At 36.5% G+C, this 65,935-nt stretch overlaps 17 protein-coding genes and 1 pseudogene across 18 annotated transcripts in view; 7 read left to right on the top strand and 11 right to left on the bottom strand.

Moving 5' to 3' along the window:
• Window positions 1–301, bottom strand: part of LOC18992622 (glutamate--glyoxylate aminotransferase 1) — a 3,292-nt gene extending 2,991 nt beyond the window's left edge. The window contains exon 1 of the mRNA XM_006416037.2: window positions 1–301. This exon is cut by the window's left edge and continues 7 nt beyond it. The gene's annotated coding sequence lies outside the window, so the exon portion shown is untranslated.
• Window positions 302–2,357: 2,056 nt separating this feature from the next.
• On the bottom strand, window positions 2,358–4,767 carry LOC18992621 (tryptophan aminotransferase-related protein 1). The gene is made up of 5 exons (XM_006416034.2): window positions 4,664–4,767; window positions 3,944–4,247; window positions 3,410–3,693; window positions 2,668–2,957; window positions 2,358–2,557 (listed from the first exon to the last, which is right to left on the bottom strand). The coding sequence occupies exons 1-5, from the start codon at window positions 4,747–4,749 to the stop codon at window positions 2,358–2,360; spliced, it is 1,164 nt and encodes a 387-aa protein (XP_006416097.1). The 5' UTR covers window positions 4,750–4,767.
• Window positions 4,768–5,690: 923 nt separating this feature from the next.
• Window positions 5,691–6,851, top strand: LOC18992620 (F-box protein At2g38590). The gene has a single exon (XM_006416033.1). It carries the CDS (start codon window positions 5,691–5,693, stop codon window positions 6,849–6,851), a length of 1,161 nt encoding a protein of 386 aa, XP_006416096.1.
• A 262-nt stretch (window positions 6,852–7,113) lies between these two features.
• LOC18992619 (lipase) lies at window positions 7,114–9,692 on the bottom strand. Its single transcript, XM_006416032.2, has 8 exons — window positions 9,059–9,692; window positions 8,887–8,981; window positions 8,695–8,798; window positions 8,504–8,604; window positions 8,302–8,405; window positions 7,777–8,220; window positions 7,555–7,686; window positions 7,114–7,462 (listed from the first exon to the last, which is right to left on the bottom strand). Exons 1-8 carry the CDS (start codon window positions 9,308–9,310, stop codon window positions 7,300–7,302), a joined length of 1,395 nt encoding a protein of 464 aa, XP_006416095.1. The 5' UTR covers window positions 9,311–9,692; the 3' UTR covers window positions 7,114–7,299.
• A 1,172-nt stretch (window positions 9,693–10,864) lies between these two features.
• Window positions 10,865–13,705, bottom strand: LOC18992618. Its single transcript, XM_006416031.2, is given in 7 exon segments — window positions 10,865–11,300; window positions 11,701–11,847; window positions 11,981–12,034; window positions 12,176–12,340; window positions 12,640–12,849; window positions 12,922–13,008; window positions 13,203–13,705. Coding segments are annotated over 7 exon segments (1,416 nt in total). The 5' UTR covers window positions 13,578–13,705; the 3' UTR covers window positions 10,865–10,922.
• Window positions 13,706–16,868: 3,163 nt separating this feature from the next.
• Window positions 16,869–17,577, bottom strand: LOC18992617. The gene has a single exon (XM_006416030.2). It carries the CDS (start codon window positions 17,462–17,464, stop codon window positions 16,958–16,960), a length of 507 nt encoding a protein of 168 aa, XP_006416093.1. The 5' UTR covers window positions 17,465–17,577; the 3' UTR covers window positions 16,869–16,957.
• Window positions 17,578–17,782: 205 nt separating this feature from the next.
• On the bottom strand, window positions 17,783–19,602 carry LOC18992616 (2-phytyl-1,4-beta-naphthoquinone methyltransferase, chloroplastic). 2 transcript variants are annotated; one of them, XM_006416029.2, is made up of 9 exons: window positions 19,413–19,602; window positions 19,257–19,321; window positions 19,069–19,159; window positions 18,878–18,966; window positions 18,640–18,773; window positions 18,496–18,557; window positions 18,295–18,394; window positions 18,042–18,138; window positions 17,783–17,957 (listed from the first exon to the last, which is right to left on the bottom strand). In XM_006416029.2, the coding sequence occupies exons 1-9, from the start codon at window positions 19,566–19,568 to the stop codon at window positions 17,834–17,836; spliced, it is 918 nt and encodes a 305-aa protein (XP_006416092.1). In that variant the 5' UTR covers window positions 19,569–19,602; the 3' UTR covers window positions 17,783–17,833. The 2 variants fall into 2 exon arrangements, with proteins under 2 accessions (XP_006416092.1, XP_006416091.1); XM_006416028.2 differs by having other exon boundaries at window positions 17,870–18,138.
• Window positions 19,603–19,952: 350 nt separating this feature from the next.
• Window positions 19,953–25,876, bottom strand: LOC18992614 (homeobox protein knotted-1-like 6). Its single transcript, XM_024152830.1, has 5 exons — window positions 25,419–25,876; window positions 24,922–25,044; window positions 24,696–24,834; window positions 20,500–20,738; window positions 19,953–20,410 (listed from the first exon to the last, which is right to left on the bottom strand). The coding sequence occupies exons 1-5, from the start codon at window positions 25,737–25,739 to the stop codon at window positions 20,252–20,254; spliced, it is 981 nt and encodes a 326-aa protein (XP_024008598.1). The 5' UTR covers window positions 25,740–25,876; the 3' UTR covers window positions 19,953–20,251.
• A 13,428-nt stretch (window positions 25,877–39,304) lies between these two features.
• On the bottom strand, window positions 39,305–40,799 carry LOC18992612 (F-box/kelch-repeat protein At1g23390). Its single transcript, XM_006416024.2, has one exon. It carries the CDS (start codon window positions 40,663–40,665, stop codon window positions 39,481–39,483), a length of 1,185 nt encoding a protein of 394 aa, XP_006416087.1. The 5' UTR covers window positions 40,666–40,799; the 3' UTR covers window positions 39,305–39,480.
• A 1,803-nt stretch (window positions 40,800–42,602) lies between these two features.
• On the bottom strand, window positions 42,603–45,410 carry LOC18992611 (CRS2-associated factor 2, chloroplastic). The gene is made up of 6 exons (XM_006416023.2): window positions 44,728–45,410; window positions 44,519–44,646; window positions 43,947–44,172; window positions 43,694–43,821; window positions 43,200–43,344; window positions 42,603–43,099 (listed from the first exon to the last, which is right to left on the bottom strand). Exons 1-6 carry the CDS (start codon window positions 45,395–45,397, stop codon window positions 42,705–42,707), a joined length of 1,692 nt encoding a protein of 563 aa, XP_006416086.1. The 5' UTR covers window positions 45,398–45,410; the 3' UTR covers window positions 42,603–42,704.
• Window positions 45,411–45,612: 202 nt separating this feature from the next.
• On the top strand, window positions 45,613–46,266 carry LOC18992610 (ubiquitin-40S ribosomal protein S27a-1). The gene has a single exon (XM_006416022.2). It carries the CDS (start codon window positions 45,638–45,640, stop codon window positions 46,106–46,108), a length of 471 nt encoding a protein of 156 aa, XP_006416085.1. The 5' UTR covers window positions 45,613–45,637; the 3' UTR covers window positions 46,109–46,266.
• A 1,701-nt stretch (window positions 46,267–47,967) lies between these two features.
• LOC18992609 (axial regulator YABBY 4) lies at window positions 47,968–50,128 on the top strand. Its single transcript, XM_006416021.2, has 8 exons — window positions 47,968–48,025; window positions 48,138–48,313; window positions 48,445–48,582; window positions 48,698–48,860; window positions 48,949–48,997; window positions 49,115–49,190; window positions 49,344–49,442; window positions 49,909–50,128. Exons 1-8 carry the CDS (start codon window positions 47,968–47,970, stop codon window positions 49,987–49,989), a joined length of 840 nt encoding a protein of 279 aa, XP_006416084.2. The 3' UTR covers window positions 49,990–50,128.
• A 1,148-nt stretch (window positions 50,129–51,276) lies between these two features.
• Window positions 51,277–52,577, bottom strand: LOC112084021 (annotated as a pseudogene).
• Window positions 52,578–53,224: 647 nt separating this feature from the next.
• On the bottom strand, window positions 53,225–54,151 carry LOC112084020 (glutathione S-transferase T3-like). Its single transcript, XM_024152269.1, has one exon. It carries the CDS (start codon window positions 54,149–54,151, stop codon window positions 53,225–53,227), a length of 927 nt encoding a protein of 308 aa, XP_024008037.1.
• A 2,077-nt stretch (window positions 54,152–56,228) lies between these two features.
• On the top strand, window positions 56,229–58,142 carry LOC18992608 (pyrrolidone-carboxylate peptidase). Its single transcript, XM_006416020.2, has 5 exons — window positions 56,229–56,437; window positions 56,602–56,869; window positions 57,318–57,422; window positions 57,525–57,572; window positions 57,673–58,142. Exons 2-5 carry the CDS (start codon window positions 56,609–56,611, stop codon window positions 57,910–57,912), a joined length of 654 nt encoding a protein of 217 aa, XP_006416083.1. The 5' UTR covers window positions 56,229–56,437; window positions 56,602–56,608; the 3' UTR covers window positions 57,913–58,142.
• Window positions 58,143–58,263: 121 nt separating this feature from the next.
• Window positions 58,264–59,641, top strand: LOC112084121 (pentatricopeptide repeat-containing protein At5g27110). The gene is given in 2 exon segments (XM_024153088.1): window positions 58,264–59,472; window positions 59,474–59,641. Coding segments are annotated over 2 exon segments (1,140 nt in total). The 5' UTR covers window positions 58,264–58,356; the 3' UTR covers window positions 59,498–59,641.
• On the top strand, window positions 59,521–60,357 carry LOC112084019 (putative pentatricopeptide repeat-containing protein At1g77010, mitochondrial). The gene has a single exon (XM_024152268.1). It carries the CDS (start codon window positions 59,521–59,523, stop codon window positions 60,355–60,357), a length of 837 nt encoding a protein of 278 aa, XP_024008036.1.
• Window positions 60,263–63,320, top strand: LOC18992607 (probable polygalacturonase At1g80170). Its single transcript, XM_024153086.1, has 10 exons — window positions 60,263–60,509; window positions 60,685–61,235; window positions 61,375–61,503; window positions 61,614–61,784; window positions 61,876–61,896; window positions 61,996–62,203; window positions 62,300–62,381; window positions 62,451–62,559; window positions 62,656–62,772; window positions 62,858–63,320. The coding sequence occupies exons 2-10, from the start codon at window positions 60,987–60,989 to the stop codon at window positions 63,158–63,160; spliced, it is 1,389 nt and encodes a 462-aa protein (XP_024008854.1). The 5' UTR covers window positions 60,263–60,509; window positions 60,685–60,986; the 3' UTR covers window positions 63,161–63,320.
• The last annotated feature ends 2,615 nt before the right edge of the window (window positions 63,321–65,935 follow it).

Here is a 65,935-nt window from a genome sequence, read left to right as displayed (position 1 = left end):
TTCAATGCTGTGAACTCTAAAGGCTCTCCAGGGAGTCACGTTTGAGAGCCAAAGCAAGAAAGAGTGAGGAGAGCTATTAAACTCTAAAGAGAGTGACTTTAAAAAAATATATTGTTTAGTAGATTACAATTGTGTGTCTGACATGAATTTGGATCACTCGTCAATCCAATCATGTGGCATCTTAACGAAGGAAGCAGCAGAGCCACTGAAAATCGACGAAGAAGATTTATCAGACAAAAGTCAATTGCCAATATCTATCCGTGTCTCATTTTTATGCTACGACGACGGTTCTTTGGAAAAAAATATAATAGAAACAGATAAATTGGAAGAGAATAAATGTGGTGGAGATTCCAGATGGAAAAGATTGTAAATTTTGTGAATTGTTCTTCAGAGAAATTATACTTTTGGGTCATGGCCTATGGGGTAGAGCCACGTCTCCTTCGTTTTTGTTTCATCCAGGTTTGTGTTTTCCCAGTGTCTTGACTCCTCAATACTCTCAAAGGCTTTAACTGTCCTCAAGACTCAAGAGTTTATTGGTCTTTCAATTTTGAGAATTATTGCTTTGCATGAGGCTTTAGAGCAACATTAGTCTAGTATCTTAATTTTAGTCTCTCAAAATGAATATATGTGAACACTAATTATATTCATAATTAGTCCAAAGGTATCTCACTTGAGAAACTTATGCAAAAGTTTACCATTCACTTCAATTGATTTTAAGAAACCCAAATTCAAAATAATTCCACTGTTCTTAATTGGTAACGGCGTACAAAGTGTCTTGCCTCTTGTGTAACTAGCGCGATGACAAAAAAAAAATGGTACATTATAATCATTTATCGACATTTGTCGAAGATGACATAATATGTATTTGTGTCCTTCCATATGTTTCAGTTCTCATTTTTCTAACTATGTCACTTATGATTTTACTTAGTAAATTTATTCTACTTTTCGGCCTAAAAATAATTAAAATTAAATAAAGATAGAACATGTAAATTTATGTAGAAACATTGATCATAATGAATATGCAGACCATGCAATCGATCTTTTTTGGTATATAATTCTGAGAACAACAAAATTATTTATAAAAATGTTTAAATAATTAAGCATTTCATATATAAAAAAGACATTTTTGTTTGTTATCTAGGTAATGATAAGAACCAGCTTAAATTTTAAGAAGCAACTAGATTCTAACCCCGTGCATCGCACGGGAATATTTTTTATTGTTTAACGAATTTTGTAATATAATTTGTGTTTTTGAGTTTAGATATAATTATTTTTATAAATATATTTTTTTAATAAGTGAAAATATTGATTTTTATGTTTAGATATATTTTTATAGTATTAAAATTAATTATGATTATAAAAATATAATTTTAACCCGTTCGCTAATATTAATTCAAAATGAACTATTGTAAAAACATAATTCTAAATTTTCCGTTCATATTACCGTATAATATAAATATTTGTTAAAAGTTTGAGATGTATTAACAGTATTATTTAGCATTATAGTTTTCTAAAATTTAATCAACGAAGGGAGTGTACAACTGGTTTTTCAAACCACATTATAGAGTGTATGTAATAATTTTTAATTTTTCTGTTTTTATTTTGTATGAAAAATATATTTTTGATATACATGTATAATTCAAAATTAGTGATTTTAGTTACCAAAATATTTTTAACCCGATTTTTATATATATATTTTTAGTTCTATGAATTTTAAAAAATATTTTTTTAATATTTAAATTATACATTTGAATTTTACCTATTCTTTTATTATTAATTTGTAAATAAATCATAATCGTAAATATATAAAAGCAACATAAATATAATATCATTTATATCATTGTAAATATTTTATATTTCAAATATGACCATTATTTTTCATATGTGAATTATTTTTTTCAAAAATTCTAGATATTTTTTTTTCAAAAATTCTAGATAAAAATGTTTAATAGTATAAAAATTATTTAAATTAGAATCTTTAAATCAAATCTAAATTAATATCTGATTTATTATTTTTAATCAAATCAAATCAAATCTAAATTACATATATTTAAGGAACTCTAAAAATATTTAAATTAATAACTAATTTTCGAAATTAAATATAAATAATTATTAAAATTATTTTTAAACACTTAAAAAAAATTAGGAGTGTTTGGAAGCAAGTATTAAAGGTGCTTCTGTTTTAATATAATAGATTAATAACTAATTTTCGAAATTAAATATAAATAATTATTAAAATTATTTTTAAATACTTAAAAAAAGTTAGGAATGTTTGGAAGCAAATACTAAATGTGTTTTTGTTTTAATACAATAAAAGGATACATCACTTATATAATATAGTGCGCGCATAATATTACTTAAGGGTCAATGCATTTGAGATCCTCGATGGTGGCAAGTCTGTGGAGAAAGACGTCAAAGTCATCGTCACGACCAAGCATGCTGACTCGTACGTGCTTCTTATCACTTCCACATCGGTCTCCTCCTCTCGTCAAAACCTTCTTCTCCTTCAAGAAACATCCGAGATCTCTCTCTTCTTTACACCCCAACCATGCAAACCCTGCAACAACCATTTCAAAAAACGCAACCGTTGATAACTTGATATAATAACGACCAAGACCGTTACCAATTCAACACAAACAAAAAATGATTTGTTCTCGTTTTAAGTACCAGGAGAAGGGGAGATGGTTTTGCCAAAGAAGTTGCAAAACGCTTGAGGGTAATTAGGTAGAGTGAATATGTCACCAGACTCGACGACTTCGCGTAGCCTCTCCCACCGTAACTTCATCTTCTCGGAACCGTATTCGAAGAAGCTCTCCGATTTGGTCCGACAGGTTTTGGTGATTTCGTTGAGGATCGTGGTGGCTCGTGTCTGTGATTCCTTCGACACACCAATGGAGTTGATTGTTAGGTACTGCACCATCTTTTTAGCCACCTCTATGTCCTTCACTAATGCCCACCTTCACCCCAAAATATTAAACAATTGGTCAACAATTATGCATAGAATTTTAGGAAAATTAAAAAAAAACAATGATGCATATAACGAGTTCTCTTTCATTTGAGAACCAAAACGGCATTGCTTAGCTAGGTTTTGTAAGCATGCCCATTTTAGGTATAAGACATTAGCGGCTATTGGTCAGGTACGATAGTTTGGATATCTAAAATTGTTATCTGAAGTATATCCATAAAATCACTTCAAAAATGTCACTAGATCAATAAGTATATATATACCTCAATTCTTTGTTCGGATTCAAGTATTTCAAACAACTTTAAATATTTTTGAATCTTTAAAAGTTTTAACCATATATCCAGTCAAAGAATTGAGGTATACATACATGTGTTGGAATATATTACAATGATCTAAATTGGTAATAGTTACGAACTTATATCTAAGTGGTTTAGTTTGACTCACCCGATGCGAGAGCCAGCGTGACCAGTGATCTTGGAGAAAGTGAAGAGCATAAGATCCTGGTCTTGACAGCGAGTGATGGGAGTGTAATGTGGCCAGTAATACGCGAAGTCGTGTATCACTTTCCCGCCCTCCGAACCGTTCACCACCGGCTCTCTGATGGTCCCATCAGGGTTGTTCGGTGACGTCACCATCTCGATATACGGTCCGTTCTTGTCGAATGTCCTTGCGTCTCCTTCCCATTTGTACAGCTTCGATTGGACATACGATGCCTCTTCAACGTATGTCTGTAACAAAACATAAAACAGAAAAATGTTTGAACGTTACATTTTAAAGGAAGAATGTTTGGGGTATAACAATATGAAAAATAAAAAGGTCCATTTGAAACCTAATTTTTCTCTCTTTTTTTTTGACGAGATACCTAAAATGTCTTAAAGAATTTGTTAACTTAAATTACAATAAAAAAACAATATATTGATAAAATTATCAAAAGGGAGATACATATGATACGTGGAGAAGAGTTTCATCAGGGCTTACGGAGTAATAAGGAGCCGCAGCGACTACGCTCACAGGTTTGACCTCGGAGAGTGACGAAAGTGCAAACAAGGCGGCCTGACAAAGCTGCGACGAGCCAGTCCCCACCACGATGTAACGTTCCTCAGTCGCTGCGTTACCGATCGCATTGTGCAACGCCTTGATCGCCTTCGCAAGCTCTGGCTCTAGGAACCAACACACGTTCGTCGTATCGCTAAAGTAGCTCATCAGTTCCCATCCTTGTATCACCACCGTACACGTGTCCTTCATCTTCATCCAATACTCTTGGAATACCGTCGGATCTCCTCTGCGAAATATTAATTAACACAAGCAAATTTACCTTTCTTTTTTATTCATCATGCATGTTTTATTTCAAATATGTATCACAAAATTTACTTGGTTAAACACAAAAACAATCTAAAGAAGAGAAAAAGGTATATTTGAAATAATCGAGACTTTAGTTGCGGTTGTGTATTGCAAATGTGTTCTCTGGTAAAATCAATATTGATGACTGTCAGATGGTTGAGATTTCAAACTTGTTATCTAATCCATAAGACAATTTACCGAAAAGTAATTAGCCAATTATTTTTAACCTTTTTAAATAAGGAATCATGAATGTATATTTGTTGTATAAGATTAAACCGAACTTAGCCAAGTTTATATATTTTATCGTGATGATTGTGCAATTAATAAAGGGGATTTTTTGGTAAAGTTAACACATACTGATCGAGATTGATGACTGCATCTGATAAGCACTCGATCTTTTTCGAATCACTGTCCGACTTCTTCGAGTTTTCAAACCCAGCCATTTTCTTCGTGACCTTGCTCTCTCTGTTGACTCTTGCTGCTAATGTAACAATGTCTGTGAAATTTTAATGATTAAATTGTATGAACTCTATGGTGCTGTTTAAGGAGATGGAGAACAAGGGCGCTTTTAAAAAAGAGATGGAGTTTTTTTTTTTTTTTGGGTCTAAATTAACTCTAAAAGGTAAAAGATATTTTGCTGTATCTGTCAAATTTTTTGGTCAATATTTACTTATTCAACATTTTTGGGTCAATATGTATCTCACAATTATGTTTATCTTCTTGTAATTACGCCATTTGTCTTAGCGAATCTATAATGCTTGTGTAGAAAAACCAATTTAGGCAGGGTAAAATGTGGTCAAGAGATGATTATATAAATACTTGCTTTTATTCAATTACTATTTTCGGTTATTTGTATTTTAATGTCTATAATTTATACATGTCACGTAAAAGATAAGAACACAAGATTTACTCCACCTTTATGTTCCCACGTGTGTTGTGTTGTGTTGTGTTGTGTCATTTTCGACTTGCAGTTTCTCTTTTGTTTGCTCTTATATTGTGAATTTGGAATAAATAGTTAAGATATTTACGTGATGTATTTATGATTTTAAGTTACAAAATCTGGAATAATTTGTGATGTATTTAAAAAAAAGATATGTAAATTACTCTTGCAAGATAATTTTTTTGAGAATACATCCGTAAATAGGATCTGCAGGATTTTCTAAAATTTGGAAGCTATGACATAAATTTAGGGCTTCGAATTTAGTGTTGTCAGTAACCCTAAATCTTATGGTTACTTATATATGATTTTTTCGATTTGAATAAGCGCATGGTTGGCCCACCTTCATATATCCGAGTCCTCAATTTCTTACATATGTTTCTCTATACTTTGTGAGGCGCAAGAAATAAATAAATAAAAAAAGCCCTAGTTTTGCAAAGTGAAGCAATGACAATAATTTCCGATCTTCCAGAGCATTTGGTAGAGGAGATTGTCTCTAGGGTTCCCTTGAAATTGATGAGAACAGTACGATTAACTTGCAAAAAGTGGGAAACTTTATACAAAAGTCAGAGTTTTTCAAAGTTGCAATTTGGTAAAACAACCGCTTCAAAGGAAGGTGAGTCTATGATGGTCGCAGTAATGGATTTCAGTCTTTATTTAATGAGCCTCGTCTTCGCAGTCGATGGAGAACCATCTATACAGACCAAAGGTACACTTACTTGTGATAACGAACAAGTCAAAATATCTCAAGTTTTTCATTGCGACGGTTTATTGTCGTGCATCTTGAAAGCAGACCGCACTAAGGTTATGGTTTGGAATCCGTATTGGGGGGAAACAAGGTGTATCGAATTCAGATATACTCATCTCACATGTGAATGGGACTGGTGTAGTTACGCTCTCGGATACGAGGACAAAAATTCTTGTCGTAGCTACAAATTATTGAGGTACATAGATCACGGTAACCATGTACCCAAACAACAAGAGTTGTTTTTGTATGAAATATACGATTTCGACAGTGGTTTATGGAAGACTCTTAATGTCACTCCAAACTGGCGTATAGCATATTATCAGCGTGGCGTGTCTCTCAAGGGAGACACTTACTGGTATGCTTCAGAAAGGAACTCAGATGACGATCTTGACAGTCACATAATCTGTTTTGATTTTACAAATGAGACGTTTGGGCCGCTTCTGCGTCTGCCGTTTAACGTTGGGAATGATGACTATGTGACTTTATCATGTGTTAGTAGAGAAGAGAAGCTTGCGGTTTTACTTGGGCACATCCACATACGTCCAGAGGAGTTTGAGATATGGATTAGCACTAAGATTGAGGCCGAAAAGGTTTCGTGGAGCAAGTTCTTGACAAGGGATACGAGACCTTACTTTATAGCTGACACTATCTTCACTGACGAGGAGAAGAAAGTCGTCATCAGTTTTAAACAAGATTACTGTCGCAAAACATTTAGCATCATTGAAGAGGCTGAGTACTGTAAAGAGTTGTATGTCAGAGAACTTGCAGACCTAAGATGCAGGCCAAATGCCTGCTCTTATGTTCCAAGCTTAGTGCAAATCAAGCAACCTGCTGGAGGAGGGAAAAAGGAAACACAATAAAGCGACTTAGAAAAGCATCGATATGATGAAACACATGTCGAGACTTGTCGCACTTGAAATTTGAAAAGCGCTTTAAGTGGTAGTAATCTGCATGAGGAAGGCATGATTAGTCTCAGTTTTCAAAACCTAATTTTTATACTCTCCTCACTTTGAACAACATTACTTCGTTTCTCTTCTAAGGCAGCGAGTTTTTGTTTTAAGTGTCGTCGTTTTCCTTTTAAAAACAAAACAGAAATAACAATGAAATCTATTTCTTTGGTGGATATAGTGAAGATCATGATTCAAGATATGATGAAACAAGCTTCCTTCGTTAGGCTTCTTAAAAACGAAACAGAGCTTCTATTTTTTTTAAGATCTAAGCCCATTTACATCAATCTTGAGGTTTAGGATTCTGTTGTAAAAAGGGAAGCTATACACATTAGTTGATCACATTTTGGCCCTCTCCTCTTCATTGCTGATGAACTTCATTCGGCAATGTCTGAGGGCTTTGCCTGAATACATGTTTCCTGCACCGCTCAAAGATACTGTCGTAGATCAAATCAAACTCCATTCCTGCTCGCTCTCTGTTCACAACGAACAGGATATGATCCGCCTCCACGATCTTGTAGTACCTGATACATTCAAGAAAAAGCTCTTTATCTTCCTTCAACAGACTTACCATCCAACCAAAACTGTAACGGTTATAATTGAGAAGAAGACTAACCAAATGCCCGGTTTGAGCGGGAGACAATCTGAGTCACTACGAACAATGAGATTAGAATGCTCAACAGGAATTCGTGGGTGAGTCATGGATATAGTGTTCAGTGCTCCATCATTGTCCTGCCAATCTTCATCTCTGCAAAATACTCTCATTTTAAAACACAGAGATCTCTATATCTATATAACGTAGCTTTTAAGTGGTTTATACAAAAAATTAAATTTGTACCTGTAACCCTTATAAGGCAGAGGGATGTCACGAGGAAAACGCCACTGACTCATCTGCAGCACGCGTATGAAAAGCAGAGGATGAACTCCCATCAAACTTGAAGGAACGGTCATCATCCCAAGAGGTTTTCTAGTACGCTTAGTCGCGTAGCTGAAGTAGAACGTGTTTGGGAAAGTCTGGAGACAAGCATTGAGCTTCATCGATCCTTGGATTGATAGGTCAGGGAGGACCCAATCTCCAGATGATGCAAAAGGACCTGCGTTTCCAAGAAGGCAATCGACAAGGCCACGTAAACCTGTCTTCCTCCACGACATGTTGAAGTGGTCAAACCCGAAGTTGTAATAGGATTTAAGCCAAGAAATGTCGAGCCAGTCATACATTATGACTCCAAGTTTACAAATCTGAAGTAGAGATATTGGTTTCAGTGACTTTCCATCCTCTGGCCTGAAAAAAAAAATACATTTTGGATTATAATCTCGACGAACTCGTAGCTTAAGAGGTCACAAGAAAGAAGAAGAAACTCACTGTATTCCATCAAGGTAGGCTCGAGTAGTCCCGTTTAACGCTCCTGACAGCGATGTTAAACTCAACACCCAGTTCTCGTTCGTGTTCTCATAACCTGTAAACATCTGAACAACAATACAACACGAGCAAAAAGAGTTCAAAAACATATACCAAATCCTGCTCAACTAATCGATAGGATTTGTTTTTTTTTAACGCAATTTACCTTGTCAGCGAGCATTTGCTGCAACACACGAACAACTTGAGCACCAGCAGAGTGACCAACAAAGTGAATGGGATGATCTTCGTCCCATTCTGGGTATTCCCCTAAAGTGGTTAACCAACGATTCATCAGCACAAATAGTGAATCTAAAGGCTACTTAAAAAAAAAAATGAAAACACATAACAAGACTACACCTTTTTCATATAGACGACCAAACTGAGAGTGCCCACAAGCTTTACTGTGATCTTCTCCATAATCAACTCTTCCACCTTTCAGGTAATAAAACAGCTCTCTTGCCCTACAAACACATTCTTTATCAGTAACTCACACTGAGAATTTACATCATAAACAGAAATCCACCAAAAGATTAGAACTTTCTCTATTACCTATCGTGTACACTCGTCAAAGATCCCAAATCAGGCACAAACACTCTCTCATCTTTCTTCTCCGCCCCAGCAAAGTATGATAAACTACCTAATTTCTGCAATGACAAAATCCAATTAATGAAAAAACCCCTCTTTTAACAATGTGCGACAGAAAAGGAATGTTTTTACTTACTCCTTTGCCAAATCCGAAGATTCCATGGACTAAAACAATGGGAGGCAAATCACTGACGTCTGCTGTCTTTGCATGGTCAATTTGTTTGACTTCAATGGAGGTTTTGGGCTTAAAGATTGATTCGCTCAACGCCTGAGTGAGATCTCCGGCGACGGCGGAGCTGAATAGGTAAAGCCCATAGAGCATATGAGCAACGGAGCTAACAGATAACTCTGCTAACTGAAGAGCTGATATAATCAACAATGGAATCATCCTCCTTAAAAAAAACTCGATCTTTCTTCTCTCTTACAATACCCAGAAGAAAATGAAATCCAGGAAAAAAACCAGACTTCTTTAAAAATCTGTTCTTTTACTAAAATCAGAAACAACGGAGACAGATTCCGATTCTGGGTTTACGAATTACTCAGAAGAATTTTCTTCTCTCTTTCAAGTAGTATGAAAGAGAAAAGAAAAGAAATGAGTCAACAGAAGACGTTTTCTGTCGACAATGGAGAAAAAAAAAACGATTTCTTTCTACTTGTCGCAGTTTGCTTCTAGAAATATTGTGAAAGAAAATGGATTTTCCCTCACCACACAACTTTCTTATTTCTCAAGCTGTCACGCATGAACGAGCTCTGCGTTTTCTCTCTATGCCTAACGGCCAATGAAAGACTCACACTTCTTCACTTCTTTTTTTTCCTTTTTGTTTTTGCTCGAAAAAAAATAGATCTTTGTAGTCAAAAATATTACCCTCTTTCGAGAGGACGCGTCTAGATTCTAGAAGAAATGAAAAGCTCGAAAGAAGAAGAAATGTGTGTTTCGCGATTGATGCCTTCTTCTGTGTGGACGCCACGTGTTTAGTTTGGAAATAAAGTGGGTCCTACTGAGATATTGGTTCAAAAGAAATCTGAACAATACTGTTATAAACATTTTTTAAAATGAAATAAAATGACGTTATATGGTTGGTATAATAGGAGATGATCAGATGAACTGTCCGGAGAATCCTTCAATGTTTCGCGAAAGTTCGCATAAGTTTGCGTGGTCCACATTCAATTGTTATCAAGTCGTACACACGTCCACGTTTGTATTTTGTTGGGGAAAAAAGTTTAATAAATTTGGGAGGAAAAAATGAAAATATTAGCATAATAGGCCCTTGATTCCACAGATTAACTACAAAAATCTTAACGTCAAATTGAATTTTTCTATAAATACCGTTTTGATTTAGAATTTATCGTCAAAGGAATATACATGTCGGCAAAACAGATTTCTTGTGTTATATGGATTATTTGGTTATCGTTTATTTGAATTGCTAAAAACAAACATGTTTCCTTTAATTATTTTCAAATCTCTATTCAAATAGTCAACTTCAGTTCTTGATAAATCGTTGTGAGTAGTATAAAGTCTACCAGTTCAAGTTCTTTTATAGAGTTTGCAGCCTCCTGTGCACTATGAACCTTGATGTTGGTATTTTGCCCAAGAACTTAGATTGAAACCGAAAAGAATCACAATATTATGAAAGATACAGGAGTAGTCGGCGATGCATGTTCATTAGACCGTCCATTGCATCTATGATGAACCAAAAATAAAAAAAAACAAGATGTTAAAAGAAGATTCTGATAAAGAAATATTGACACAATGTTGGTGAAGAAACCAATAAGTCCAGCGTGATTGTTGGGTTCAGAAAAACAGACGTAAGAAAAAATCTATATATAAACCATGCATACCGATGTAACATTTCATATTCATCATTTACACATTTGACAATCAATCGGTACATTTCTTTTCTAACAAAACAACAAAAAAAATCTCCGGATCTTTGTCCTGAGCCCTCAATCCCAAAAAATCTCATCTATATATGCCAAACACTATTGATACTTTTGTTTCTTTAAGGACATTTCAAGTTTTTACCCGGTCCTCCGTAATAAAAATAATTACCCCAAACCCGGTTTACTCCTCCTCTTATGTCATAACAATTTGGATGATCCGCAAGAACTCTAAGATTAGATATCGGAATAAGAGTGTTGTCCCAATCTACCATTTGAAGATTTCTAAAGTAAGATGCTTTTCCAAAACCTTCACCGGCAAAATGACCACTTCCCATTTGGGTCGAAGTATGTGAACCACCTGGTCGTGTGTTCACGATCTCGCCACCAAACTGGACCATGTTCCCATGCTCCCTCAGGTGTGTGAACAAAGATACGGGCCAATATCCAACTAGTGTACCCGATCCAAATTGGAGCCACCAGTGTCCGTGCTTGGGGTCCTATACATGAGTTTTTTTAGAGGAACTTGCGTTATTGAAATAACTCTAAATCATCAAAGATGAAATACATATATACACATGAAAAAAGTCGTGTGAGCTGTGTTGACCTTACTTGATGGATAAACCATGTGCATAGTTTTAATCAAGAATGGTAGTATAATCAAAGGGAGACACTAAATTAATGCCAAAATAAATTGGGTTTAATTTATTAGGAGACAGTTCAATTAAATTAGTATAACGTGCAATAATCATAGGCTAGGCACTTGAGTGCTCAAAACTTAAATATAAAGTATGCCCCCACAAAATGGGTTTAGAATCTAGATAAAGGGAGAGAATAAAGTGATTATAATAAAAAGAAATCTCAATTTTACCAACATACTATTATAGTGATGATAATTACCTTCCAAATCAATAAGCTTATATCGAATTGTCCGCCTTTATATGATGAAACGGGAGAAATCGCAGCTCCAATCGCAATACGATTGTTTGTTTGAACAAAACCAGAACACAATAGGTTATAGCATCCTGTTGCCTGATACGCATCCGACTGCAGAAATATAAAAGGTTACGTACGTATATTATCCTTCTTTATGCCCCAACAAAAAAATGTTTTTAACTAAAAGGTTTTTTTTAAAAACTTGAAGTTGTATGAAAGTATATATATATATATATATACATACCGTCCAATAAGTGAAGAATCTTGGGTTAGTGTCTCCGTACAGCTCCGGGCTAACCTGCCCGACATAATTAAAATGCTAAGAATTTAGAGCCTTTTTTAGAGCTTTTATTTAAGTAAATGAGAGGATAATACAAAACTGATTAAAATACTATTTGTAGAAAAATAAAGTCAAAAGGGGGTGATGGATGGCACGTGCCTGCCAACCAGCTTCGATGGTATTAAGGTCGTCGGCGAAAGAACCGGCGATGACCCAAATCTGAGACAGACTAAACTCGTATTGGCTACTGACACGTGGCGTCCACACGTTTATACTTGCTTTTGCTCCGTAATATTGACTTCCCGATACGTATCCCACCGCATGCTATATTTTTATTTTTCATACTTTTGTTAAAAGATCACTATAATTTGTAATTAGAGAAAAAGATTTAAAAAAATATGAAACCAGAGTGAAATTTTGTTTCTTTTTTGTTTTTTTTCGATTCGAGCAAAGAAAAATAATCTCTGACTAGTAAATTCTGTTAATTGCATTGCAAAGATTTCCGAGAAAGGTGGTTTTTGGTATTATTATGTATCTATCTCTTTTTTAAAGTTAAATTAAGAAAAAGTATATAAAGCTCTGACTTTTTTGATAAAAAAAATAATCTAATGAATGATACGTACCTCGTGGCCGTTACTGCTCGAATCCCTTCTCACGCGCCTGATTTTCCGACCATATCTACGGACGGAACTTGCTCTTAACATGTCTTGCTCCGTCGTTCTTCTGATCGGAATCGTACCTTCCGGGCAAGACTCACCAGTTAGGCTCCAAAGCTGAAAATCTTCATGGGATTCATTTACTTGGCTATACCCTTTAGGCATCTCCGGTGGATCCTAAACATGTTTTCAGAAAATTTAGAGACTTTGAGATTGAAAAGATTAAGTAGTGTAAGAAAATGTGTGTACCATTGGTCTCTGTCCATGTAACAAGGGATGATCAAAAGCAGGCTGGTGATGAGATGGAACACAATCTATTGTATCTCCATCTGAGCTCTGAAATCATCACAAGAACATTAACTTAATTAGTCAGAACCTTGTTTGTAAATTCATCATATATTTTGAAAATTTTCTTAAAAATTGCGTAAGGACTCTCTACTAACGTAAGCAAGATACTGAACATAATACAGAATAAATAAACAAAGCTTTTTTAACCAAAAAAAAAGAAAGAAACAAAGTTAGGATTTTGCCTGAATGGTCTTCACGGCGGGTTTGTTGATCTTTTGGAGATGTTTTCTGATGAGTTTCAGCTTCTGAGTCTCTTTTTGAGGCCGGAGAGTCTCAAATCTTCCGGCTGTAGAATTTTGAAGAGAAGCAGAGGAGAAGGAAGAAGAGAGGAGACAGAGTAAGAGGATGAAAGTGAAGATCAAGCGAGAAGACATTGTTATGGCTGAGAAATCTCCTCTATTTCACCGTATTGACTTTTTTGAAGAGTATGAAAAACACTTTTTGTGTGTGTGTGTTGTGTGATGAAGAGGAAGGCAAAACATTTATTGCAAGCTTATTGTTGTTGTTCGTCTTCTTCATGTCACTGACACATCTTCCAACAAACCCATTAAAGACATAATGACTTCTCTAAGGAAAACCCAGAGCCCCCAAAATCCAAGACATTAATGAATCAATTCACTCCCCAAAAATACATGAATCAGAGTATATACGAAGCGTAAATTAATAAAGATGGTGTGTTGATAAAGTTTTGGGGGCATGTGGGTTTACACATAACGTGGTATAAATACTGAGTAGTGATGAAATCATGGAATTGTGTTTATGTATTTTTTTATTAGGGTTTTGGGAGGAGTATTTATTAAAAGGATTAAATGTTATAACAAAAAAACATGAGAGAAGATTTGATGCAGCTTTATCGTTATGTGAAAGCGGTATTTTTAGTAAGGCGAAGAAAGATGAATAAAATTGGATTTGGTTTAAATTTGTTTAGATTAAATAAAAATTGAAAACTTTAAATCTTGAGTTTCTCAAAGATCTTGCTTTCTTAATTGTTATTAACATAATCCCTGTACATGCCTCCTTTTACCGTATCTTTGAATAGCCAGCTAAATTTAGCATTATTTATTACAATTTTTTTTCCATCGTGTCTAAGAAAACTAAGTTTCCTTTGATCTACATTTCGTCAAATTAATTAAGTTTGGTACGTATGTGTTGTTCGAATCCTCTTGAATATACCAAAAGGTACATTGTCCTTTTTCCCAATTACTTAACCATTTAGGAGAATATATATAATTATTAAATCTCAAGCAATTTGGCATAATGATTTGCAAAGCACAAATTTTCATGTGACTACAAACCTACGAGAGGATACATGCATGAAGTACTTATAGGGTCCAACATCCAAACTCAATAATATATAAACCCAATTTTTAAAAAAAATTATGATTAAATTTTGTTATAATGTTTAAAATTAAGGTCAATGTGAGTTTATTTCAGTAACAAAAAGATAGACAGATAAGTTTGGTTAGTATAAAATACCTACTTGAGAACCACAGCTCGATATAAAACGTAAAATACAAAAACAAAAACAGAGCTCGATATATCTATAGAACTATTTTGGGCCCGAGTCGTCCTCTATTGAAGTTGATCAAATCTTCCTCTTGATATGGCCGTGATATGTAATCCAAAAAAGCTATTTCCATGAGACAAATAAATAAATTGAGAGGTTTGATTATTTATGTTTGTAAAAACTGTGGAGCAATTATTACTACGTACATAAAATGACCTTAACTATTAAATTAGAGAACTAATCAGTAATAATCTTATTTAATTTGTTTTAGAAGCATCGTCTATAATAAAGCAAATACAAAGTGTGGAATGGAACTCGAGAGTGTATTTGTTATAATGATATTGTCCAGTCTTTAAATCTAGGGAATGATTGAGAGAGCCAAAAGCATGCAAACATGTAATGTTGCCTTTGCGTTGCAATTAAATATTTAACTTAAGATTTAAGAAAAAACATGATTGGCTGCGTTAAATGTGAATGCAATATTGCAATGCAACAGCTTCGACTAATCTCACTTTCATTCATATACACATCCTACCAATTTTTTTCTTTTAAACCAGTTTCATATATTCTTATGTTTTAAAAAAATTAAGATGACAATAGTTTTTTGCTGGAATAATTATTCCTATCGTAAAAATAATTTAAGTGCATCCTTATAGTGAATTTCTAAGACATGAGAAGAAATTAAGTCGGTGCACGATCCGGTCTTACGATTATGTTTGACTTAGAATCGCCTTCAAGAGATTCGAATCCGAACTTGATTTAAACTTTATGGAGCAGACAATAGAAACTCCACTATAGATCAAAATTTATATTAGGAAGAAGCTCATATCACTCTGAAGTCTCAACCCCCAAAAAGCGTGCAATTAACTGTTACGTTAGAGTAACATTTTTAATCCGTAACTAATTGATAGGGAAAGGTTCAAAAAAAAAAATCAATTGACAGGGAGAGAGAAGAAAAACAAAAGGCGAAGAGAATTAAAGATGAAGATTAAAGCTAACAAAAGGAGAATGAGAACAGTTTGATGTAAAAGCAATGATAGTGTCTCTAAAGCATCCTTGAGCTCAGCTTTTTCTCATTTTATCTCGAGTCTCGACCCATACCAGTTGGAATTTTAGTTAATTGATAATCAATAATTAAAGACTATTATGTAAACTCATTGAAACAAAGTACAATTCGGCGTTGGGGTTATTAACTATGATATGATGAGTCATTATTTACAAAGTGGCGTGAAAGGATAGACGTTAATGTTCGGACCATGCATGCACTATGTTAAGGGTACATCATCATGGATTCTCATCGTGAGTTGTCCAATATTTGATGTAAACATGAAATTATTATAGGCTGCCACCACAAATCAACCACATTAAGATGACATGGTATTGTTAATCTTCTCTAATTTCCACTATATTTGAAGTCCCGGAAAGAGTAAGACTCATATCATAAGTAGTCAATTCCAAATTCATCAACTTGATAAAAGTAAGCGTTAATTAGATTTGATATATTGCATTTTAATTATGATTAACTATTGTGTACGTTGTAACCGGAAAGAAGATGCGGTTCTTACATGTCCATAGATTTAGTACGGGTTTTGATCTCGGATATCCTTAGGTTATTAATCATAAAAAAACTTTTCTAAGAAATGATGAGAACATCACCTCGGATTTAGAGGGAAAACGAGCTTAAAATGCATACACTCTCAAAACAAGTAGGTTAAAGTAGGTCGAGATAGTGTTCCAAAATTACAAGATTAAGAACAAGGAGCTTAAAGTCCAATCTAACAAGTAGGTCGAGATAGTGTTCCAAAATGCCAATAAAGAGAAGGACGCGAGCATGTCAAGTTTCCTTATTTGGAAAAACGGTGACCAAAACACCAAGCAATGGTCAAGATGGACCATTCAACCACTTTATATTATCCACGCCTAAAAAGAGAAGTCCATCTTGTTGTAATTTTTTTTTTTTTGTGGGTCAACAGAAGTCCATCTTGTTGTAGTATAAGGTCTTAATTCTAACAGAAACACAACAAGAAAGATTTTTCTTTTGTGGAAGCTTCGATCGCTAGTCATTGAACATCTTCCAAATGCACCAACGGATCTTTATTGGCTCCTACGATTTATAATAATAAAAAACCTAACTCTAAAACAGGAGATAAAAGAGAAGTAGATACATCAGTATAAATCTAACTAATATAACATTACGAATAAAAACATTTAAGACAGAAACAGAAGTTGACATGTTTGAATTAGAACCCGATGTCCCAAACATTTTCCATCTACATACACATACAAGATCTTCCTCCTCACTTTTTTTTTTTTCTTTTTTCTCTTTATCCGAAATTAATCACATTAGAGAAAATATAACAAGTAAATAAACCCATAAAAATCAAATAATATATATTTCTCTTCCCGTAACCCCCAATTCTCCTCAATAAATTATTGTTTAACGAGGGTAGAAAGCGCCAAACAATTATCAGCCATTTGGTACAAAACGCCTGCGGATTTATAAACGACGTTGTTAATCTCCAAAGTTCCCTTCATTGTCTCGCTGCAAGTGTCGTAGTCCGTTAACGCAGCGCTAAGGTTAATGTTAAGGCTAAAACCATCATTTTCCTTAATGTTGTTTAGAGCCTTTTCCAAATTGTCAAACGCGCTGTTGAAGTTGGACAAACATGTCGCGACTTTTCCGTCGCGTTTCACCTCTTTCTTGGCGATATCTCTGGCATGCCTCGTCCTCTTCATTAGCTCTCTTATGGCCACATCCGTCGCTGCGTTCACATTTGTTTGACCCTTTATGGTGCCTCTGCATAATCCCGGAAAATCCGCCACCGTGCAAGGGTCGCCGAGGGAAAGCTTCAACGCTGCCGCGCTTTGGCTTGAGGCGGCAAGGAGTAAGAGGAGGAAGATCGTGCCGAGGAAATTCATATGGGGATTGATTGACATTGTGTGAATAAGAATATATACACGGAAACGTATATATATATTGTGTGTGTTTATATATATACGTTCTTGTGTTTGTGATTGAACACCGGGTGGTGGATCAGTTTTGATGAAGAGGAGGGAGGTGAGTTTATTATATATGCGTATGCAAAAAAAAAAAATGGTTAAATTTAGTAAATTCTTGAAGATATGTTTTGAATAATTTACCACCAGTGAATTAGACCGGAACATAACTAATTTGGTATGATTGTTAGTTAGGTGTGACATGGTAATTGTTTTGTTGTTCTATTTTGAGGAAAATCAAGATTTGTTTTCTAACAGTTATAGAAATTTTCTGTGAAACTGAGTTGAATTTCAGTTACATATGCAGTATTATATCAGCATATTACCATATGAAGATATGTGCAGTGGTGTGGCATAATATAATATTGGCTCTCTAAGTCTTAATACACCGAAAGAAGGATAGATAAGAGCTCCTCTACATTTATGCATCATCCTAAAACAGAGTTTTTTTTAAGAATCAAGACAAAGAATGTGAATCTATCTGGCGTAGAACTGCCATCAAACGGTATTCGTTTACCTCACAGCGACCAAATTCCCCATGAAACCACCGCTAATCTCATAATGCCGGGCACTTGAGAACCCAGCTTCTAGAGCAAGAGTCTCTAGCTCTTCCCCTGCAAAAGAAAGACCAGTTCCACAATTTCAGTATCAGCTAATCAAAACCCACTATAGTATAAGCCCTTCACGAAAATAGATAAAGGGCAAAGATCTTTCAAGTTTGATTCTTTAATGCAGTAAAAAAGCTTTGGCATCTGAGAGGAAAAACGAACCTGTTAGGTAACCATTGATTGAATACTTGAGATATTCATACTCCTTTGCAAGACCATAAACAGTAGCCACCGGGACAACTACATTATCAATCATCCAATCCTTGCAAAACCAAACCGCCAACCAAATTATTTTCCTCAAATCATAATTTCCAAATTAAACGAAATCACACCTCACAGCCATAGTAGAAGAAAAATGAGCACCTGCATAAACGCAGTAACGGATTGGTTGCTCTTATTGAAATCGAGTATAGATACTCTTGAACCTAAAACCAAGAAAAGACAATTAGGTATAAAGCACAAAGCTTTTGGTAATACAATGCAATGTACATAAAAGAAAAGCTATACCTGGTTTCAGAACCCGATACATCTCCCTCATGGCTCTATGTCTATCAACAACGTTACGAAGACCATAACCCATCGTAATAGCATCGAATTTACAGTCATCAAATGGCAAATCAGTAGCATCACCTTCAATCCACCTACAAAAAAAGAAGATAACACACATTGATACATATTAATGTGAGCCTTTTTTCCCCACGAGATGTTAGAACATAACAACAAGCTGAATTGTACCAGTGCTCACTCTATACACTTGTAACAAGACCGAGCTCGAAGATTCTGTCTAGATGATGCAACAGCTAGTTGTTCACAGGAGAAATCCAGACCCATCACCTATAAACAAGAATTTTTCAAGATAAGCCAAAGCTGCCACATTTCAAGAAGACAAACCAGATTAGCCATTGGAAACGTGAAAGGAGAAGAAAATCAATAAACCTTGCCAATTGAACCAACTCTCTCAGACAAAAGAAAGGCTAAATCTCCACTACCACAACACAAATCCAGCACGTAATCTCCTGTTTTAGCTCTAATTTCAATTAAAAAAAAAACCCCCAAAAATCAGGAAAGAGAGAGAGAGAGATTGATTAAACACACGAAGAGACTGAAATGACTATAGCACTCACCCACTCCAGGAAACAGCCATGTTTTTCCAAATCCGGTGCTGGCCTAAGCTTAAGAGATCATTCAACTGCAAAACCATACAAGGAAGACGATGATTTTCTGTAGGGGAAAAAAGGTAAAAGAAAGAACCAATGAACATGTAGGAATTTTGATCAAACGTTATCGTAAACAGGAGCAATGCGGTTGAAGAGAGTCTGGCGGTCGTTCGAGTTCGAGCTCCGAACCACCGTTCTCGGTCGACATCGGGAATTCACCGGGAGTTGGCCGGTGCCGGTGATGGCCACCGGGAAGACGATACCAAGTAGAGCCGCCATTTTTCGACCGCTGATTAACGATCATGTTTGCTTTGTTCCGATTGCTCTAACAACTGGTTTAAAAATGGGCCAATTTCGGCCCAATAAACATAAATTAAGACCCATTCCGAAAATTTTGACAAAGCTGGATGACGTAGTAGACGCTTGATCATGCAAGAAGTTTTCAATCACTGATTGAATGGTAACACAGATCATTAAAAAATGTTAGCAGAAAGGAAATATGAAAAAGTGGCAAGGATACTGAAGAAATAAAAAAACACGAGTAAGAGATAATAGTAGACTAGTAGTACACACAAAAAAAAGAAAGGATTATTATTATTTCATACTGTTAATTGTCATCATTTTTGTGTTAGTAGCTATAATAACAATATAATTCTTATTGCAGCAAATCCTGAAACTTTAAAAAGTCACGAGAGGATAGTCAGAAGAAAGCAAGGAAGTTAATTATTTATAAACATAATTTTTATTCACGGATAATAATAGTTACAAGGCATTTCACTTTTCTCCCTTGTTCCTTCTTTCCTACATGTGAGTGAAAAATATTCCATTCATAAATCCAAAGCTTCACTCTTTTCCATTTTCTTTTCCTCTTTTGTCGGCAAAGCGAAGCAGAGTAAAAATTTGTACGTAGGAAACATGTCAATACACCCATCTTTTGTTTGCAACGTTAAATACCATAATGCTCATTCCTCGGTAAAGAATGATCCACTAGAATCGTCCATCATCGCAAAAGGCATATTCTCTGAAGGCTTCCAGTGGCGTTTTCTTTGGTTTATAAACCAATTGTTGATCTGTTTCTGGTCTAACCCCGTTGCATCAGCTAAAGCTATCTTATCACCTTCCTGAAAAAAATTCATAAGATAACATCTCCCATTTAAATATTGACACATAAAACTGTTAAGGGATAGCTCGTCGAATATATTGGGCTTACAGTAGGGTAAGGCCATTTATAATGGACATTCCACCAATCGAGAAGGGCTTGTCTTGCTTCTCTTGGTAGCTTTCCTTTCTTCTTCTTCTTTGAGAATTCCAGCTTCAAAGAACCTATACGGCTTCCGAACTTGCGCATTAGCCTGTCCTTGAGATCACGGTCTTCGCATCTTTGTTTCCCATCCTGTGATATCTCATCGCCTCCACTCAGTTCCTCGTCCGATGAAATCGCACCATCCTCTGTAACACAAAAAAAAATGGACTGACAATCAGTAACATTTAGGGCGTATGGATACATCACATGCCCGTAGAGAACTAGTTAGAGAGCTAGTTATAGCGATCGAGTTAGTAGACAACTAGAGGAAAATCACTACCAAGTAAACAGTAAATTATTTAGAGCTGGCTTCTCGGCTTAAACGGCTAAGTGGCTAAAGAAGAAGGGGAAAGAGAGAGAGAGGGCAAAAAAGGAAAAGAAGAAAGATGGCGGGGAGGAGAGGGGGAGAGAATTTCGAGAACGCACACGATTGTTGAGTGCAGCAGTCAAAAAAACCGCCGCAGTGAATAGTTACATCCATTGTCATGTGTCAGTAAAGGACTAATAGTCTTGTCTCCATGAGGAGACATCCCCCCTTGGCCTACTTTATTATCCAATCAAACTATGACACGTAGCCTTACCTCATACATGTTATATACATGTTATGTGAACCCCCGGAAATACCGCCTCACCTTACATTTATGTTCTCTCCACAAAACACCCCAAAAAATCCCAATTTTCCATCTCACTCTCTCTTTCTCTCTCTTCTTGATAAACTGCACATTTATGTATATGCCCCAACGACTCAAGTGACCCACTCAACCCAGAGGCCAGAGCTTCCTGACATCAAACTCAACCCCCAAAAGATGATTCCAGAAACATTACCTGATTTCATAATAGTTTTGACTGTTTGACAGAAGATACACTCGGAGCTACCAACCATGGTTACTCCCGAATTAAAAGATCAAGTCAGTCATGCATAACAATATAATGGACTTCCTAATCCGTGAATGCAATGTTAGCGAAAGTACATATATATTTACAAGAAACAAGAAAAAATACACATTATCTAGTCCACGGATCTTTCCCATTGAAGGCGAGGCAGACAGTGGGTTATGCCACATCAAACAAGTAGTTTCACTCCAAATTATATAATTTGAATTGTACCAAACTCTACAAGTCAACTAAGGCAATTACCAAAAGTGTTTCAGACAAGTAAAAAAAAAAATTCTACATCAGCTGTCAATTTCAGGAACAAATACAGATGGTTAAAATGCCTTAATTAAAATCTACACAATATTAGAGTTCTAAAACGCATAGAATATTACCTGGTTGCGTCAATATCAGAGAAATACCATTAAAACACATGAGTCGATAGGCTAATAGTTAAATGACAACCAAAAAAAAAAAGTTTATATGAGTTCGGATTATTTACATGTACAGCAATGGGTTGACTGTGTGATAACATATGGTTGACCGAAGAAGCTAACATGCAAATAAGCAGACACGTGCAAGAAGCATGCCAGAGAGACATAATACGACCCACCAAGGGAACAACGCAACAAGAGGAAATGACAACCACTTAGTGCAAAAGAGTTGAGAAAGATAGAGAAGCATAGTCAGTCTTATAGATGATGATTTGATTGTGGTATAGAGAACCCTATGTTTTTTTACTTTGATTTTTTTTTTTTTTGGTTATACCAAATCAAAAAACAAAAACTTAGGAGAGAAAGGTAAGTGGGGTCAATGGTGGGAGGTCACTAGCGGAATCCACGGGAGTCCATGTGACTTTCAACCTTTACTTTAAACAAAAAACCAAAAGAACTCTCTCACTCAAGTTTATCATGCATTATGCTCAGTATTACTTATAATCGCGGGAAGATGGTTACGATCGAAGAAGAAAAATATTGACAAAAAAGTCAGTAAGAAACCATCCTCTCTCAGCATTTAAGTGATCACTATATTGACTAAACACTAGAAGAAAAGAAAGCACGAAAGAACCAGAACATGTAGCTTAATAATAGTTCTTTAACCAAAATGTAGCTTAATAGTTTGTATTAGTGATGTTGTGTCACCACCAGAATCTTAATCCTCATAGTTAAAAAAAATGAACTTAGAAGTCTCTATGATCAACTTAGGGGAAGTTAGGATTGGTTGTATTAATAAAGCAAATTAACATGGAAGAAACTAAAGCATGTGATGATCTGAGAAATCAGTATATCACACTCATGCGAATCTACTCCAACAATGTATTTTTTATTATTAGTTTATGATTCATTCAGGTGAGAAAAGCTCAGTTCTTGAAAAAGACGGGTAAAACCAATTTTTTTTCAACCAGATGAAATCATCTAAAAGGCAAGTTGTACTTTGAACATATAAAAACAATTAATCGTTAAACATTCGCCACCCATGAAAACCTTGAGTGATCTATTTTAAAACCTTTTCCAGGTGATTATCTACGCAAACTCGGATTAATTTAACAAAAATAAGCAGCTTTTTTAAATATCAGCAGCTTTTTTCCACAATAAACAATATTACCAAAGTACAAGTGGAAGCCGCATTTGAGATCTAACGCGATTAGGAAAACCCTGCAAAGCTGAAAAAAAGTCCACACTGTTTTATGGAGTTCCATTTCTTTACAGCTAGATCTTTCAGGTGGAGTTTTCGAGCTAATTTAATATTTAGATTTTTAAGACACTATCAGTATTTCCACTAACGTGATCAGTTGATTTGTTATGGCCACAATTTTTTTTTTTTTAATCCTATACTTAGAACCATCGACATATTAGCAAACACACAAAGAAATGCATTTCATTCGTATATAAACATAACCCTAAAAGCCAATAGAACTGAGCACCTTTATTACTCACAGTCACATGTAATGTAAGTCCAACAAAACGCCAAACACTTTAACAATTAACACACGCCATGCAGATGAGACCAGACACTTGGCAATGATACTACTTCCGATGATCAACAAACATCTCCATGGGTGTTTGTTCTCAGATTATTGGAACTTGAACTAGCCCAGAGTCAAGTTTCTTGAGAGTTCATTAATTGTAAGCGTAGATATAATAAGAGTTTGTGTTGTAAAAATGTTTTTCCTTCTGACGATAATTGATATGCTGAAATTTACTTGGCCAATCCAAAGTATCTGTGAATGAGCCTACATGTATTTTTATTACAATAACTTTTGGCTTATTTGTTATGAAGATTGAAAATTATCTGGAGTGAAAAGCTGGTAATCCCAAAAGGTTTTTTTTTTAACAATACGTTATAACAAAGGGTAAAAAAGATACAGTAAACACAGTTTTAATCATGATCTAAAGTCTAAACGAGAGTTCAAGCAAAATAAGCTCATGAAAATCAAGAAACTTATTGGTGAAAGGTTATGACTAGGTTTTTCTGTCGATGGGTATACACTGGAAAAAGCATGCAAGTTGGAAAAAAAATGTACATATATTCAGTACGCAACAAGACTCTGAAACGTCAAAATCAGAATCTCTACCGCAAAAGTTTATTGCTTTGGAGATCATTTTTCTTTCTGACAGGGAAAGAAGAGAAAAAGAAGAAATAAAAAGTATAAAGTAAAAAAAATGTATGATTTCCACAAAGATGAACAAGAAAGAAAAAAAAATATATATATATAGCGAGGAGAAGAGGAAAACTCCCACTCCATGGCTAAACATGAAAATTTAAGAGTAAAATAATGGCACAAAACTGTTCCAATGTAATAGACCTTAAAGCATGACCTATTAACTATGAAGCAATACCAACAAGAGTTTTCTAAACACAACAAAAACCCATGAACAAAAGTGACTATGGAGATGAAAGATGTGATTCAGTCAAGAGTTTTCTCCACCAAACACCTAGGGTTTTTCTACTTTTTTTCTCTTTTTTTTTTTCACTTAAGAGACCTAGGGCTCTTGTAATCATAAAGCTCACAACCATTTTTCAGAAACTTGGTCATATGAATCAAACCTCTATTGAAAAGTTTCTAGTAAACGAATTTGATATCCTCACTTTGGTTAGGGTGGTAAAAATTAGTCTAACAAGTAAAACAAAGACGCAGAGATGGAGGAAAGCAAATCACACAAAGACCACTCAGAGAAAAAAACACCAAATCGAAACACTGAACGAGAGAAGGATCATTTAAGACTTACCCGAAAGTCCCCTGGCAGACTCCACACCAGTACATAGGTTCCGTAGCTGCATCTCGATTTTGTTCAAGAAACTCGTCGCTTCGTCAAACGGCCTTGCTAGATCCGATTTGTATTTCACCAATATATCGCAGTAGGTCTCCTGCAATCTCACAACCAGAGAGTTAATTTTAAGTAAAAAAAAAAATACAAAAAACAAAAAAAAAAATCCGTAAATCGAGAAAGAGACCATGAATTCATCGAGCTCAGGATCAGGTCCGAAGCAAGACGACGGAACAACGTCTCGCTTATAAACTTCACTGTCCCTTTGAATCTCCTCCAATAGACACGCTATCTCCGGCGGCGCTCCGACCTGTTTACCAAAATCTCACTCCGTTATTTTGAATTGTTAACTCGAAGAAAAAACAAAATATATATATATGAAAATTATAATCAACTATGGTTCGTTTCTCCATTGTCGTTATCCATAAAATTATAAAACAAAATCAAAACGATAAAACAGTTTTCGAGCTTCCCAAATCTTATCCTAGAGAAGGAAGAAGATGATCAAAGTCGTCTATATACACACGAAAAGTCGTTTATGCCATAGAAACAGCACAAAAGTCGCTTGTGCATAATCTCAAACACCTCGTGAGCACACACAATAACAACAACAAAAGAAAGAGGCAAGAGAATACAGAACGCGAATCGCCATGAACAGTGAATCATCAATATCCCAGCAATCACCTTCTGGCAATCGATATAAGCTTGGAGCAAGCGAGGGTACGAAGGATGACAAGCGATTTTCGCCTTGATGACGCCGAGAGAGACGTTATCATCGTTTCGTCGGATCTCCGGAGCGATCGACGCAGCCTCTGACGACAAAGCGGAGGCGGCGGCTGAGAGCAGCTCGTCGGATCCGAAAACATCGGAAACGCGATTATCTCCGGCGGAGGAGCATAGAAAGGCTTGGTAATCGGAAGGAAACATCAGATTATCCGGCGACATCATCAGCACCGCCTTATCCGAGTAATCACCGGCCGAATGGAAACCGTACATTCCATCCATCGCCGGTGAGACCTGCTATCGATCGTATCTGTGTAGGAAAAAGCGAGAATCGATGAAGAAGAATATGAAAACTGTCTTGCTTAGCTTAACAAACTTTTCCAATACATGTATTTCTATGGGGGAGTGTTTTTGTGTAGGTGAAGAGAGAGACGCTCAAGGAGTGGAAGCAGGGATCATATTTTCTTTTGGCAAAAAAAAAAAAAAAAAAAAAAGAAAAAAAGAGGAGGAAAAGTTAATGAGGAAAACAAAACGAAAAGTGTAATTACGAAAAGGGACAAAGAAGCTATTAAGGCTCAAGCTTGAGGCTTCATTGTTCGATATAAAGGCCTTCCCAACTTGTCTGTTAATTTTTATTTATACCAAAGGTCCAAGGCTGTTATGCCGGGATTTGCATATTATGAGAGCAAAATAGATAAATTATTGAGAGAAATTTGTAAGTTTGAGAAACTTAGGTTGCAAATGGTACTAATGAATGAGAGGAAACTGATGAGTAAAATAATGTAAATTACATTCTTCTATTTTGAAAAGGACCAAATTTCATCGTAACATGATTAATTACGTTATCATTTAGTCTTTAAGTAAGTTAACCAGAAAACGTTCAGTTAAATCTCCACATACCAAAGAGAGAGCAATGTTCTCTCTAGAAAAATCCCGATAACGAATGTTTTTTTCAAACTCTCTTGCCGTAACGGCAAGTTCTATTCAAACATTCCGCCGTAACGTGCGTCAATTTCCTCATTTCTCAGATTTTCTGAGCCCCTTTCATCGCCATTTCCCAGATCCTACGGTTCCCCCAAAGATTCCAAAAAGAATTTCTAGCCACATCAAGGAAGAAGATGCCCAGCCCAGTCTTTCTCTCCGAAATCTTTACAAAATTAATGCTATTTATGAAGAGGTGGAACATATTTCTCTGAAGATCCGGAGCCACCATGCCCTCAAATCTGTGGAAAGATGGGAAAAGGAAACCCCTTTTAATTACAGAGCTGCAATTTGGGAACAGATGGGTACCCTCTCGCAATTAGATCTGGGAGTATATTCCCAAATGTTTCAAACAGCGAGAAACAGATTACGTCAACAATCTCAAACATTATTTCAGAGCGCGATCATCTCCCTCATTCACATCCCAGATGCTGTGAATCGGGAGCAAGTTACGCCAAGATCGATGAAAGGTAAAGAGTGTCAAAATCTCTCACTATATATTGGCCAGGATCCCTCTTCTCATTCCATCGCTCTCACCAAACTTCACCGTTGAGACTCTCTTACAGCAAAATTTTGCTCTTCCTCAACCATACCTTTGTTTCCTTCATCCCCCATCCCACCATGGCGAAACAATCTGATCTTATCTCAGCCAGAGGAAAATCTTCTCTGAAACTCGACCCAATCGTGATCCCACCTTTTGACAATTCCGACCTGGTGGCATCGTATGACCTCACTCTGATGGGTCGTGTCCTGAATCCAGAGATGCAAGCTCACCGTGTGAGGGCTCTGATTGCTCTGATGCCTCAAGCATGGAATCTGGAAGGTCGTGTGCAAGGAATGGACTTGGGAAGAGGAAAATTTCAGTTCCGCTTCCAATCAGAGGAAGAACTCAATTCAGTCTTGGAGAAAAGACCTTTTTTCTTCGACCAATGGATGTTTCCTTTGGAGCGCTGGGTCCCTAGCGTGAGGGTGGATTTTCCGTCGACGATGCTTTTCTGGATTCATATCGACGGCATCCCTCCCCATTACCTGAAGGAGCAAACTGTTAAAAGTATCGGAGAAAAACTTGGAGATCTGATCCAGTGGGAAGTAAATCCGGCAAAGGTCCGTGTCTTGGTGGAATGTGAAAACCCCCTACAATTTGAAAGACTAGTGCAATTCTCATCAACTGGAGACGAGGTGGTGGTCACCTTCAGATATGAGAAACTCGAAAAATTCTGCTTCATATGTCAGAGAATCTCTCACGACGGACGTCACTGCCCGGACCTGGAAAGAGAACAGCGAGCTTTCAAGTCAAAGCAAGGTAACAAAAGGGATTGGAACCAGAAACAACAAGCAATCTTGAAAGGAGAGGAAGGGCCATACAGAAGATATGGGAAATCTGAGAGGATCCAAGACAAACAAAAGCCTTCTGTCCGCCGAGAGCTCTTCTCTCAAAAGGAAACCCAACCAGAAAGAAATCAAGGAAGATTGCAAGGAAAACAGAGTCGGGAATCCACCAAAAGCTGGGTTGAACGTTCTTTTGGAGAAAAATCAACAAAGTCTGAAAAATCTCAGGATCACAAATCCTCCGCTCGTGGTGCATCAGAGATTGTTATTGCAGATGTTGACAAGAGAGATACAGTGCGTGCTTCACCCAAAGGATCAGGGAGTAGAAACACCCTTTTAGAAGAGAAAAAAAAGCTCTTCAAACCAGCATCATGGTATCGTGACCCAAGTTCTGGAAAGGGTAAATCTGCTTCGGATCCAGGAAAATCTCGGAAAGAGAGATCCCCATCACTGAGTGCAAACAAGCGCTCACAAGTGGAAGAGGGGAAAATTCACGTGTCTAAACCTCCCGTAAGTACGGGCAGCCAAGTTATGGATACAAACTCCTCCTGTGACCTAGAAGAGGTCATCTCCCCCATGAAAGAGATGATGACATCAAATTCTCAATCTATGTCAGAATCTCTGGATGACCGTGGTGGAAGAAGAGGCAAACCCATTAGAAGCCGTCTTGGACCACGTTCAAATGTGAGTCTACAAGTAAAAAAGAAAATCATAAGGAGCCCTACGAAGGGGTTGATGACCAAGAAATGAGGTGCACCTTTTTTTGGAGAGCCTTCAAAAAAAAGAGTGAATGCAGATTTGATCATCCCTCACTGCAATGGAAATCCGTCATCCTCGAAGCCGGAACCCTTAGAAGGGAAAAATTTGGAGGAACCCAAAGAGCTGGTGGTGAAAGAGAAACCACCGGCTAAACCGTAATGATCCTAAGTTGGAATTGCCAAGGAGCTGGTAGCTACTTGGCAATTCGCCACCTGAGAGAAATCCGTCAAAAGTTTTTTCCAGGTATTATGTTTCTTATGGAGACCAAGAATGAACGAGCCTTCCTCCAAGATCTTCAGTATCATCTTGGTTATGATTTTCTTTTCACAGTTGACCCTATCGGCCGTAGTGGTGGTCTTGCTTTGTTTGCATTGTCTGAGTTTAATGTTCAAGTTCTTTTTTCCAATAATAGAGTCATCGATGTATCAGCTATGATTGGTGACAATAAAGTTTTTCTCTCTTTTGTTTATGGTGACCTTGTCGTTAATCGCAGAAACTTAGTTTGGGAACGTTTAACACGCATTAGTACTTCTCGATCTGATGCATGGTTTATGATTGGCGATTTTAACGAAATTAATGGCAACCATGAAAAATCGGGTGGTCGTATCCGTAGTGAAAATTCTTTTCTCGATTTTCGTCTCATGCAACAAAATTGTGGTATGATCGATCTCCCCTTCTCGGGAAATTGTTTATCATGGGTGGGACGCAGAAAAAAACATCTCACACGTTGCCGACTAGATCGAGAAATGGGCAATGAGGATTGGTTCAATTTATTCTCGAACTCTTCTATAAAGTACCTGAAACTCATGGGGTCGGATCACCGTCCGGTCCTCACATACATATCCTCTCGTAGAAACAAAGGAAAAAAGAATTTTCGCTTTGACAAACGATGGATCTCTAAACCAGGTTTTGAAGATATAATTCGAGAAGGTTGGCTGTCAAATGATGAGGAAAGAAATGTGTCCCTCCATGAACGCATAAGTAATTGTCGGTCTACTATATCTAGATGGCGTAAAGAAGACCAACAAAACTCCTCAAAAAAATTGGAAGCTCTTCAAGCTAAACTTGATAAAGGTCTATCTGACGAGAACCTATCTACGGAGGAGGTTTCATTAATCCAAAAAAATCTCATAAAAGCTTATGAGGAAGAAGAGATGTTTTGGCAACAAAAAAGCCGAAACCTCTGGTACAAAGAAGGAGATAGGAATACAAAATTCTACCACGCCTCTACTAAGCAAAGAAGAGCAAGAAATCGCATTATTGGACTTAATGACCCTGGAGGAGTTTGGACACAGAATGAGCAAAAGGTTAAAGCAATTGCGATAGACTACTTCCACAATATGTTTAATCATCGACGACTTCAGATATCGAAGTCTCTCTCAATAACCTGCCAAATGGCATCTCCCCTGAGATGAATGAGAGATTGTGCAAATAATTCACCCCTCTTGAGATTAAAAAGGCTTTATTTTCAATTCATCCGAGGAAAGCTCCAGGCCCTGATGGTATGACAGCTCTGTTTTACCAAAAATATTGGTCAACAATCGGTTCTCATGTAATCAAGATGGTTCAAGAGTTCTTTACTTCAAGAATTTTTGATCCAAAATTAAATGAAACCAATATCTGTTTGGTACCAAAAACAGATCGCCCAAGGGATATGGCCAATTTTCGCCCAATTAGCCTATGTAACGTCAGTTACAAAATTATCTCCAAAGTATTATGTCAAAGGCTAAAAACAATTCTCCCGGAAATTGTATCCGAAACACAATCTGCTTTCGTGGCAGGGAGGTTAATCTCAGATAATATTCTGTTAGCTCAAGAAGCTTTCCATGCTTTAAATACTCATCCAAGAAGTAAGTCAGATTTTTTAGCCATCAAGACGGATATGAGTAAAGCATATGACCGAGTCGAGTGGAACTTCTTGGAAGCTCTGATGACTAAAATGGGATTCCATAATACTTGGGTATCATGGATCATAAGATGTGTGCAATCTGTTTCCTATAGTATCCTCGTAAATGGATCCCCGACAGGGAAAATAATTCCATCTAGAGGATTACGACAAGGAGATCCTTTATCGCCATATCTCTTTATTCTATGTACAGAAGTCCTGATTTCTAATATCAAGGTGGCAGAATCAGCTGGCCTTATATCTGGTTTGAAAGTTGCTCAAACAAGCCCAGCGATTTCTCATTTGTTATTTGCAGATGACAGTCTTTTCTTCTGTAAAGCAGATCCCACCGAATGCAACTCATTCCTAGACATCCTCAGAATCTACGGAAATGCATCAGGGCAAAGAATAAACTTTGAGAAGTCTGCCATCACGTTTGGGAAAAAAGTCTTGCCAGAAAGTAGAGAGCTTTTGAAAAATATCTTGGGCATCACGGCAGATGGAGGGTCTAGTAAATACTTAGGCCTCCCAGAGCAACTCCAAGGATCAAAGACACAAGTTTTTGCGTATATTCGTGACCGACTCCATCAAAGAATTAATGGATGGTCCGCAAAACTTCTCTCAAAAGCGGGCAAAGAAATAATGATTAAATCCGTAGGACTAGCAATTCCGACATTTGCAATGTCATGCTACCTATTTCCGAAAGAGCTTGGTAAAAAGCTTACTAGTGTTATTTCCAACTTCTGGTGGAGCTCAGCCTCTAACTCCAAAGGAATGCACTGGATTGCATGGAACAAACTGTGTTTGCCAAAAGATGATGGAGGATTAGGCTTTCGATCTCTTGAAGAGTTTAACCGGGCCTTATTGGCTAAACAATTATGACGTCTTGAACAACACCCAAACTCCCTTTTGGCTAGAGTGTTAAAAGGCAGATATGAATTCGCACCCGTTTAAAGCCCCCAAAGCGTCCAGGCCATCCTATGGCTGGAAAAGTATGTGCGCTGCGAAAGAGTTAGTTCTAAAAGGTGCTCGCAGAACTATTGGTACAGGAACCCAAACCCTAGTCTGGGAAGATCCATGGTTACCTGATACATTAGCTCGTCCACCGAAAAGTGTCCCAGGGATGAATGACCCTCTTTTACTAGTCTCTGATCTCATCAACCCTGACACAAAAACATGGGATATTCACCTCATCCGGGATGTCATAGACCCTGGGGATATACCCTTGATACTCAGTATCCACATAAGTCACACTCCTAATGATGATGGATACTGTTGGAATCTCTCAAAAACGGGAGCATACTCCGTACGATCGGGCTACAAATTAGCACGCTCTGAGTTAGACGAAGAAACAGCTTTCATCTGCCAACAATCCTCTTTAAATCCCCTAAAAAGAGAAATTTGGAGGCTTAAAGCACCAAAGAAGATGTGTCACTACTTATGGCAAATGCTATCTGGAGCGGTGGCAGTGAATGAGCGCCTAACCAAAAGGCATATAGGAACGGATCCCAGCTGTCCTAGATGCAGAGAGGCAGAAGAAACTATCAATCATACCATATTTTTATGTCCACCAGCTCTCCAATGTTGGGCCCTATCATCAATTCCCTCTGCGACAGAGGTGTTCCCATCACAAAATCTCTACGAGAATGTGGATTACCTATTACAAAACATCCTAAATAGAGAGGATTTTACAGTGGCGACTAGGGTGTTCCCTTGGCTTGTTTGGTATATTTGGAAAGCACGTAATGATAAGTTATACAATGGACAAGACCGATCTTCATCTGAAACACTTGATCTTGCACTACGGGAAAGTGAAGCATGGTTCTCAGCTAACCAAAATACGGACTCCATTGATCTTTCAACGGAAGATATAGATTCTCAAGTTATGGATCCACCAATTTTCACTTGTCGAATAGATGGATCTTGGAAAGAAGATAATCCCACAAGCGGTGTGGGTTGGATCTTGCACCTTCAAGATGGATCTATAGACCTCCTAGGACTACTTGGAAGTAGCTGAGGAATCTCTCCTCTCCATCTCGAACTACTCAGCCTGATTTGGGCTTTCAGATGTCTAAATAGACACAACCGGTACTGTAATTATTTTGTTACAGACTTACAGGAGTTAGTACAAATGGTTACTAGACCAAAAGAATGGCCAGCATTTGCAACAGAGCTGCAAGAACTTGAGGAACTTGGAGGCTTCTCCCCCGACATCAACATTGTATTTGAGCCGAGAACCAGAAATCAACAAGCGGACTTCCTCGCTAGGAGCGCTCGCACCCGAAATCATGTTTTCTCTTATGTGAGCACGTCGGTGTCTTTCTGGTTAGATGTTGAAAATTCGACTTTAGCGAATCTATTTTAAATGAATGTATTATCTTGTGACAAAAAAAAAAAAGTAAGTTAACCATATACTCTTAGGGTATTAGTGGGAGTTTGATATATTTTGTGACACCCCTAAACTAAAACTTGGTATGAGATAGAATTATTTTATGATAAGAAATATGATTAAATGGTTGTCTGGTTAATACCAAATAAACAGAGCATACGGATATGAATAGTAATATATGCTTTAGCTAGAGAGAATAAAGATAAATATAAGGTTGCACCACCTCCAATGTTGGACATTTCGATTGTACGGAAAACGGGTTTCGAGAAGCGAATCTCTGTTTCTAGATAAGACCCTATGGTTCTACTAACAGAAACAAAAAAAGATTAGACCCTATGGAAAATTGCTCTTCTTTGTTGTAATTAAAACTAAATTAGAATCTAGGACTAGTATTTACTTTAGAATAGTTAATGTCTGAGTAAAGCAAGTTTTGTGGATAGAACCATGAATAAAATAAGGCGTAGGAGCTGCAAAATTCGTGGTCTTAGCATATTTATATATTTTCGGTGATATTCTGGTGTATACCATTAGATTCATTACTAGATACATTATGGTTACACAGTTATATACGTGGTCTACCAAAATTATGCCAAAATTGATGATGTTGATTTACATTATGACTTAGTTATTGAAAATGAACCAAGTGATTATTAACGAAAATAGCATAATCAATTTGGTATGTTGCCTGGTTTTATTATTACATATTAAGTTCCAAATTAGTTTCAAGAAGAACAAAAAGCAGCACTTTAACAAAAAGAGAACGAAAACGAGGAGCATCTATAATTTTACGAATGGAACCATTTTTTTTGTTTTTCGACAGCTTTAGAAGTCTATCCTATAGTATTTTTATTAGGAGGGTGGTATCTTCTATCATGCTACTTTTATATAAAATTGCTTTCAGTTTTTTGTTTTCTCTCTCTTTTAAAGACAAGAGAAAGCCATTTTTAAGTTAAAGATAATTGTGAACTACAAAATAAATAATCAACTTAACCAGTCATGGCTTTTATTCTTTAATGTCAAGTTAAAACCATGTTATGGTGAAAATAATATAATCTTTTTATTATTATTTTTTTTTTGGCTAAAAGAGTTATAGAATCTTTAATTCGCATGTAATTATCCTCAAAATATACATTGTAAAAACATTTGAAACAGTCTAATCATATCGGTACAAACAAAACAAATGTACCATAAATGGTGAAAACCGCGACTTTGCTATATTGCGACTGTTGCTAGAATGAATGTAAATTGTGAATATTTGTTTTGTAAATTGTAGACTTTGCTAAAATGTACGATTCGTTATCAATCAAAATTAAGTTCAAAATGCCCATACGATAGACCACGTGGATGCTGTATGTTGATTATTGAGCTCTCGAAACTATATGCAATGTTTTCTTAGAGTTCTTATGATTGGCTGCTCGACTCGCTAGGCTTCTTTTATAAATTTACCATCAGTATACATATGCTTTGTGATTTGATAGATTCTTTTCATTTTCTGTACCTATCTTCCTACCTATCCATATAATTGCAATAATTTATCACCAAATAATGCAATGCGACATAAATATAAAGCTGTATGGTAAAATTTGTCTATGCCTACCGCCTACGACTTATACATGCTAGACTTATACTATTTCGGTTCGTGGCCATTAACAGGGTAAGAAATAGGTCATTATGGAAATTTAGTAAGCGTATCAGCCAACTCATTGTCTTAGAATATTAGCAAAACAGTTAAAAAGTCTCTTTTTTGTAAGATATCATTTGTAGAACAAATTAGGCAAAATATTACTACAACAATAACTTGTCATATTAACAAGATTTTTACCGGTTTGTGCATTTCACAAATAACAATATTAACAAAGTCACAAAACAATAGTTTTACTAGCTAGTTTTTAGTTTTGAATATTACAGCTTAGATCATCATGTAGTCTTAAGTTATAGATATTTAAAGAGTAGGCATACACAAATCTGGTTATTTAAACCATATTTCATTATGTTAATGTCTCTAAATCTAGAATTAGTGAGCTAGTAACATTGAAAGTTTAAAACCGGGTTTAATGATTTTAATTTTTCTAACATTAACAAACAAAAAAATGACCGGGTAGTTTTTAGATTTTTTATAGGGTGTGTTTCTTTATTTGCTTCAAAAAATAAAATGTGTGAAAAAGTCTTTTCGTTGATGGACAGATTGATTGACCCATCCATTTTCGGGCCAGGTTTGTTCGAAAATAATCTGACACAAAGCTACGGTTTCGTATGAATCCATATAAAAAACAAACATAGCTTTGGTCCCTCCACCCCATTCCCTTGGATCTTGACCGTTGATCATCACCCAAATTTATAGATGTTTCGGATTACTAGTTTATATCCATACATCAGCTTGAACCACTTGTTACGTTTTTATACTTGAATTGATAAGTTATATTTGTTCCGAAAACAACAATGCATGGTTATCAGCCTATAGCCGAGTATTAGGTTAGGTATCTTAAGCTCTCAGTCTTCGAATTTTAAAACATTTCATTAAATATATAGGAGTTTGATATTTCGGTTAGTTTAGAATGAAGAGTAGTAGGGATGACATAACCCATATATATCGAGATCTAATTTTATAACATTAGTCGGTTTTTACTCAAAAATAAGATCATATTTGATAACATAGAATTTAAAAACTCTGGATATCTTCATTTGGAATATGATGCAAGATATGATTCTAGCAACGTAAGTAAGATAAATGATTGATATGATTCGATCAATGGACAATGGGTGTATATGCCCATTCCTAGGCTCCTAGCTGATAAGAATTTTTTGAAATCTTTTTGTATAGATATTCGGAATCAGTGTTAATATCATCTTTGATCGAAGTTATTCTAAAGTAAGTAATTTATTTTATCATATGGAGAGATTTGCGTTTCATTTGAAAGAATTGTATATTACCACTTGAACATGATTGAGGATAACTGATTAATAATTGATCTCATTTATGTAAGAGAAAACAAAAACAAAAACAAAAAAATATTCAACAAAAATAAATGTGAATGTACCTGATATTATAGGAAGTGGACAAACATAACCCAGAATAGATGTATCTGTGGACTACGATGGACCAAACACTTCTGGATCAAAAACTGATTAGAGCACCTAATATTTCGGTCTTTGATGTTCCTAATCAAAGCCTTGTATATATATGCAACATCACCTCTTGATGGACGTAAGCCAAATTCTCTTTCTTAAATATATTTCAATAAATTCCTATTTTCAACCAAAAATAGAACATCCATACTTTACTAATCCAAACGAGACAAGGAAAGCCCCAATCTAACTGCACTACGTGGACAGCGTCTAATGTACACAATCTGTATACATTTTCAGCGTAATTTTATTAGCTGTCTAAGATAATAGTATGTAATGAGTGAGATATCTTTTTATAATATATGGGGGAAAAATCTGGTGAGACTTGAGATGCAGCACGAGCCATATATAATGTTATGCTTCTTGAGAGCAACCATATGCACCACTGGTTATTGTCAATGCATTATTTTTTGGGGTCAAATTTTGTAATTTATTCAGTCTGGTCTAGTAATCCTGGATTTTTTTTTTTTTGTATACGTAAATCACAAAATCTCCAGCTATCATCTAAGATGCAAATGATCAATACATAAAGATATGAAAATTTCATCATTTAAAAAACTGTTATATCATTTTTCTTAGAGTCAGATTGATCTGCTAACCTACTTCTAAGATATTAATAGTTTCTTTAAGATTTATTTAAAATGTTTTTAATATTAATTAGAGATCCGGTCTAACTCTAAAGCATATAAACAAAGAAAGATACAAAAGGAAATCTTCTTTTTTAATACAAAAGAAAAAGAAAGCTTTAAACGTAACAAACTAACAAATGCAAGTGCTTTTAGTTATATATATATTTTTTAAAATCTCCATCAGCAGCACTGTTATGTCCACTGCGGTCGGAGAATATATCCGTCCCATATTTTTAGTCATAATTGGCTTAAACTTTACCATGTAGGTTCATAATCACTATTGCTCTAGACCTCTAGTAACCAAGTTCTCTTATTTGTTTCTTATAAAAATAAAAATAAAAATTGTATTCAGATGAAATTCGCACGTGCTTATTTAAGTGTATGAACTATAAAGTATAAACCCAAAATCTGGTGATGTTGTGGGCATACATTTTGGAACAGAGAGAAGAGAAACATCATCGTCATCATATGATATTGCAGAAAAGTGTTAATTGGTTGTTGAGTTAATATTCTCTTTTGCTGGAAGTGGTCCTTAGTTTTGTGTCTGTGGTCCATCAAATGATATACAAACTTTGTCTTAATTTTTGTTTCCTAATATTAAAATGTCTCCAAAGTTAACTAATTAAGGTTTCGATCCACCAGAAACGAGAAAAGTTGTCTCTGAATCTTTCTTTCACGTTACTTCTTTGTTTCCTTGTGGTCCTTCAATTCATGTTTTTTTTTTTAATCTCTAGAGATATCTGTTCTTACTTTTACCAAAATAAAACGAAGAACAAAAAAAAGAAATGTGAGGGAAGATAGCAGAGAACGACCCTCTGGTAGTTGATGTGGGCCTGACTCGGTTTTAAAGCTTCAACTCGGTGATTCCTGTTGGTGCATTTTTGGTTTCCAAAATAATTGAACATATCCTAAGGTATAACATAATAAAAAAGCATATAATAAAATATAGGAAACTTAGAAGTCTCTAAGAGATTTTTTAAAACTAATTATTTAAGTTTGATAACGATTTTGTGAGATAAAATAAGCAGAATAATGTGTTACATATAGCTGTAATTTTTTTTTTGGTCACGTATTCGAACTAATTTATTTTCTATATAGTTATATAAAGCAATGATGACCATGCTTCGTTTTAAGGAAGATAAGTTATTTTCTGCTGCATCCACATTTCACGATTAATATAGGTAATCTTATCAGTTAGATGCCCTCCAATTACATTGTTGAGTGTATTTGAGAATTTAAGTCATAACATTAATCGTAATTAAACTTTAGCTTAGCTACACTGCAAAATCAACTGTATTTTCTTGAACCTCTTATACTTTTTGATGGGTGTAAGATATTTAGATTCTATTTTGTGTATAAGAGTACAAAGATAAACGGACCAAAATAATGGACCCGTATCGGCCCGTTTACAATACTGCTCTTTTATCAGGTCAAAAGCGAAAGCTTAAAACTTAAAAGCAATTGAAAATATTCCATTTTTCCATTTTCGACAAAGATATCATTCTTTTTCTTATCTGAATAAAATGTGTTTTTTGGAGATTAAATTCGAGAAAAAGTGTTGTTTCAAAACATTCCAATGAACATGATGCTATCTTTCATTTTTTAATAAACAATGATTATTAAACAATAAAAGATAGCATCATGTTCAGTGGAATGTTTTGAAACTACGCTTTCATTTTCATCTTTTATAACATGTAGCCAATTCATCTCTCTTACTATAGGTTAACAAATGAAACATAAAATGGCCAAACCTATGGGCTTGTTTATGATGACTGGGATAGGCTGTATAGTGACATATCATGGGCCGACCTTGTGCGCTTATATATTAAGATGAATGGTATAGTGACTCGTGATTTCATTATTTCATAATACACATACTGTTTATCATTTCGTGTGCGTAGTAGTAACATACTGTACGTAGTTATTAACTGAAAGCTTATCTTAAAGTTTAAAGTGCTTCATAAATGTTTTCTTAAAGCCAAGCGTGACTAATGGAAACAGAGTCGAGATTTCATAATATTATGCAAAAAAAAAACTGATATTGGGGAAAAAAATTAACAAAAAATAGAAATGACCAATTGGAAATAGACAGATAGCCAACCAGTAAACCAAAATAAAAAGATTGGTCATCGCATCCTAGACTATATAATTGCATAGCCCAATGACTGTAAATATGGTGTTTGGCATTATTAACCTCCAATGATAGTCACCTGATTGGGTTGTAGCCTGCAGAAAAAGCTTCAAAAGATTAAAAAACCACAAAGAGGGGACACACTTCCATATGTAGTTTAAGTTCTACTTTGATTAACCAAAACCTTTTATATTATTTGTATGGTTTTTTTAATACTGCTTTTATGTAGAGTTTTGGATTTGAGTAGTAGAAAACCAATATTACTATCTTAACCTAACCAACATCGTGTTTGTGTTAAAGTGCCTTAAAATTATTGTTCTGATTTCTGTTTACTTGTGTTTATTTTTGCAATTTGAAGGAGACACTGATCACATTGGATTTATTATTATGTGTTAGCTTGTATTCATTCATTCCTAGTTGATATTATTATGTGTTTTTGCAATTTTTTGTTGGTTTCTATTTTTTTTCTCGACTTTTTTTTTGTTGATTTCTAATCACACGTATATACAAATCACGATGGTTTCATCCATGCAACATTAAATGGCCGCAATTTTGAGCCTTGAGGTTTGTGTAATAACGTAAAGTGTGTTACACGTCACTCCCACTTAAAGCCTAGTGAACGACAACTCTTCACCTAACAAAAATACCCTCTGAAAGTCACAATTGAATAACATTTTCTAAATCAATTATACATTTAGCTAACAACGAAATTGACTAGGAACGTTGAATTTAAAGAAACACATGCATAATCTAAAATAAATCTCGAATCATCGCAAAGATGATCTTAATCACGTTCACTCCTCTCGTGACACCACAGAGAAACTCAAGTCATCCCTAACCGCACGTTTCAAATCGCTAAAACTCACGTTTGAGCACGCAACGATAACCTTCTCTCTCGCGTGACTTTTATTCCACGTAGCGTCTGCGTTACGCAGAGTCCTCCATTTGCAGAGCTTTCCTCCTTCCATCTCCGCCGCCACAATTTCTCCGACCTCCGCCGCATCATGTATATAAACCATATCTCCCACCGCGTTAAACGATATCGACGTTAGCGACAAATCAGAATCTCTGAGTTTATCTAAACACGCCTTGGGCATGGCTCCAATCGATTCGAATTTTAGATTCATCGACGATTCGTTGGATACGACTATTTCCCAGAGTTTAATTCCCGTCGGATTATCTTCATCTCCGGTGATCCCAGCCATGATTAGACGGTTACCGGCGAATCCGATCACGCGCGAGTACAATTTACAGTCGTCTTCTTCGTCTACGGGAGAGAAATCGAGAAGCTCCGTCCACGATCTAGTTTCTGGATCGAAACAACACGCGACGCCTGATCTCTTCTCGGTCACGTACATCTTTTCCGAACTCGCCGCGACGGATAGCCACGTGGACGACGCGGATGCCCAGAGCAATTCCGGCATCGATTCGCATCTCTCCCACACGGACGCGGCGCCGGATTCGATGTCAAGCAACTCGGCGGCGAGTCTATCGTCCTCGAATTCACACACGCCGCCGGCAATAATCAAGCTCCGTCCGACGACGGCGATGATTGGATCGACCCTCCACACTCTCGGTGGTACCACGTGTCGCCAGTTCAGGTGAAACGCGTCGACTGAGAAGGAGAATCTTGCCGGCGAAAGTGCGAAGAGCAACGTGGAGTGGGAGGATCGAGCAGAGGACACGTGTTCGACGGGAGACGAGGTTTTGAGTTGGATCCACTCATCGGACTTTGGATCGTACGCCATCGCCGTCGACGCCATGGTGTACGGCGGAGAAATCCTCTGTCTGTAGACGAACAGCCACGGCATGGTTTTGAGGCGGCGGAGGGAGGAGAAGACGGCACGGTTCCAGGATTTGGAGACCTGAGAGGCGGAATCGAGGTCGAGGAGCGGCAAAATGGAGACGATAGAGACGAGTATGTCTCCGTCAATGGAACATTCTTCTTCTTCTCCATTGTTGTTGTTCTTATTCTCCATCAAAAGCTTTTTAAAATATTTTCGTAACGATTTTTGATAATGCAGAAGCGATGGGAGAGGGAAAGTCTTTTTATACAATATAGAGAAGTTGGTGATCGACGAGTCACCAAATTATCAATTAAATATTTGCACGAGGAGTCAAAATTGTATTTAATTTATTCATACTATATTATAGTCTCTATATCTCTAATGTCTTCAATACTATTTATTTCACTTCAACTGCTAAAATATTTGAAGTGAGACAAAAATAATAATGGGGAAGAAGTAAGACAAAATTAAAAAGGTCACAAAGGATGTGAAGGTATAGTTATTAGTTTATAAACATTTTGGATCATATTTTAGCAAGTTCAAATGATTCTATAATTAATTTACCGAAAAAGAGGTAGCAAACACACAACTGCTCCAACTAACTATATTTATTCAAGTCAAGTCAAGGAACCATTATTCTACGATCTCAAATCTCAAATAGTTCACAATAAAGGCAAGCGATAAAAATGCATAGACTCAACAACCACAAAAGTCCTGGTTTGTGTTTATATAACATAGCTGCATAGTAATCAAGACCACACGGATTTGTGATATATTCATAAGCTAATGGATTACACAATCAAATCACATAAATAGTTGCAGAATAAAGAGAGTGATTCAAGATTATGAATCCCAAGCTGGTACTTAGGTTTAAACTCCAAAAATTACTATATGACTTAGGCTAATCTCCAAATTCCTACGTCCAAAAATGTTGTGTTTCCTAGGACCTCCAGTTCAGTTCCCACTTGGGAGGGGATGTCGATTTCTTCGGGATGGATCACAGGCTGAACCTTGGCCGAGAGAGAAATTACGTATCCAAAGGGCAAAGGATACTCAAATTTCTTCGATAACCTAAAAAGAAAGAAAGAACTAACTAATGATCATATATATCCCAATTCCAATTATATATGCATATTGATTTTGACCAATATTCTCAAATGTCTTAATCTTATCCAAATGGGTTACCTACTTACGGTTTACATTATTTAGCTACCAAATCAAATAATAAATACGCATTTGACCCACTCACAGCCAGTTATAAGATTATAATGTTATCTATAGAAACTTCTTTTCAGATTTTGTGTATCGAATTATCGATGGTTGGTTGGAATGATCGAGCATGACAATGACCTTATATATCAAGGAGTGGACCCAAATATCCTTCTCAATATGACTCATCTTGATACCATTCGATAAGTTCATGCTCGAAAGTAGTTCCAAACTATGGTGTAATACTGTAATCTGCCATACTTGAAAAACAGTTGTGTGAAGCATAATGTTTTATGTAATGTCAAAGACTCAAGAGTCAAGAGGCACCTACTAATTAATACTCGTTTCTGCGCCTCATCCTCTCATTCATCTCCAAAGAAATGAAATAATTAAATATAACCCGAAGAAGAATAAATGTTGAGACTGGAGTCACTGGACCATTTGTAACTATCCCAACTGCTCTCAGATTTGAGGCTCCAAATGTTCTATTCAAAAATCCGTATTCCACCACAGATTTGATATCAAGAACCACAATGATTGGGAGAAATATGTTGTACGTGCAGTTAGAAAAATTAATCGGAAAGAATGTTTCAATTAAATCAACAGCTACTCATTGATAAGTCTTGAGAATGTGTTGTCACTCATTTTATAGTTTCATAAGCAATTTTAATGTGAATCTGTCATCTACTTGTTCTAAATCTCAAGGAGCCTTAACACTTGTATCCAAGTCTTTCCTCTCGTCTACAAGAAAAAAAAAAACAGAAAATAGGGAAAATGCAATTAGCAAAGTTAATAATGTCGCTAATAGAAATAGATGAAGCAAGATCGTAAGAAAATTGCAGCTTATAAATAAAAAATAACTACAACGACCTTTCTCTCATTACCATTTGATTTAAGGGTCTTTGTCAACACTTGATTAGAGGAATGAGGAGTATATAAGAACTTCCTTTTGGCACTTGAGTTTTTATAATGTCGGTTTAATACATATACACAAGATAAAAATTAAAGTTAACACTATGGCTCTATTTTAATCTCTCCCTCAGCTTCCTAACTATCTTGTCAACAGGCAAAGATCCCACTGGACCCGCCGGTTCAAGCGACTCATCATCATCGGAACACTCATCGTCAAAGTCATCGTCTATGTCACTATACACGACGGGCGGCCGTTCCTCGTCATCTACGTAATCCTCTGCACCATCGTTGCTCGGCAAGACTAAGGCTGTGTAAGTGTGTTCTGCAGCCTGTGAAGTGCCTTCGAACTCTTCCACCTTCTCCAATAGATTGTCTGGACTGAGGTCAAGCTCTTCCAGAACTATTGCCTTGGATGATTCCAAGGCTCGTTTCCAGAGAGAGATCATTTTGGGGCTTGAGATCACCGTATTTGGATCAGACGCTGTTTGTTCTTCACCGGTTTTATCTGAAAAGAAAAGAACGGATAAAAAAAAAAGTATATGAGAAGCAATTTATTGCTATTAGATTGGATAGTGGAGACCCTTTTGCTGTTTTATTCTGAGTACCTGAGGGATCAAGTTCATCTTCTATGTTGGTCTCAGAGAGGAGTGGAGTTAAAGGATTGTCTAGAAACCGCGACTTCCAATCTCGTCCTCTCCACATGAGTATTTGCTCATCGTCGAAGGACAGAAGCACACAAGGAACTAACTCCTGCGGAAAGGTAGTATGAAGAGAAAGTTTATCAGATACATAGAGAAATGTTGAATGATGAAAGAAACTGCATAAGTGAATATGAGACCCTAAGAACGAGAAAGAGAAGATGAAACCAAGCATAATGTTGAAAAGAACCGGATACAAACTTTTTGAAAAATAACCAGAGAGAAATCAAAGTGCATGCGGAGAGTATAAGAGGAACTCCTAAGCCAAGTGAACATTTCAAATTGTTTAATATGAAATTTTCGAATTTCGACATTTGAGATCGACCAAAAGTGATTGCAAAGAAGATTCAGAGCTGTGCAATGTATAGCTGCTAAAAATAAAACCTGAAGAATTCATTGACCTTAAGCTTAGCGCCTATTTTCTTATAATCACTTGGTTCAAGTCCTGGGCAGTCGACTTTCACCAAGGGACTCAGTTCGAAGGCATCCCTAACATCTTTGACCAGCGACACGTAGACTCCATTTTTAGCTGCAATGCAAAACCGAGGCGACAATAGTAAATATTTAACCACGTGTCTCACTTCTTCCTGCACACTATGTGCCAATTTACTTCAGTGAAGGCCAACATTTAACCAAAGTATACGATCTACTTACACAACTTGCATATGGGCTTAAGAGACTTTCCCTTCACCCTGAACTCATGAGCTTCATCTTTGGTCAATCCTTCAGGAATTTCTTGAATGAGCTTAGGATAAACAGGAGCTGCTGGTTTCCACAGCATCAACGGGTACTGCGGGCGTGTGCGGTAATTGTAATTTCTACCTCTGAAGAGGTACACGACACCTCCGACTCTGTGAATGATCTCTCCTCCTGTCTTTTCCTAGATAAGAGGAAAATACAAAGAGCAAGGAAAGTTTAGAAAGCTGGACGACTCGATCCATCACTCATCACAGTTCGAAAGTGGACATATAAAGATGGTATCTTTTGTCACTCTTTCAAGTAACAAAACTGAATAAAGATACCAAACAGCAATGATCTCTCTGCAGATTCTTATATTCCAACAAGTTTCCAGTATATCTTCTCTTAAACAAACGAACAAGAATCAATCAAACACACATACCACTTACACTCTCCACAGATACAAAACATTCTACCAAAACCCAATGGAGTCATTTCTACTTATGGTTACTGGAAAAAAAAACTTCGATCGGAGTCTAAGAAAATACCTCAAGAACACGACAAACGTTATCCATATCCACGGTGGGAACTCCTTTGCAGCGAACCTTACAAACACGCCGTCTCTTCCAATGCGAATGTATCAGTTCCAACATGTTATGCGTGAATCCATCTCTTCCTGTAAACACATATAAATTCCCAGTAAGTGAAACTGGAATTGAAACACCTGATTGAAAACGTGAGACACTCACTTACTCACCCAAATTAACCTGGCGATTATCATGCATATGCGGCTTAATCAGCATCCCTTTCTCCCACTTCTTCAATGGCTCCCCGAGAATCTCGTCTCTGGTCATAGCTTCCTTTGGATACCTCCCGAACGGATACGGCCCAGGCATTTCCACATACTTGACACCGGATTTCCCCGCCGGCGGTGGATTGAATGAATCGAACAGCGGAATCTTCTTCTTCGATTTCTTCAACGGCGCTTTCCCCGTCCACGGTCGCGGCATCGTCGGCGGCGCGAAAGGCAGAAACGCAGGTTCCCGGATCCCTACCGGCTTAGCCTTCGGCGTCTCAGAGTAGCTGAACTGAAACTCGAATGGCGCTCCGGGAAGCTGGTACGAGACGCCGGAATCGCCGATAACGATGGTGCGTTCGCCATCCGACGAGATAACTCCTTCTTTCACCGGCTTGTAGTATCTTGTTCGGCGATGCGGAAGCTTCAGCGCTGGATTTGATTGTGGTTTCGGATTCGTATCAGTGTGATTGCTACTTCTCGGATTACGATTTCTACGGGATGGCGAGTACTTCGGTATCGGTATCGGCGGAGCCGGCCGGAAAGTTCCTGCCGATGAATCCGCCTTCGGAGGCGTCGAAGGTAAAGAAGAGAAGAGATTAACGTCTGGTAGTGAAGCTACAATCGCCATTGATAAATGATTTGAATTTTAGTTTTCTAATAGAAACACACAAGGATAATCTATTTCAGCTCTTCAGAGATATTTCTCTATAAAACGACATCGTTTCACAAATTAGAGGCTTTTTAATTAAGTTTGGGCTTGAGGCCCAATAGTCCAAATCCATTTGCTCGCAACCCTAATTTTCCTGGTATAAAAGCAATCGTTAAACACTCTGCCTCATTTCTCCGAGCAAAAACAGAGAGAAGAAAAATGCAGATTTTCGTGAAAACCCTAACGGGGAAGACGATAACACTAGAGGTTGAATCATCGGATACGATCGACAATGTGAAGGCGAAGATCCAGGACAAGGAAGGAATCCCGCCGGATCAGCAGCGACTGATCTTCGCCGGAAAGCAATTGGAAGACGGGAGGACACTGGCGGATTACAACATCCAGAAGGAATCGACGCTTCACTTGGTTCTCCGTCTGAGAGGAGGAGCGAAGAAGAGGAAGAAGAAGACGTACACGAAGCCGAAGAAGATCAAGCACAAGCACAAGAAAGTGAAGCTCGCGGTTCTGCAGTTTTACAAGGTGGATGGGACCGGTAAGGTTCAGAGGCTGAGGAAAGAGTGTCCTTCGGTTAGCTGTGGACCGGGGACTTTCATGGCGAGTCATTTCGATAGGCATTACTGTGGAAAGTGTGGAACCACTTATGTCTTCAAGAAGCCTGATGAAGAGTGATGATGATGATGATTCTTAAGTCGTCATTTTTCTCCTCTTTTTTTATACTTGCTGTTTTGAACTATCAGTGATTTTATTATGGAACTACATTGGTATGTTGGATTCTAAATTTTTGAGTTTGTTTTATTGAGGCTTAATTATTAGCTGTTTTTTTTGTTGTTCAATAGTGCTCTGTGCGATTTCTGATAGGATGATTAGAATTTGAGTTATATTTTTTGTTGAAACAATTCCTCAAATTTGTTTCATCTTTCTTGGGACTTAACTTGAAAAAATGGTCAAATGGAAATAGTGGCTTGTAGTTGTAGAATTAGGATGTTGAGCCGAACCAATCATTTGTGCTTGATACTTTAGTCTCAGCTCTTTCTTCACTATGGATTGTTATATCTAAGGCGAAATTAACCATAATCGTGTCTTAAGGTTCTGATAACTCTTTTTGACTAAGATCGGCTAAAGATTATAAGATCTAGATATACTCTGTTTTGTGGCCTTGCACGTTAGTCTCGATTTATAAGCTTTGAAAAAAAAAACAAATGTCGAAGTTGCATATTTTACTGTCTTGGCCTTTTGATCAAAAATAGGAAAAACAATCAGAAACCTGAAAACATTATTAGCATGGGTTAAGCAAATAACCTGTGGAATACTCGTTCAAAGGTTTTTTCAGAATGGATCAAACTTTGTTGACTTTCTTTTTGGTTTGACAAGTAAAAATGGGTCGAAACTTTTCTGGGTCGGGCTTGGGTCATCGCATGGGGTTTCGGCCTCGCAAAAAATGGTAGGAAGTTGAGTAAATGTTTAAGTGTGAAGTCTTTATCTTGTGGTTGAACACAACATAGTAGATGAGAGTAAGTGAGACAGAGAGAGCAATAAAGAGAGGGACAGTGGAAATAACATGAGGGAAGAGAGATAGAGAGAGAGCACTGAAACTTGAAGAGATATTGATAGAGAGAGAGAGAGAGAGAGAGAGAGAGAAGACTTTGGGTAAAATGGTCAAGAAACAGTTAGCTATTTTGTGAGAAGAAGAAGGACAAAATCCTAAGATTCCGAGTTACTAAAAGTGATGAGTCTCCTAGAAACACCCGCACTAGTCTCAACTCACTGCACTTTCACTCTCAATCTCATTTCAACCAAAACTCCAAAGACTGTTGAGTTTGTTTCAAATTCATTAAATCCCATTTAAAGAGACAACTACACATGAGACAAAGAGGCATTTCTTTCTCAATTTCACTTGTTTTTTTCTTTCAAACTTGCAAACCAATCCACACACCACATATCATTTATTACTTACCTCTCTTCGATCTACTGACTCTCTGCTCTTGTTCAACGTGGTTTTCCATTTTTACTTGTATATTTTGTAACACTATACTCTTCACCATTGGTTATAGATACCTTTTGTCATTCTATTGTTCAACCTAGTTTAATGTTGCAATACTCGTATATCTAGACGACTATACCATTTATTTTTCATGGATTTGTTTAAGGTATAACATATAGAACGGAGCTTACATTTTCGCGTTTATGGGTGTTTTGACAACTAAATCTCTATCGCAATATATGGTAACTTTCAAAATGTCATGTATCACGTTAGTATATGTTTATGACCTAACTCCTAAGAATATATGCTTATCGCATGCAAAAATCTTAATTAATGCATTTACATCACAGGAATCTTAACTATAGAAAAGTCTTGAAAAAAATTTAAAGAAAAGTCAAGTGAATTGTGACTAGCACTTGCCGACAAAAAATGTTGTCACTAGAACTCCATCATAATTAAGCAATACATATATTCTACAATTTATTTATTTTCTCTAGAAAAGAAAATGTAGTTTACTAAGGAGTTAGGAATGTGATTAATAGAAAGAATGAGAATCATTTACTACTCACAGCTCATCGGGACGATGAAGATTCCAATTATTAGAAGTGAGATAGAGACGCACATAACAAGAATTAAGTAGTGCACTTTAGCATATAAGTATATAACCAAAGTATTTTTACATTAAAGATATAATGTTGCATTAATGATTAACAATAGCTAACTCTATCTATATATACACACACACCCACACACATATATCTCCTATCATTCATCGTACACACACTGTCTCTCTCTCTACAAGAATGCCCAACTTGACAACACTCAACCATCTGTTTGATCTGCCGGGTCAGATTTGCCATGTTCAATGTGGTTTTTGCACCACAATTTTGCTGGTATACTCTAACTTCTGATCTCCATATTTCTCTCTCTCTCTCTCTCTCTCTCTCTCTCTCTCTCTCTTTATCTCTTTCTCTATATATATAGATATATCGATAATCATTTGATGATTATACATGTTTTGCAGGTGAGTGTGCCCTTCACGAGCCTGTCAATGGTGGTGACTGTGAGATGTGGGCATTGCACAAGCCTTCTCTCTGTCAATTTGATGAAGGCTTCCTTCATTCCTCTCCATCTCCTCGCTTCTCTCTCTCATCTCGATGAGGTTACCAAAAATATCTATTATAATATCTATTATATATGCACATGGTCTCTACATTTATACAAACATGGATCAAAATCTAATTAACATATCATTACTTTTTTATATATGTGTGAAGGCGGGGAAAGAGGACGTTAATGTAGCTACAACAGATGGTGTGGAAGAAGAAGCGTGGAAGGCGAATGAGGAGAAGGAGAACAGTCCAGCGACTTTGGTTACGTCTTCAGACAATGAAGATGAAGACAAAGATGTTTCTCGTGTTTACCAAGTTGTCAACAAGCGTACGTTTATCTTTACATTTTGATTTTTTTTCTTCTTCAGATTTCGCTAATTCTGACTAGTCTAATTGATGTTTTTGAGTTTAAATAGCACCTGAGAAAAGACAACGAGCTCCTTCAGCTTACAATTGCTTCATCAAGTAAGAAATCAATCCAAAACACTAGCTTACACACTCGCGTCTATTCTTGCAAATTTTAACTGGTTAAGATTGAGTTTGTATACTGGCTTCTTTTTAATGGGGGTTGGATTTGAGCAGGGAAGAGATCAGGAGGTTAAAGGCTCAGAATCCAAGAATGGCTCATAAGGAAGCTTTCAGCTTAGCTGCCAAAAATGTACTTAAAGCACATCTAATCTTAAAACTTGATAAATAGAAACCCTAATTTGTTAGTTTAGTATCTATCTTAGTCGCGTAATTGAGAGATCTAGCTGATAACTTGTTTTTTTTTTTTTGTGATTTCAATTTGGTTGATTTGGGGACTATGAAGTGGGCCCATTTCCCTCCGGTGCAAACCAAGAGAGCTGCCTCAGATCAATGTTTTTGCGAGGAAGACAACAATACAGTACTGCCATGCAATGCTCTCGAGGTAATTTTTTAAGTAAATAATTATGTTTTTAATAGTACTATGTACTGCTCTACTTGACAATATAAACTACATGCATATATATCATGAAAGCAAAAGTGTTTCATGGAATGTTAAAACAATCATAGCATAATCATTTCCAAAGAAAATTAGATTAGCATTAACTAGATCCAAATAGCATCACTCTCAGTAAAAATTTCAGAACCCTAGCTAGCTGAGTAATTATAAAAAGTTTTTCTTTTTTACTGATTATTAGATTGAAATCAAGGATCGGAGAGGGGTAGTGAAATATCATTGATCCTCAACTACTACGATGTGTGAAATTTATGACCTAAACCCTTTTATAGAATCGAAGCCCACACTGCACACAGTCTACTTTTATAGAAACACATTCAACTAATTAAAGCAACCCAGCTGAAATATGTATATTTTGAGTTTAATTAATTGTTTTGAAATGTTTGGAATGCAGGACCATGAAGAAAGCAATAATGGGTTCCGAGAGAGAAAGGCTCAAAGGCATTCCATTTGGGGAAAATCTCCATTTGAGTAATAACAGTTTGGCATAAGAAATGTGTGATGGTGACTATTTTCTTTCTAGGGTTTGATTTTGTTGCTTTAGGGTTTGTGTTATTGGAGAGAGAGGGAGAGATCAGAAGAATCTGAAACGTACGTAGAATTTGGATGTTCGAGGAGGCCAGGAGGGTCTTGGGAATGAGCGATGTTTGTTCAGTAATTTCGTACTTCTCAGCTTTGAACTTAATTTGAAGAGACACTGACTCTACCAAATCGTACTTTTGCATTCATGTCTGCTTATGCTATGATTGTTTTAACATTCCATGAAACACTTTAGTAAGAATCTTTGTTAAGCTATCAAGTACGAGTATCAATCATAATAAAGATATTTATTGACTTCACTTAGTGCTTTTGTACGATGAGGGAAAACAAAATACATATAACATATACAGATATACTACTAGCTAGTAGCTGAATAATTTTTTTTTTTTTTTTTGAAATTTACATTTGATTGATCTTAGATAATATCATAATACGGAGTGCCAAAATAATTATATATAAACATCATGAAAAAAGAGGTAAAAAGCAAATGTTTTATGAAAAATAAATTGGAATTACTATAGGACTTTCATCTTGACTATGCATGTAACATGAAGATGCGAGGTTAAGAAACCAGGTCAAGTCCGATCTACCTTGTATATGACATATAGTAGTAGAGTTTTCTCCCAATTTCCAGCTCTTGAGGAAGACCAGCGAGCGGATAATTTTACTACCATAAGTTTGGATATCCGGTATCGACAGAAATAATTTCTTATATTTATCAGTATTCAGTACCCTAGATACCAATTAAAGTAGAAACAGATATTAACACTCTCAAGCCTGATCTAGAGAGTGTATATACTATAATCACCAAAAAAAAAAAACTCTGAATCTAATAGCACTCGCATAACATTTGATGCGTTGTGATATACCATATTTGCGAGATCTTTTTTTACTTCAACGCCGAAGAAATATTTCGAAGACATTTTCAGTGTGTGACTGATCTTTGCCTTTTTTTTTAATAAGGTGTACTTAGAGCATGTGCATTAGAGGGATTGTGAGAAAATTGCTTAACATTAATATAATCATTTTTTTTTTGTTTTAAGGATAATTAAGCAACTTTTAGTATCAAGTGTTGCATTAGTGGATTGGGTAAGAGTTTTTAAAAAATTATTAACTTAATCTTCAATTTAAACATTCATTACATATTAAACAAGATTATAAAACAGTACATGAAATTATTAAAATTCAAAATACAGATATTTAAATTGTAAAACTTGTAGTTCTACTCTTGAGAATTTCCAAATTTGTTCCATATATTTTCAACTAGATCTTTCTTCAAGCGTTCATGTATTTGTGGATCACGGATTTGATTTCGTATCCCGATAAGGTTTCCGATGTTTGACGATGTCTCTGTAGAGTATTCATTATCCACTTGTGAAGTTTTGCTTGACTTCCCTTGTTGGAATTCTTCTATGTTATACTGAGTGTACCCATTCCGTTCATTTTCTACTATCATATTATATAATATGATAGATGTACGCATAATATTGCCAATCTTTTCCTTATCCCAGAAAAGAGCTGGATTTCTTACAATTGCAAAACGAGCTTGTAGAACTCCAAAAGCACGTTCGACATCTTTTCGGGCAGATTCTTGGGTAGTGGCAAATAATGATGCTTTATCATCTTGAGGAAGTGGAATAGTTGGTATAAAAGCTGCCCATTTGGGATAAATACCGTCGGTGAGGTAGTATCCCATCTTATACTTGTGTCCGTTAACCCAGTATTGAACTTTAGGAGCTCGATCTTGTAATATGTCATCAAAAACAGGTGAACGTTCAAGTACGTTAATATCGTTTAGGGTACCTGGAGGTCCAAAAAATGCGTGCCATATCCAAAGATCTTGTGATGCTACCGCCTCTAAGACAATTGTCGGTTTTCCAGAACCACGTGTATATTGCCCTTTCCAAGCCGTAGGGCAATTTTTCCACTCCCAATACATGCAATCTATGCTCCCATCATCCCGGGGAATCCCCGTCTCTCTCCATCGTTGAGTAATCGTTGAAGATCTGCGGGCGTGGGTCTTCTTAGGTACTCATCTCCGAACAATTGAATTATTCCTTCAGTGAAAATTTTCAAGCATAACAGTGCAGTACTTGCACCTAGACGGAGATATTCATCAACCGCGTCAGCCGGACAACCATATGCCATCATACGAAGTGCTGCCGTACATTTTTGTAGTCCGGATAGACCAAATCTTCCATGAGCGTTTCTTCTTTGTTGAAAGTACGGAACTTCATTTGACAGGCGATCGACAATGTGCATGAACAGTTCCTTGTTCATTCGAAAATGACGTCGGAAAAGATGAGGCGGGTATGTTGAACCTTCACAGAAATAGTCATTCCAGAGACGGCTGTGGCCTTGCTCGCGTTCTCGTTCTATATATGCACGTTTTTTCCTTTTCAGCGTCGTTGCGGTTTGACGGTCTAACATAGCATAAAACATATTATCAAATGCCTGTTCACAGACCTCTTCAACGGCTTCATCAAAGGAATCATCCGAATCATTGTTGGAAGATGATGCCATATTTTTTAAAAAAATATTTGAATGAGAATATTGGACAAAATATTTAGAGAAGATGAGAGGAGATGAATATTTGTTGATGAGTAAAATATGTTGACGTTTAGAGCTATAAATAGAGAAGAGGAGTAAACTATGTTGACGAATTGCTTGATCTATAATAGTTTACATCCACCACACATAACTTGTGGATTACAAAAAAAGATAAGAGTTTACAACCACCACACATAACTTGTGGAGTACAAAAAAATACAAAACATTACATTCCAAAACACATAACATGTGGTTTACAAATACTTGAACAAAAGCAACGGTCTTCAAGCTCCCACCGATCGTCCTTGTAGGTCCAATTCTCAGAGCAAAAGCTACGGTCTTCAAGCTCCCACCATTCATACTTGTAGGTCCATCTCTCAGATCAAAAACCTGCTTTATTAGTAAGAAGAATGTAAAAAAAGCTTGCTTTAAAACTTCCATACTTGTATACATTGATAAAAACGACTAAAGGATAATGTAAATTACCATAACCGATTCAATTTAAGTTAAGCAACATAAAAACTACATAGCCGATTCATTTTAAGTTAAGCAACATACTACATTGACATCAAAAACAAACACAAAAACTACATAGCCGATTCATGGTTCATACACCAAAACTACATCAATAATTCATTAATAAACTTAGTCTTCAATGCTTCTTCTATCTCAGTTAATGGTTCGGCTTTAAGGAGAAGAGTGTTAAGCAGTTTTTTGTTAGTGATCTTATCCTTCATGGCAAGGTCTCTATCCTTGAGATCCCACATGGTTTGTAGCTTCTTCATATCAACTTCTTCTTCTTTGTTGGAAGATGATCCCACTCCCTTCTTCTTTGCAGCCTTGGCCGCCTTAACTCCTAGTGGCCGTTTCTCTTTATTGCTTCCTTCGAAGACTTCTTCTACATCAAGGCTTTCGGTTTGTGAGCTTTCAGAATGAGCTGTACTTGCATCGACCTTCCTTCTTTTTGGCTTTCCACCTTCTTTAGCAGCAGAAACAGAGCACCACTTTTGGTCATGTCTGAGTTCTCGCCATGCATGTTCAAGGTTGAACTTGAACATGTGATCATTGTAGAAGATGTGATGAGCTGCCTTCATCACATCGTTCTCATTTTGTCCACTGCTTTGCTGCTTCAAAGCTGTTTTATAACAAGCTACAAACTTATAAACGTGGTCATTAATACGCTGCCACCTATGTTTGAGCTGACCAGCCTCTCTATCCGGTTCATTCGCCATCTTCTTAGAGTTGTTGAAACTTTCTGTTATTCTTTTCCAAAAAGCACCAACTTTTTGTTCATTGCTGATGATTGGGTCTTTGGAGGTGTTGAGCCATGCACTTATCAGTACAACATCTTTTACAGGTGACCACTTCCTCCTCTCTTTTCGTTCTTCAGCTGCAGGAATCAGGTGAGAGAAGAGTTGGGTTGAAAAAATTGGGACTTGAGATGAACCAGGGTCTACACTCTGCGAAAAATAGAGTGTGTGTTCCTCTTGACTTGTTAAGAGGTTCACAAACCCCTGTGAGCTACCGTTTGGGTTCATAGAATCCATGTTGGTCGGTTTGTGAAAGACAAGTGTTTAGAAGAGAAGAGTGAGATTTTGAAGAGTTTGAAGAGTTTGGGTTTGTGAGTTTAGAAGAGAAGAGTGATTGTAAAAAGAGTTTGAAGATTTCGGGTTTGTGAGTTTAGAAGAGAAGAGTGATTTTAGAAAACAAGTGTTTATGAAGTTTGTGAAAGAGTTAGTGTTTAGCGAGTTCTATACTTGTTAAAGAAAGTTGTGAAAGAGAGCTGTTAAAGAGTTAGTGTTGTTTTCCTTTTATATTTGTGTTATTTTTAAGAGTTTGGTACATTCAATAACCATCTTTAATGATATCTACTAGTTGTTATCTTAATTGTTAATTTTTTTGATGTTTGATGTGATTTTTAAACAGCTTTTAAGACACTCAATGTTTCTTTTAAACAAGCACCAGCTATTACTACACCATAAAATCTTCACCTAACAAACAACTACCACCATTTACAATCAATACTAACTAATCGCTCATATACAAAGAAAGAAACTATCAACCCTAAACTACAAGTTTAGAATGAAACTAACCTTTTAAGGCATGGCAGCTATTTGGATGCTTGCTTCGATCATTGGACCTTGGACAGACTTCCATGGCTGCAAACAATATGACCCAAACATCACATGTCTCGGTATGAAAATGAAGACCCGAGAAGATAGATTGTTAGTTTGAAGAAGACTTACCTTGGGCTGAGTTTAGATGGAAGTAACATAATCATCAAGAATTCCTAGTGCTCTCTCTCCATTTACCCTCGCCAAAAAATTCATAACATCAATTTCATCATCAACTTCAACTTCATCATCAAAATAACGAGATATATATGCATACACTAAACAAAACCTATCATACACATCACCAACCGATCATTAACATCACTAACCAAATAATTACAACTCAAAAATACTTCACCGATTACAAAGAACCGATCATATACCTCAATACACAAAATACAGTCTATATCTTCATGTAAACGATTTCAAACAGCTCTATTCACGAGTATTATTCACAGAGATTAGCCTAATTTCATTGAACACAAAGAACCCTCAAATTTTTTTTCCGATTCAAAACCCTAATTTCGAAGAAAACAGAACAAATCCGTATAAAATAAAACAAATCTCTCATAAACGACTAACCTTATCCTTCTGAGGACCCAATCCGCCGGAAAACAACTGAAATCGCCGTCGATTTGCTCAAGAAATCCCTGATTATCGCCTTTGAAATCGCCATGGGAGAGAGGTGTCGTTTTTTTTCTCAGAAAATGTGAACTGGCCAAATGTTTTTTCCTTTTTGCGAACACACATAATTTTTTCCTCTGGCCAATAAAAATTCGACACATCGCCTATAAGATTGTGTATGGGTTGGCCCTTAAAACCCTTAGCTATGGGTCGGCCCTTCTTTTTTTTTGGCTCTCTTCCTATTGTTATAACTCAAAATATTTTTATGCAACCCTCTCAATTTTGGTTAAGGGCCTCTAATGCTCATGCTCTTACTCTCTAAAGATCGATCTTCATATATTTTTTTATTTGAACTTTGTGATATTCCCGAAATCCAAATTAAATTCTATCTTATAGAAACAATATGCAAAGGGAATGCTACAACTAAAAAGATAAATTCAATAAAATTTCAAAAGATATAACATTTTTTCAAAATACAAATCTTGTCAGGTTTATTTCCACCGGTTTCCTCTTTTTTTTTTTTAAAGATTTTATATCAACAAATAATTTATCGTTTAGCAAAAAAAAAGCATTTCTCTAACAAACAAAGCATTTATCGTTTAGTATGTTTGCACGTTTTGTTTTCCCAATCTAATAAGAGGGGCAATTTCGTACATACAATCCCATCGGGTTGTGGGTCTGTTGGCAACGCGGCTCAACAACCATTGATGTGCCGGAATCGCAACCTCTTAGAGAGACCAATTATTTTAAACTTCTCCCAATAAAAACACGCCACGTCATCGTCCTTCCCTGTCACCGATTGGATAACGATAACCTCAGACGGTGTCGGTCCTGTCGGAGACGCTTCAATCCCCGACGCTAGTGGCATTTTCGTAGATAATTTCGTAATTGGTGTGCGTTTCATTGAGGCGTGTGCTTATATTAAAGTCCACCGCGAAAAAACTCAGAGATTCTCTCGCTACAACTAGAAACCAAAACCCAATTTTGTTACCTCTTTTCTCAATCCAGAAGTCAAAAACAAAACCTTTAAGCTCGATTTTTTGGGTTTTCGAGAAACAAAACCTTTAACCTCGATCGGGATTTCGCGAAATCCAGGTAAAATCTCATATCCAATCATCATATCGCCAACTGGGGTCAACTCTCTTTTGTAATCACCGATCAATCGAGAAGTTTCGTTGCTTATCGTATTGGTATACTTATCTTGTTCGATATGTTCTAAGAATTCAATTGATTTATTTGAATATGTTTCACTTGTGAAGGTTGGAGATGGGTTCTGAAGGACCAAAAGCAATTACAATTCATGTGACTGGATTCAAGAAATTCCTTGGGGTTTCTGAGAATCCTACTGAGAAAATAGCTAATAATCTGAAATCTTATGTTGAGAAACGAGGCTTGCCTCCTGGATTGACTCTTGGTAGCTGCACTGTTCTTGAGACTGCAGGGGAAGGTGCAAAGTCTCAGCTTTACGAGGTTTTGGAGTCTAGTGTTGCCTCTGGGGATAAGAACAGTAACGGGACTGTTGTCTGGGTGAGAATCTTACTAATTTCTTGAAATGACTGATTCTTCTATTTCTTTCTTTGTCAACTGTTTTCTACTGTAATTTCTTGAGTTCCAGTTTCTTTTTTCTCCATTTCAAAACTGATCATTGAAGTCATCAGTTATCATATTCTGTTAATAGATTTTAAAGCTTCGATAAAGTGTGATTCTGCTGTATTTCCTCTTCTATCTTCAGTGATGAGGGTGTCATTGTGTTTGTCTGCTAAGCAATGATTCCATTCATTGCTCTTGATCCCTTATATCTTTTACTCGGGTGTTTCTGCTTCCTTACAATGAGTTTTAGAGCTTTACAAAATCTAGATTTTCCAAAGACCTTGTAACTTACAACTTGTTTTCTTCTTGGTATTTGAGTGTTTCTTCTGATGGTTAAAAGGCCTAAAAGACACGCCTTTTCTCTTGTTTTTTGGTGCTTCTTTAGCTTCATCTTGGGGTGAATAGTGGAGCAACAAAATTCGCTATTGAAAGACAAGCAGTGAACGAAGCTCATTTCCGTTGTCCTGATCAATTGGGCTGGCAACCACAGGTAAAGTAAAACGATTCGATTTCCACTACTAAGAAACAGATTTATAGAAACTTGAGCCTCATAGAAACTAATTTACCCTTTTCTTAACATTCCTTTACACAGCGGCTTCCTATAGTTGTTGAAGATGGAAGCATTTTAAAAACCAAAGAGGTATATATTCATACACTCACTTCACCGCAAAACTCACGGTTTTTCTTTTCTTTTCTTTCTTGCAACATTCTAATGTGTTTTTTTTTTTGGTGTCGTAAAGACTTCATGTTCGACAGAGTCGATTTTCAAGTCACTGAAGAATAGAGGCTTTGATGTGGTTCAATCAGACGACGCGGGGCGGTTCGTGTGCAACTATGTCTACTATCATTCTCTCAGGTTCGCAGAGCAAAAGGGACACAAGTCTCTGTTCGTTCACGTTCCTTTGTTCTCCAAAATCGACGAAGACACTCAGATGCAATTCGTGGTCTCTATCTTGGAGGCAATTGCAGCTACTTGCTAGCGTTTATCTATCAAGGCCACTATTTGTAAGTATCTATGTGTACATCCTTCTACGAAGCATTGTGTTGTAGCTTGCGATAAAGAAGACGATTGTTTTTGGCTCTGAAACTTTCTGGGTCTGGTAAAGCACGATTAAGAAAGAAGGAGCCTTTGTGATCGTCTATGTAATAAACAAATTCTCTTATTCAAAATGTCAAAAGTTTGGGTTTTTATGTTATATTCTATTGGATATTTCTTGCTTTTGCCTTGCCCAGTTTTTAAATTCATTCTCGGAAAAATAAAAAAGGAAAATGATATTTGCAAAAAGAAAGTATAAAAGCCGGTTTCTTTGTGAAGACGTTGATTGATACTTGTTGAGCAAGGAGCACAAAAGGATTTTGTTTTTCTATATTGAATCAAATGCGAATTGCGGCTAGGAGAGAGATATTACTGTGTCTCGAGAGACATGCGAGGAGCTCAAGCTTTAAACTTTCTCCGCAGAACAACGACGTTAGCTCAACATTTGTCCCCTGCACCGCCGCTTACGGCGGCGACTCGTTTAGCGTTGCGTTCGTTTCTTGAAGAGAACCCTAACGACCTCGTTTATACCCATAACCGCAAGATTGATGAACTGATTAAATCCGGGGACCTGACATCTGCATACGAAGTGTTCGATGGAATGTCCGTACGAGATGTTGTTACTTATAATCTTCTTATCTCTGGTAATAGCCGAAATGGGTGTTCTATAAGAGCTATCGAACTCTACGCGGAGATGGTCTCTCATGGTCTTAGAGAGAGCGCTTCTACGTTTCCTTCCGTTCTGAGTGTGTGTAGCGATGAATGGTTCTGTAGAGAAGGAACTCAAGTTCACTGCAGGGTGATTTCTCTCGGGTTTGGATGTAATATGTTCGTCAGGTCTGCACTTGTGGGTCTTTATGCTTCTTTGCGGCTTCTTAATGTTGCTCTGAAGCTGTTTGATGAAATGTCTGAGAGGAATTTAGCTGTTTGTAATTTGCTCTTGCGATGTTTTTGCGAGACAGGAGATTCCAAGCGGTTGTTTCGAGTGTACGAAAAGATGGGACTTGAAAGTGTTACTGAAAATGGGTTAACTTATTGTTATATGATCCGTGGTTGCTCTAATGATCGGTTGTTATACGAAGGGAAGCAATTGCATTCTCTAGTGGTTAAATCTGGATGGGACATTTCTAATATATTTGTGGCTAATGCGCTTGTGGACTTGTACTCTGCTTGCGGCGATTTGTCCGGTTCTAAGAAGTCATTCAATGCTGTCCCAGAAGAGGATGTGATATCGTGGAACTCGATTGTTTCTGTGTGTGCAGATTACGGGTCTGTGCTTGATTCACTTGATTTGTTTAGCAAGATGCAGTTTTGGGGTAAGAGACCATCGATACGGTCATTCATGTCGTTTCTGAATTTCTGTAGTAGAAATAGCGATGTTCAGTCCGGGAAGCAGATACATTGCTTTGTCCTCAAAATGGGTTTTGACGTTTCAAGTCTTCATGTTCAGTCTGGTCTAATTGACATGTACGGAAAATGCAATGACATTGAGAGTTCTGTGTCGGTTTACCAGAGTTTGCCTGGCCTGACTTTAGAGTGCTGTAACTCGCTGATGACTTCTCTTATGCACTGTGGCATCACTAAAGATATCATCGAGATGTTTGGTTTGATGATTGATGAAGGAACTGGAATCGACGAAGTCACTCTTTCTACTGTCCTCAAGGCTTTATCACTCTCTGTACCACCAAGTTTACATAGCTTCGCGCTTGTACATTGCTGTGCCATCAAATCCGGTTATGCATCTGATGTTGCAGTGTCGTGCTCTCTAATTGATGCGTATTCAAAGAGCGGTCAGAATGAAGTATCTCGGAAGGTGTTTGATGAGCTTGATTCACCTAATATCTTCTGCTGGACTTCAATCATCAATGGCTATGCTAGAAATGGCATGGGAAGAGACTGTGTTGAGATGCTGAGAGAAATGGATCAAAAGAATCTTGTACCAGACGAAGTTACAATCTTGTCTGTACTATCAGGTTGCAGTCATTCTGGGCTTGTTGAAGAAGGCGAGCTGATTTTTGACTCATTGGAATCAAAGTACGGGATTTCTCCAGGAAGGAAACTCTATGCGTGCATGGTGGATTTGTTAGGGCGTGCTGGTTTGGTGGAAAAAGCCGAAAGGCTGCTTCTTCGTGCACGTGGTGATGCAGACTGCATCGCGTGGAGCTCATTACTACAGAGCTGCAGGATTCATGGAAACGAATCAATAGGAAGAAGAGCAGCAGAAGTTTTGATGGATCTTGAACCTGAGAATTTCTCTGTTTACATTCAAATTTCGAAGTTTTACTTTGAGATCGGGGACTTTGAAATCTCCAGGCAAATCAGAGAGACTGCTGCCTCGCGAGAGCTCATGAGGGAGATCGGTTACAGTTCAGTCATCACGAAATATTGATAATGCAAATCGCAGGATAATGTTTTGCTTCCGCTTCATGAAAAAGGAAGAATGAACCCATTTGCAAAGTTCACGTCTTTCACTTGAAGCCATTACACATGATTGACACTCTACAAGGACAACACAACAGGATAAGGTTCTTTATCTGCCGGGTTGGTGCAACAAACTCATTGACCTCTTCTATTTCTGTCATATGATATACTACAGAATGTCTGCTTTTCGTTCCTCTGAACCACATCATGTTTAAATATCTTAAAATTGCATCTTTGAGGTAAAAAAGTTGGAAGTATTTTCAGGGATTTCTTTCTCGTTTTGTTTTTATTTCAGATATCATGGGACCAATATTCATGAAGGACAAGTTGACCACGAAGGTTTTGTGTTGTAGAGGTTTTGGAGTAAAGCAAAGAAGTGGAAAAGCACATGACTTGTGCTTTAAGCGTAGATATTGTTGAAAAACAAGGCCTTTTCTTCATGTACTTTTAAGCCAAGCCAATAAACCCCACAAACCCCATTAATTAGTCTGCATATAAATTCAACCCAAAACCAATCACCTCTGCAAAGAAATCTCATTAGTGGGCAGTGGATATAATCAAACCGGAATCTTCTCTTGGTGTTTTTGATTGAGGCATATGATGGATAAGCTCTTCATTCTTTGCCTTCTGGGTTTATCAATGATAGCTGCAGGGAAAATGGTGTACACTGACCTCGACATCCTTGAGAAGCTTAAGAAGTTTGACGTACCGGACGATGATGAGGATTTTGATAATGATACAAAGCTCTTTGATTTGCCGTCATTTAAAAGCCGAAGTTCTGGTAAGAATCTGGTGAATGTGGATACATTTGGTGCAGCTGGGGATGGAGTTTCAGATGATACTCAGGTGCGTTTGACATCATTTTGCTTATTCCATTATAACGTCAGGTTGTGGGGAATGATACATTTCCGGTTTTACCTATAAATTTTTGCGGTAATTCGATATTTTTGCGCAACTAAACTGTGCAATGCTCTTCTCAAATCAGGCATTCGTAAGCGCATGGAGCAAGGCCTGCTCCGCACCAAAATCCGTGTTACTGGTTCCACAAGGACGGAGTTATTTAGTAAATGCAACAAAGTTCATTGGTCCATGTGAACAAAAGTTGATCATTCAGGTCAGTTTAACATTCTAAGTCCTAAATTTTTTTCTAAATAACCATTATTATCTAAAAACAGCGATCTATGGTATGTCTTATTGAACTCAGAAATTTTGTTTTTTCTTCAGATCGACGGAACAATAGTGGCACCAGACGAGCCCGGCAACTGGGACCCAAAGTTCCAAAGAATTTGGCTCGAGTTTTCGAAACTCAAAGGGGTCGTGTTCCAAGGGAATGGAGTAATAGATGGTTCTGGCAGCAAATGGTGGGCTGCTTCTTGCAAGAAAAACAAGTCTAATGTAAAACACCTTCTATACCCATAATTAGCTTTCTTTAACACGAAAAGTTAAACATCTCGAGCTCTTACACATCTTTCTTGTTCTCTTGCAGCCTTGCAAAAGTGCACCAACGGTAAGAAACCATTGCGTTCTTTATTACCCCTTTTTTTTCTTTTCTTATCAGTATCTTCTTTGTTAGTTTGATTCAACAAGCTGTCTTTTTCCCCTGCAGGCGCTGACTATAGAATCTAGTTCAGGTGTGAAAATAAGTGGCTTGACGATCCAGAACAGCCAGCAGATGAATTTCATCATTGCAAGGTCAAATTCAGTTCGGGTCTCCAAAGTTAAGGTCTCTTCTCCAGGAGATAGTCCCAACACTGATGGTATCCATATCACTGGATCTACCAATGTTGTCCTTCAAGACTGTAAAATCGGCACAGGTTTTTTTTCCTTAAAACCAAAATATATACGCAAATGAAACATTTTTAAACTCCAACAAGGGATGTAGAATAATCTCTTAAGATTGGATTAAACAGGGGATGATTGTGTCTCGATTGTGAATGCAAGCTCGAATATAAAGATGAAGAATATCTATTGTGGACCTGGACATGGAATCAGGTACATCATTCAAATTTCTAGATAACATCTGTTTCAAATCAAATTATAATTCTGTGGAATTTCTCGCAGCATTGGAAGTCTTGGTAATAATAACTCAACAGGCATTGTAACGAACGTTGTGTTGGACACTGCGTTCTTGAGAGAGACAACTAATGGACTCCGAATTAAAACATACCAGGTAATAAAGAAATAAAAAGCTTCAATCTTTACGCTTATAAACCTCTATTTAGCTCGATTTCAATCAATTTGTTTCCATTGTATCACTTTCGAACAGGGAGGTTCTGGTTACGTTCAAGGTGTTCGATTCACAAACGTACAGATGCAAGATGTCTCTAACCCGATACTCATTGATCAGTTCTACTGTGATAATCCAACTTCCTGTCAAAACCAGGTTTCTTTACAATCGTGATTATTCTGTCAAAACAAAACTCAAAAGATGAAAATTAACTCAGATATGTTTTCTTGATATAATGTAGACCTCGGCGGTTAAAATCAGCCAGATAATGTACCGGAACATAACCGGGACAACCAAGAGTGAAAAAGCCATCAAATTTGCGTGCAGTGACACAGTCCCTTGCAGCCACATTGTCCTCAACAATGTGAATCTTGAAGGCAAAGACGGTCAAGTCGAAGCGTACTGTAACTCAGCCGAAGGTTTTGGGTATGGAGTTATTCATCCATCGGCGGATTGTCTGTACTCACACGACGACAAGTGCTTGGACCAGAGTCACAAGCCTGGACCTGTTTTGGTAACCGAGCCTGGCCACGATGAGCTCTGATGGTGGTGATGTTCTAAGTGTTTTAGTGAGGGCTGATTATGTAATATAGTTTTCTGAAGCATATGATACAGTAAAAGAAAGTTTTTCATGTCTATAGTCAACCATAAGGTTTTTCTTAAGCAGCATTTGTCCACCTTTTGTAACATATACTAGTCATCTGCACGTTTTTTTATAAAATTTAAAAGTTTCATATTAATTGTTGACAGAAAAAAGTAAAAAGTTTTATGTTGATGAAATTAAAATACGTAAAATGATATTGAAAAGAAGAAACTATAAAAATGTCTATATAAGTTAGACATAGTAAATGTCTTAAGTACTTTGCTCATATTTGCATATGACAAGATATGATTTGACTGTTAACTATTTAAATGAACACATGCTTAAGATTGGCAAATGAACCAATTGGATAATAATATCACCGTTAATTTCGACAGAGTGTGTGACTTTTTAGGATTAGACTAGATAAAACCCCGCGTGTACACGCGATAATTTTTATATATATAATAGTTTAGTTTATCAATAATATATATATATATATGCAAATTTAAATTTTCTAAATCATGATAGAATTATGTAATCGCAAATCACTTTTTATGGTTATCTCTTTAAATTATTATTAGACATATATCTGTTTGTTTATTATATATTTTCTTTTTTTTTATTTATGAAATAAAGTTAACAAATACGTACACTCATCGATACAAAATATTTTGTTTCAGCTTAGCTTTAAATCTTATCTCAAATCCTTTGAGTTCTGCTTAGAGTAATAAATATTAAAAACAATAATTTCTTTCTAAATATTTTTTTTTTGTTAAAAAAAAATGAAATTCGAACGTCAATAGAATAAATATGATAAAGTTTGGGCATTATATTCTCCTGATACATAAAGAATTTTGTCTATGTGATAGAAAAATAAGGCGCTACGTAAAAAAATTTTATAGCTAATTTTATATTGAATTAAACATTCACTATATGTCAGTCTTATGTATTTACAAAAGATATACGAAAACTATAAACAGAAATTGAACAGAAAAAAAATACCTCCAAAACTTCAACTTCGTTTGTTATATCATCTGCTCTAAACCTAATATTGTTAGGCACCAGAGCATTACAAATACAAAAATATCATAATTGTTCATGTATGCAATAAATAGAAATTATTTATGATTTTTTAAATGTTTTGCAAACAACAAAAAATGTCGCATAAAACTCTAAATTAATATGAAAACAAGAAATAATTATTTTAATGGCTCATAAAGTTTTTTCTTATATATACATAAAATAGGAATATTGATATATATATATATATTGTGTAATTACGCTACATACAGCTTGTTCCTAGCTCTCTTTCTATGAGGGAAGGGTTGGTTATCATTGCCTCCTCGTAGACACGTAGAGTGATTATATCCATATACTTGATCGCATTTCTGATCTGAAACACCAAAAGCCACAATCACTAAAACAAAAGTAACACAAAAAATCTGTATTTTGGATATGTTATTTGAAAACCTTAATTCTTTCCTAATGTTGGTTATGAACGTGACTACAGTGGCGCTATATCTGATTTCTGGAGCTCTTTGAGCGTGTAAGAGAAAGCTGAAAAATAGGTGGAATGCCGCTCTATTTTATAATAACATATGATTATGGCTCTTGATTCTTCGAATTTATTTTAGTATCGTTCAATTTTCTCGGGTGTGCTTTACGAAGTGGTAACATTACAAGTTAATGCATTTTATTTTTATTGTAAGAGAATGACTTTTCGAGATATAAACTACTTTTGTATTTATGTCATGGTTGATGAATTAATTTTTTTTTTGGGATTGAGAAAATTAATTTTTTCAAAAGTTGATGTGTCAAAAGATGGAATACTTATATGTCAAGCTTATTAGACTCAACTGAGTCTTTATAGATTGGAACACATCACATGGGAACACCAAAGGACGCAATTGAGATTAAATTGTTTGATATGTTTGGCACGTGCGAAACTCCCTCTCTGTTTTTTTTGTTCTTTCTTTTTCACAATTAATATTTTCGAATTATCGCAATGTGTGTGTAGCTGTAAACATCAATGACCAATGCCAACCCATTTATTTACTCTTTTTAATTCAACTCAACAACTATACGCCTAAGATCTAGTCTTGGCTTGCAATTTGTAATGTGAAACTAGAATATGAATTGGTAATCAAAATGACTAATTGATATGGTATATGATATAATTATTAAAATTAATTGTTTTGTCTATATCCAGAGGAATGCAAATAAAGATATATTTTCCTAAAAACGAAGAAATAACCAAACTAATATGGTAGAGACCCGGAGAATCTAAGACGTGCGAGAATAATGAGTTTGTTTACCATTAAAAACAAATAATGTTCATGTTCATTCCATTTCCACCTTATTGTAAATTATTGTGAGCCAAAAAGAAAAGATAGTGCAAGTTGTGAAGAAGCAGAAAGTGGTTGGCTTTTTCTCTCGAAAAGCCATATTGAAGAGATCTCTTTGGTGGCCAAGAGAAAGTTTCTTAGGTATATTCACAAGACTCTCCATTTTTCTGAAATTTCATTTGTCAAAGTCTTATCGACTCTTATTGCATTTGCTCCATCTTCATTTTCTTTCAAGTTCTACTTCTCAATCAAAAATTGTAAGTGATAGCCTCTAAAGGTTTATGACTTTTAGAAATTCAAGTACATGTTCTGTATCTATGAACAGCCAAACTTTTTGTTTAATTTTGTTCAGTTGATAATGCAGATCCAATGTGTGTTGTTTTATTTCATT

The sequence above is a fragment of the Eutrema salsugineum genome, unplaced genomic scaffold (genome assembly GCF_000478725.1).
Source record: "Eutrema salsugineum unplaced genomic scaffold, Eutsalg1_0 scaffold_5, whole genome shotgun sequence".
Taxonomy (NCBI): Eukaryota; Viridiplantae; Streptophyta; class Magnoliopsida; order Brassicales; family Brassicaceae; genus Eutrema; species Eutrema salsugineum.
Note: the sequence above shows the minus strand (reverse complement) of the source record. Positions and strands in the feature narration are given on the sequence as shown.

What these genes read in the sequence shown, in the direction of transcription:
- LOC18992621 (XM_006416034.2), bottom strand. Translation starts at nt 4,749, where the DNA reads ATGGCTGGGTTTGAAAACTCGAAGAAGTCGGACAGTGATTCGAAAAAG. An exon ending in GCAGTCATCAATCTCGATCA is followed by an intron (nt 4,248 to 4,663) that starts GTATGTGTTAAC and finishes AATATTTCGCAG; the next exon opens with AGGAGATCCGACGGTATTCC. An exon ending in CTGCGGCTCCTTATTACTCC is followed by an intron (nt 3,694 to 3,943) that starts GTAAGCCCTGAT and finishes GTTTTGTTACAG; the next exon opens with ACATACGTTGAAGAGGCATC.
- LOC18992620 (XM_006416033.1), top strand. Translation starts at nt 5,691, where the DNA reads ATGACAATAATTTCCGATCTTCCAGAGCATTTGGTAGAGGAGATTGTC.
- LOC18992619 (XM_006416032.2), bottom strand. Translation starts at nt 9,310, where the DNA reads ATGATTCCATTGTTGATTATATCAGCTCTTCAGTTAGCAGAGTTATCT. An exon ending in TGGTCGTCTATATGAAAAAG is followed by an intron (nt 8,605 to 8,694) that starts GTGTAGTCTTGT and finishes TAACCACTTTAG; the next exon opens with GGGAATACCCAGAATGGGAC. An exon ending in AGCAAATGCTCGCTGACAAG is followed by an intron (nt 8,406 to 8,503) that starts GTAAATTGCGTT and finishes ATTGTTGTTCAG; the next exon opens with ATGTTTACAGGTTATGAGAA.
- LOC18992617 (XM_006416030.2), bottom strand. Translation starts at nt 17,464, where the DNA reads ATGTCAATCAATCCCCATATGAATTTCCTCGGCACGATCTTCCTCCTC.
- LOC18992616 (XM_006416029.2), bottom strand. Translation starts at nt 19,568, where the DNA reads ATGGCGGCTCTACTTGGTATCGTCTTCCCGGTGGCCATCACCGGCACC. An exon ending in ATGGCTGTTTCCTGGAGTGG is followed by an intron (nt 19,160 to 19,256) that starts GTGAGTGCTATA and finishes AATTGAAATTAG; the next exon opens with AGCTAAAACAGGAGATTACG. An exon ending in GTATCGGGTTCTGAAACCAG is followed by an intron (nt 18,558 to 18,639) that starts GTATAGCTTTTC and finishes TCTTGGTTTTAG; the next exon opens with GTTCAAGAGTATCTATACTC.
- LOC18992614 (XM_024152830.1), bottom strand. Translation starts at nt 25,739, where the DNA reads ATGGATGGAATGTACGGTTTCCATTCGGCCGGTGATTACTCGGATAAG. An exon ending in CTTATATCGATTGCCAGAAG is followed by an intron (nt 25,045 to 25,418) that starts GTGATTGCTGGG and finishes TTTGGTAAACAG; the next exon opens with GTCGGAGCGCCGCCGGAGAT. An exon ending in CTGAGCTCGATGAATTCATG is followed by an intron (nt 24,835 to 24,921) that starts GTCTCTTTCTCG and finishes GTGAGATTGCAG; the next exon opens with GAGACCTACTGCGATATATT.
- LOC18992612 (XM_006416024.2), bottom strand. Translation starts at nt 40,665, where the DNA reads ATGGAGAATAAGAACAACAACAATGGAGAAGAAGAAGAATGTTCCATT.
- LOC18992611 (XM_006416023.2), bottom strand. Translation starts at nt 45,397, where the DNA reads ATGGCGATTGTAGCTTCACTACCAGACGTTAATCTCTTCTCTTCTTTA. An exon ending in AAATAGGCGCTAAGCTTAAG is followed by an intron (nt 43,345 to 43,693) that starts GTCAATGAATTC and finishes ACCTTTCCGCAG; the next exon opens with GAGTTAGTTCCTTGTGTGCT. An exon ending in AGATGAACTTGATCCCTCAG is followed by an intron (nt 43,100 to 43,199) that starts GTACTCAGAATA and finishes TTTTCTTTTCAG; the next exon opens with ATAAAACCGGTGAAGAACAA.
- LOC18992610 (XM_006416022.2), top strand. Translation starts at nt 45,638, where the DNA reads ATGCAGATTTTCGTGAAAACCCTAACGGGGAAGACGATAACACTAGAG.
- LOC18992609 (XM_006416021.2), top strand. Translation starts at nt 47,968, where the DNA reads ATGAGAATCATTTACTACTCACAGCTCATCGGGACGATGAAGATTCCA. An exon ending in TTTGCACCACAATTTTGCTG is followed by an intron (nt 48,314 to 48,444) that starts GTATACTCTAAC and finishes CATGTTTTGCAG; the next exon opens with GTGAGTGTGCCCTTCACGAG. An exon ending in CTCTCTCTCATCTCGATGAG is followed by an intron (nt 48,583 to 48,697) that starts GTTACCAAAAAT and finishes ATATGTGTGAAG; the next exon opens with GCGGGGAAAGAGGACGTTAA.
- LOC112084020 (XM_024152269.1), bottom strand. Translation starts at nt 54,151, where the DNA reads ATGGATTCTATGAACCCAAACGGTAGCTCACAGGGGTTTGTGAACCTC.
- LOC18992608 (XM_006416020.2), top strand. Translation starts at nt 56,609, where the DNA reads ATGGGTTCTGAAGGACCAAAAGCAATTACAATTCATGTGACTGGATTC. An exon ending in AATTGGGCTGGCAACCACAG is followed by an intron (nt 57,423 to 57,524) that starts GTAAAGTAAAAC and finishes TCCTTTACACAG; the next exon opens with CGGCTTCCTATAGTTGTTGA. An exon ending in GCATTTTAAAAACCAAAGAG is followed by an intron (nt 57,573 to 57,672) that starts GTATATATTCAT and finishes GGTGTCGTAAAG; the next exon opens with ACTTCATGTTCGACAGAGTC.
- LOC112084019 (XM_024152268.1), top strand. Translation starts at nt 59,521, where the DNA reads ATGACTTCTCTTATGCACTGTGGCATCACTAAAGATATCATCGAGATG.
- LOC18992607 (XM_024153086.1), top strand. Translation starts at nt 60,987, where the DNA reads ATGATGGATAAGCTCTTCATTCTTTGCCTTCTGGGTTTATCAATGATA. An exon ending in GCAAGAAAAACAAGTCTAAT is followed by an intron (nt 61,785 to 61,875) that starts GTAAAACACCTT and finishes GTTCTCTTGCAG; the next exon opens with CCTTGCAAAAGTGCACCAAC. An exon ending in GGACCTGGACATGGAATCAG is followed by an intron (nt 62,382 to 62,450) that starts GTACATCATTCA and finishes AATTTCTCGCAG; the next exon opens with CATTGGAAGTCTTGGTAATA.